Here is a 64,162-nt window from a genome sequence, read left to right on the forward strand (position 1 = left end):
AAAGAAAATGTTGGCAATGTATACTGTTGTATACCAGTTCAAAGCTGCAGTGGGTATATGTATTTCTTGTTTGGGATAGGTCTCAACATATTAACCTTTAAAAGTGCCAGGTCTGAAGTATGAACCTATAGCAGATGTTCCTTCCTCTGGCCCATTCCCATTCACCCATCTGTAGTCTAACCAAAGCTGAGCATCTTAGAGTATATACATATAGTGTAATGTCTAGCCCGCTCTCCAAACATACTTTACGCAATATGTAGCCTTTAGTTAAGGCATTTAAAAAATAAATAAAATTGAGAGTATTATCTAGTAGTTTTTACCATAGTTATTTCTAAAATCTATTTATTGCCTTTTTTGTAATGTGCAGTGATTTTTGTTCTTTTGTTGAATTTTATATGCATTTTGAAGAAGGAACAGCTTTTATAGATAAGCTTTTTTGTTTCTTTGAGCCCATATGTCTGCTTTGCACAAGCTAATTCTTAGCTTTAATGAAGACCAGCTGCTCAGAGTCTAAATGTTGGAATCTCAGGATTGTTTTTGAAATGGTATTGATAGGCTCCATGTCTTGTATCAGCCTCACCGCCTTTATTAGTACGAATAGTCAAAGATATCCACAATGAATAGTGGATAATAGAGATATTAATATGCAAATTAAATGTGAAAAGTGACCAAGTGACAATGTACAAAGAAGTAAAAGTTATTCTGTGGTCTTCGTCTCGTGCACTCTTAGTTTTTATTTAAGGGATGAAACTTGCCATTTGCAACATGCACATTTCTCCACCAATATGAGCTCAAAGGAGAGCTGAAACATACTATAGTTCATGACTTGCAAAAATGAACTGGGAGTTCTTATGGTTGTAGGTTGTATTTTATAATATTATTTTCTCTTTTTGCCTTGTGACATAAGACACGCTTTTGCCTTTTCTTAACTTAAAACGTATTTATTTTGTTTATTCGAAGTGGAAAAAAAACAGTATATTGTGTTGTGCTTTTGTTTCATGTTTGTTGATATATAATTTAAATGAACTGTTTACATGCCATGGTATAGCAATGTCCATTTTCATTATAATATATTGTTTTAAAATAAACTTTCAAGGGAACAAAAATGAGATAGTTTGCTTTCTTTCCATCTAACAAACAGTTATATGTCGATGTCTGACTTCACTTTGCTCATTTTAAAACATTTCCTGTTTTCCAAACTTCAAAAGCTTTGCATTTCAAACCGCTGTTTATAGCAAGAAGTTGAATTTATGCCACACTTATTTAATTTTAAATACACAAACACGGTTGAATGCTACTCCTTCCATCTGCCTTCTAGAAAGAAAGAAAAATGCATACTTGACAGCTCTTTCTATTATTCAAGCTGAAAACACACACAAAAGACAAGTGAACAGATTAAGGCTTTTGTGTGTTGCTTTGTTCATTGTTCAAGCACTTGTGCATGGAAGACTAAGAAACATCCCACTGTCACATACGGCCATGGACAACAGCCAAAGATCTCACTGCCCTTTATTGAGACAGGGTAGTAAATGAAATGCAGGGGCATTTCTCACATCAGGGCGCCTTTGTGAGGCCACTCTAATTTTACTTAACAACATTTGTATGCTAATGGAATGGCAGAAGGAGGAGTGATTTGCAAGTCTATTGCAGAGCAGTAGGCCTTTGGAGCAGCTTATTGCTGGGTATATATTTGGAACTGAGAAGGATGGGAAGGGGGGTATTCATCACGCAGGGTGCTGGCAAAGTACTGTGTTTCTATAGGCCTACATGTAGGACACACAGATACAGCACACATATGGTTAAAACTGGTAAAGACACAACCATAAACTTAGGATAACTTAGGATTTAACTTTTTGCTGAACATTTGAGCTGCTAATGTTCAATGCGCAGTCCAGATGCATCAACACTCAGCCTGTATGATAACTCTCCAAAACTCTCCATGAAAAACTTGATGTTGGATCTGTAGATTCTTGTTTGTTTTTAATGACTGTTTTGAAAGCATGTAATGTCTAGTCTACTTTATTCAACTGAATAAAATATTCTTGGGGCAACTCATACTGCAGACTTAGCTTGTAGCTACTGACACCTTGTGGCATTTATGCAATAAATACTCAGGCTCTGAGACATGCATAGGTTTGGGGAAATTATTGCAGTTCTTCTAACCAACCACATGAGGTGAGCAAATTTAAAAAAAAGGGCTAGTTATATTTTCTATGAGGCAAGTACAGTATATCAGCAAAAGTTTTCTTCCTGAAGGGGGCTAACTGGCGTTCATGGAGCCAAATGTCCCACTGACATGCATTAAAATCTCAGCATGCATTTTTTTTGTCCAATTTGTCCACTAAAAGTAGCCTATGACTATGGAAGCCCAGGAGTGCCATTTACAAAAGAATCAAGGAATAAATTATCAATCTATTAATTTGAAAATAAAACTGTGAATAAATAAACCAATTTAAAAATGGACAAATAAATAGACACATTTAAATGTGTTTATTTAATTAATGTTTTAAAATGTACTTATATTTAGCAATAAAATAGCACATTAATAAGTCATTTGTAATTCCACCTTTTAAATGGCATTTTTAAAAGCACTTGGCAATTGCTTTCCTTCATCCATTGGTCAGTTGATTTTCTTCATCCATTTGCCAATTGCTTTTCTTTATTGTTTGACTTTTCTTTCACCATTTGCCAATCCAGTTGAAGCCCATGAGTGCCAATTAAAAAAGAATGAAGGAATAAATTATCAATCGATTAATTTGAAAATAGAAAATTGAATAAATAAATACATTTATAAATGGACAAATAAAAAAAAATACATTTAAATGCGTTTATTTAATTTATGTTTAAAAATTTAATTATATTTAATATTAAAATTGTGCATTAATAGATCATATTTATTTAATCTTTAACATGTCATTAAATGTAGCAATTTTTAATGCACTTTAAAAGAACCTTTTAAATTGCATTTTAAAAAGGTATTTGGCAATAATATATATATATATATATATATAAATAATCACACACATTTAAAACTATGCTTCTCTCTCCACTGCCCCTCCCCGAGAGCCCTCCAAGAATGCCAAATAGCTGCCCTATTTCCCATCAAACGTATCCAAGTTCCCCAGCCTTCTAGATGGCACTTCCTCAAAAGCCGCCACCTTCCCCATCTCCATGCACCACTCTTGAAATGAGGGCACTCCAGCTGACTTCCATCCCATTAAAACAATCTGTCTACCGATCATAACACCGGCCAGGACCACCTCATCACCTAAAATACAGAGTCTGGGGCAAAATGAAATTTGAGTGCCCAATACGTCACAAATAATACACTGAAACTTCAACCAAAATTCTTGGATCTTAACACACCACCAAAAAACATGGGTTGTGTCTCCATCTTCTGATTGGCATCACCAGCAGGTGGGTGTGTCTTTAAGACCAAGCCTATACAATCTAGAGGGGGTCCAATAGAATGATTTAAAATCTTGAATTGCATAAGGCGCACCCTTGCATCTCTAGATGCAGACTTAACGTTTTTTAGAATCCTAGCCCACACTCCCTCCTCCAATACCAAGTTTAAATCTTTGTCATTAAATCTAAAGCTCCGTCCCCCAGACACTGAATTAGCAGGAAGTAATACACTGATGCCTCATGACCTTTTCCAAAAGCTGTAATCACCACTCCCAAAGTATCTGCCGCTTTAGGGGGTGTATGCTACTCCCAAAAATAGTACAGAGCAGATGCTCAGCTGTAAATACCTAAAGAACTGAGATCTGGGAATCCCAAAATGCTGAACCAAATTTTCAAAGGATCTCAACACTCCACTCTCATATAGTTCACCGTGCATATTAACCTCCCTCACAATCCACTCTGTCCAGCGGAAAGGGGACTTATAATACATAATTTTGGGATCAGCAATATGCTCGAGGCAACATTTAAATAAGTGTCCGAATTAAACACTCTGGACACTTTTGTCCATACCGAGTGCAAATGCGAGATAACGGGGTGTAATTTCTCTGATTAGTTTGATAGAAAGGCTTTGCAATGGCGAAATAGGGGCAAGAACTTCCTGTTCAATACAAAACCAGGGAGGGGCTCTCTCAGGTGGACGCGACCAATGAGCCAAATGTCTGAGACCGGATGCATAATAATAAAACAAAATCTTGGGTAGGCCTAGCCCACCTTTGTCAATCGGCCTATGCAATTTACTGAAATGTAATCTGGGACGTTTACCATTCCAAATGAAGGACTTCCCTATGCTATCAAATTGCTTGAAATAAGAGAGGGGGACATCTATAGGTAGTTGTAGCAGGTAGTTGAATTTTGGAATAAAATTTATTTTAATAACATTAACCTTCCCAATCATAGATAAATGTAATGAAGCCCACCTGCCCACATCGCTGGAAAACCTTTTTATTTAAGGGACAAAATTAAATCACACAAATTTGCTGGTAATAAAATATCCAAATACTTAGTGCCCTGTTTGGGCCACTGGAAGGCAGCCGGCTGAAAAGCCGTTACCGAGCAGTAACGCTGTCAGATCCAAAGCTTCGGATTTAGACCAATTAACTCTGTACCCTGAGAACTTAGAAAAGGAATTAATAATTCTGTGGAGGCAAGGTATAGATCTAGTAGGATCGGAGAAGAATAATAAAATATCATCTGCGCAAAGCAAAAGCTTATGCGCCACACCTCCCGCCACCACCCCTGGAAAATCATCCTCCTTTCTTATCGTGGCTGCTAATGGTTTCAGAGCAAGATAGAACAATAATGGGAAAAGAGGGCAACCCTGCCAGGTGCCCTTATCCAGAGTAAAATAATCTGAAATTAATATATTTGTTTGTACCGCCGTTACCGGGTGTCTATAAAGTAACTTAATCCAACCAATAAAAGTATTGCTGAACCCGTACATTTCCAAAATCTTAAAAAGATAATCCCATTCTACCATATCAAATGCCTTTTCTGCATCAAGTGAGATGGCAGCGACCAGAGTCTGATCATTCGCCACTGACCACATGAAACGCCTAATGTTATCAGAAGAGCTACGGCCCCGAATAAACCCAACCTGATCTATATGTATAAGAGATGTCATAACTTTACTTAATTGGTTAGCCAAAATGTTTGACAATATTTTAACATCTAGCTGGATCAGGGAAATTGGACGGTAACTCTTACACTCGCTTGGATCTTTGCTAGGGGGGGTAGAGTCACATGGGTTAATCTCCTCGTGGTCACTATAATGTGTGGTTCTCACTCTCGGTGGGGCACGTGGTGAGTTGTGCATGGATGCCGCGGAGAATAGTGTGAAGCCTCCACACACGCTATTTCTCCGCGGTAACACGCTCAACAAGCCACGTGATAAGATGCGTGGATTGACGGTGTCAGACGCGGAGGCAACTGAGATTCGTCCTCCACCACCCGGATTGAGGTGAGTCACTACGCCACCACGAGGACTTAGAGCGCATTGGGAATTGGGCATTCCAAATTGGGGAGAAAAGGGGAGTAATCCCCCCCCCCCCCCAAAAAAAATATTCCCTTCCAATTCCACGAGTTCTCGTGCTTTGGGTTTTTTGGTGAATGAGTTATACTGTATGATTCTGCCCCTAAGAACCGCCTTAAGTGCCTCCCAAGCCACTTTTTGATATAGCTTTCGTCAGGTATGTGTATAATGAATGAATGAATGAATGTAATATTTACATTTACATTTATTCATTTGGCAGACGCTTTTATACAAAGCGACTTTCAAAAGAGGAAAACAAAAGCGAATCATCTTAAGGAGACAGTGGTATGAAAAGTGCCATATTACAAAGTTTCACTAGCATCAGAATAGTATTCAAAACAGATTAAAAGTGCAAAAAAATAAATAAAAATTTTTTATTTTATTTTTTATTTTTTATTAATGACTGGTTAACTGCTAATGGAAAAGATGTGTTTTTAGTCGTTTTTTGAAGACAGAGAGTGAGTCAGCTTCACAGATGGAGTTGGGACGGTCATTCCACCATCATGGTATGATGAAGCTGAAAGTCCGGGAAAGTGTTTTGGTGCTTTTTTATGTTGGTACAACAAGGCAATGTTCCTTAGCCTACCGCAGGCTTCTAGTGGGCGCATAGCTCTGCATAAATGATTTTAGGTATGCTGGAGCAGACCCAGTGACTGTTCTGTTTGCCAGCATCAGAGCCTTGAATTTGATATGTGCATCAAGCGGCAACCAGTGGAGAGAGACAAGGAGTGGCGTAACATGCGCACTCTTTGGTTCATTAAAGACCAGACGTGCTGCTGCATTCTGGATCATTTGCAGGGGTCTAATTGCACATGCAGGGAGGACTGCAATGAGAGTGTTACAATAGTCCAGTCTCCTAAGATGATTTGCTTATGTTTTCCTCTTGTAAGTGGCTTTGGATAAAAGCGTCTGCCAAATGAATAAATGTAAATGTAAATGTAGTTATGACAAGTGACTGGACAAGCAGTTGTGTGGCATGTTCAGAGAGGAAGGGTCTTATCTTCCTGATATTGTAGAGTGTAAATCTACATGATCTTGTGGTCTTTGAGATGTGGTCTGTGAAATATAGTCTGTTGTCGATGGTTACCCCTAGATTTCTGACCGTTTTGGAAGGCGTTACTGTAGTTGCACCCAGCTGCACAGTGATGTTGTGTTCAACAGCAGGGTTGGCTGGAAAGACAAGGAGTTCAGTCTTGGCTGGGTTGAGTTGCAGGTGGTGTTTCTTCATCCAGGCAGGCTGAAATTCGATCAGTCACTGTGGTGTCGTTGGGCTGGAAAGACAAGTAGAGTTGTGTGTCATCAGCGTAGCAGTGGTAAGAGAAACCATGTGACTGAATGATGGGCCCCAGTGATGTTGTGTATATAGAGAAGAGAAGTGGCCCAAGCACTGATCCCTGAGGTACCCCAGTAAGTAGCTGATGTGGCTTGGATACCTCACCTCTCCAGGCTACCTTGAAGGACCTACCTGAGAGATAGGAATTAAACCAGTCAAGCACAGTTCCTGTGATGCCCAGCGAGGAGAGGGCAGAGAGTAAGATCTGATGGTTGACTGTGTCAAAGGCTGCAGAAAGGTCCAGCTGAATCAGGACGGATAATCTCGATTCAGCTTTCGCCTGTCTCAGCGACTCAGTGACAGACAGCAGGGCAGTATCGGAGTGTCCAATTTTGAAGCCTGACTGATTGTCATTCAGCAGATTGTTCTGTGAGAGATAGGCGGAGATTTGATTGAAAACTGCCCTTTCAAGTGTATTTATATGGCACTTTTCTGACACTACACTCAAAGCACTTTACACAGTGAACAGGGGACTCTCCTGAACCACCACCAGTGTGCAGCATCCACCTGGATGATGCGACGGCAGCCATAGTGCGCCAGTACGCTCACCACACACCAGTTATTGGTGGAGAGGAGAGAGTAGAGTTACAGAGACAATTAATCCCATTGAACCAAGGTAAAGACAGTTTCAGGTTGGATATTCGACGGATATTCACCTGTAGTTTTCCTTACATCCACCAGTAGCAGTTAGGGACCGTCAACATAGTGACAAATAAAAAAAATTCAATAGCTCTTTTCCCATTACGCCAAAAAAACTTGCAAAACTGGTTCTAGCTGACCCAATGGAAAAGACACGTATTGCACACACTTTTATTTTGTAGATTTACATCTTGCACAATTTTAAATTATTTATTTAAATGTGTTAAATTCAATAGCTCCTTGGTCATGTGACCTGCAACCCTCATACTACTTTAAGAACATCCACTCACTAGCCTTAAGTATTGCACACCCGTTTGTTTGTCCATTTTCATCTCAGGTGATTTTACATGAACTTTTATGTTTTTCATTGTTGCAAACTTCTATAGCTCTCTGGCCATGTAATCTACTGACCTCAAACAAGGTTCAGAATATCCACAGATTACCCTTCTATATTGCACACACTTAGTTTATCAGTTTTCATCTCACATGATTTTAATTGCATTTTTTTTAATTTAGATTTTCAATAGCTCCTTGGTCATGTGACACACTGACCTCAAACAAGGGACAGAATGTTCACTGACTACCCTTCTATATTGCACACCCTTTTGTCTTTGCATTTTTATCACACGTGATTTTATATATATATATATTTTTTATCTTTCTAATTGCAATAGCTCCTTGGTCATGTGACTTATAACCCTCAAACAAGGGTCAGAATATCCACTGACTACCCTTCTATATTGCACACCCTTTAGTTTGTCTATTTTCTTCTCCCGTGATTTAACATTAATTTTTCAAACATTCACATTTCAATAGCTCCTTGGTCATGTGACCTACAACCCTCAAACAAGGGTCAGAATATCCACTGACTACCCTTCTATATTGCACACCCTTTAGTTTGTCTATTTTCATCTCCCGTGATTTAACATTAATTTTTCAAACATTCACATTTCAATAGCTCCTTGGTCATGTGACCTATTTCCAGCAACCAATGTTAAAAATGTCCATTGACTACCCTTCTGTATTGCAAACCCTTTACTTTGTTCATTATTATCTCACACGATTTTACATGATCTTCCTTTTTTGTTTTTTTTTTTAAATTTTTAAATTTCGATAGCTTCTTTGTCATGTGATCTACTGACCTCAAATAAGGTTCAAAATATCCACTGACTACCCTTCTATATTGAACAACCCTTTAGTTTGTCCATTTTCATCTCACATGATTTTACATGAATTTGTCAAACATTCAAATATCAATATCTCAATGGTCATGTGACCTACAACCCTCAAACAAGGGTCAGAATATCCACTGACTACTCTTCTATATTGCACACCCTTTAGTCTTTGCATTTTCATCTCACATGATTTTATTTTAATTGTTTTATCATTCAAATTTCAATAGCTCTTTGGTCATGTGACCTACTGACGTCAATCAAGGTTCAAAATGTCCACTGAATACCGTTCAATACTGTACCCCTTTACTTTGTCCATTTTCATCTCACATGATTTTACATTAATTTTTCAAACTTTCAAATTTCAATAGCTCCTTGGTCATGTGACCTACTGACCTCAAACAAGGATCAGAATTTTCAATGACTAACCATCTATATTGCACACACTTTAGTCTTTCCATTTTCAACTCACATGATTTTATATGTATTGTTTTAACATTCGAATTTCAATAGCTCCTTTGTCATGTGACCTACTGACGTCAACCAAGGCTCTTTAGTTTGTCCATTATCATCTCACACGATTTTATCTGATTTTTTCAAACTTTAATATTTTAATAGCTACTTTGTCATGTGATCTACTAACCTCCAATAAGGTTAAAAATGTCCACTGACTACCCTTCTATACTGCACACCCCTTTAGTTTGTCCATTTTCATCTCACATGATTTTACATTCATTTTTCAATCCTTCAAATTTCAATAGCTCCTTGGTCATGACCTACAACCCTCAAACAAGGGTCAGAATTTCCATTGTCTACACTTCTATATTGCACACCCTTTACTTTGTCCATTTTCATCTCACATGATTTTACATGAAATTTTTCAATCCTTCAAATTTCAATAGCTCCTTGGTCATGTGACCTACTGACCTCAAACAAGGATCATAATTGTCAGTGACTACCCTTCTAATTTATATTGCACACCCTGTTGTCTTTGCATTTTTATCACACATGATTTAACATAAATGTTTCAAACATTCAAATTTCAATAGCTCCTTGGTCATGTGACCTACAGCCCTCAAACAAGGGTCATAATATCCACTGACTACCCTTCTATATTGCACATCCTTTACTTTGTCCATTTTCATCTCACATGATTTTACATATATATTTCTTTTAAATTTAGAATTTCAATAGCTCCTTGGTCATGTGACCTACTGACCTCAAACAAGGGTCAGAATGTTCACTGACTACCCTTCTATATTGCACACCCTTTTGTCTTTGCATTTTTATCTCACATGATTTTATATGATTTGTTTTTATCTTTCTAATTAAAATAGGTCCTTGGTCATGTGACCTACAACCCTCATACAAGGGTCTGAATATCTGCTGACTACCCTTCTATATTGCACACCCTTTAGTTTGTCCATTTTCAAACATTCAAATTTCAATAGCTCGTTGGTCATATGACCTACAACTCTCAAATAAGGGTCTGAATGTTCATTGTCTAACCTTCTATATTGCACACCCTTTAGTTTGTCCATTTTCATCTCACATGATTGTTCATTAATTTTTTTTGATTTAGAATTCCAATAGCTCCTTGGTCATGTGACCTACTGACCTCAAACAAGGATCAGAATTTTCACTGACTACCCTTCTATATTGCACACCCCTTTAGTTTGTCCATTATCATTTCACATGATTTTAAATGAATTTTTCAAACATTCAAATTTCAACAGCTACATTGTCAGTGATCTACCGACCTCCAATAAGGTTCAAAATGTCCACTGACTACCCTTCTATATTGCACACCCCTTTAGTTTGTCCATTTTATTCTCAAATGATTTTACATTAATTTTTCAAACTTTCAAATTTCAATAGCTCCTTGGTCATGTGAACTTCCACCCTCAAACAAGGATCAGAATATCCACTGACTACCCTTCTAACCCTTTCAAGCTAGATCAGTGATTGTTAGCATGCTGAATGCATGCTAATTGGATAAACCATGCTTTGATTAGCATAGCAATTGCTCAACAAGTATATCAACATACTGTAGAACAATTTAACAATAAAACCTGTCCTCAAGCTAATCTCAAGCTCCACTATTCACCATAATGGTAATGCCCCCAAAAATTGTAACATGACAGAAACTCAGAAACAACAAAACATTAAAAACTAATCAGTATCTCTCTTTACATTCATCTTGCACAAAGACACACTATATTACACTTAAGTTTAACATTTACTCTCCCTGTCGAGTGCATGTAAAGCATGCTGGGAAATAGAAATCCCCTTCCCAGTTTAAGTTAAATTTAAGTTCCTATAAATTTAAAGAGACAAGTTAATTAAACTCAAAACATTAAACAATTCAGGTTACTTAAAAAGGTGTAAGTTTCGTGAACTCAAAAGAAAGAGAATGTTCTAAATACTCATCAAGGTTAATTTATTTGAACTAATTTGTATGATTTAGTGGCTGAGGACCTGGCGGCAATGTGTCTGGGGACAGGAGAGCAAGTTTTTTTCTCTCTCTCTCTCCTCTCTCTCTCTCTCTCTTTCCTCTCTCTCTGTGTCTCTCCCGCTCGCCCTTTCCCTCTCCCCTCTCCCTCCCCTTATCTCTCCCCAGGTACCCGGGATGCGGGGTGGACCATCGGCTGGTGGAACGGCCGGAATGGCAGCGTCTCCTCTTCAGAGATGGGGGGAGTAGGCCAGTCCGGATGGCACCCCGGCTGAATCGGGTGGGGGAGGAGTGTGATGAGGAGGAGGACGTGGCCGGGCCGTGAGGGCGCTGAGTTAACTAATCAGTGAGAGAGAGAAATAAAGGGGAGCTGGAGATGCCAGTTTGGGAGAGAGAGAGAGACACACGTGGCCGCTGTGTGTGTGTGCGTCAATGTGTTTTATGTTGTTTTAAGTTCATTTCTGTCATTAAAGTTTACGTTGACTGTTCTGCCAGTTCCCGCCTCCTACTTGCCCATCTGTTACAAGGCTTTTTAGAGTATCTGCAAAATAATAGGCTGTGAAAACAACTCTGTGAGCATGTAAATGAGAACAAAGATCACAAGTTCGCCTCGCATACAAAGCTCTTCCTTTGATAAACAGGAAGGTGAGTGATAATTCTGTATGTAGGCAAAGCAAAGCCAATACATGCTGCAATAAAGGTAAAAAGAAAAAGTAATAGTACCACTCAGACTCAAATGTACCTATAAGCTGAAGAAGTTAATAATAGTATAGGAGCCAAAAATGTGACTAAGAAGTTTGTAAAAACAAGATCGAGGAACACTGCTCAACTTCCCTCTCTAGTTTCTGTTGGTGTATATATTCAAAACTAGAGTAAGCTTCAGTTTCACACATTGAGCTCTTAAAAAAAATAAATAAATAAATAAATAAAATAAAATTTTCTTTTCTCCTTGATCTCACATAAACTGTGCCTGCTTGGTCTGGGGAAAATGACTCTGAATTGTTATACGGATCACATAGCAAAGTGGGTTTTTGGAAATTGGATTTTTGAGTACAGACATCGCCAATTCTGACTGCAGAAAATTAGTTCCTTGAATGGTATAGCTTGGTTAAATTTAAAGATCTGGGCTAGTACATGGAAGGTTGCAGTTTTAGAATTCATAAGGGGCAATCCTTTAGCTGTCCCTTTGTTCCTGTTAGCAATGGACTCAACCTTGGATTGATGCAGTGGATCATCCCTGTAACTTTAAATGGGACTGTTCTATGGTGACATTGCATGGTATAGACGTGTGCTGTAGGTTTAAGTTTTATCATGGTAACAAATTCCAAAGTTGTTTGAGACCTCACATGGACAAAAAGCAGAGACATATTCATTTCTATCCATTATACTGTAGAAAAAAATGAATTAAAAATAATCAATGTATGTTATGAATATTAATACTTTATACAGGTGTAAGGACTTGCAACAACTTTTATATGATGCAGATGATGTATGAAACTATTTTGGTAGTGTGTTGGGTGAGGGTCACCACTTTAAATGACTAGTCATGAAGCAAAACCAGTTGAGGTTACCAAAGTCCTAGAATGACAGGACATTATGTGCATCATTCACCCAACACAACAGAGATACAACCTGAGCTGAGAAGTTATCACACTGGCAACATCCTTAATTTACTTTGACTGCATTTAATATAATTACAATGGGACTGACCTCTACATTCTTTACTCTTCAACCCTGGTGCATTTTTTGGCTGCTGTTTGCAATTTTTCATTCTCAAATGTAAAAGCTCACCAGACACATACAGTGAACTAATTGCAAATGATTTGTCTCATTTTACTGAAAACCATCACCAAAATATATATATATATATATTTTTTTTTTCTCCAATAATTCATAAATAATACTGTAGCCTATATGTTTACAATCTTGTCATGAACATTAATTGATATCATTATATATAGTTATAATATTACTGAATATTATTATACGCCTGCATTATGTAGGGCTGTGTTAATACAGTGCAAGTGAATGGTTGCCAGAACACTGAAGGTGCAAATATCACATAAAGGCATCATAAAAAGTAATCCATATGACTCCAGTGGTTTAATCAATGTCTTCTTAAGCGATCCATTCTGTTTTGGGTGAGAACAAACCAAAATATAACTTCTTTTGGCACGATTATGATTTCAAGCTCGATTACACTTCTTAGTGCTTGATGCATACGCAGAATGATAGATGGCACAATAGGAATTGCAATCATGATCGCCAAGGAGACTGCTGTCAATATTTATAGTGAAAAAGGAAATACATTTTGGTCTGTTCTAACTCAAAACCGATTGGATTGCTTCAGAAGACATTTATTTAACCACTGGCTTCATATGGATTTATTTTATGATGACTTTATGTGATATTTGGACCTTCAGATTTCTGGCCACCAATTTTCTTGCATTGTATGGATATACAGAGCTGAGATATTCTTCTAAGAATCTTAATTTGTGTTCAGTAGCAGAAAGAAAGTCACACACATCTGGGATGGCATGAGGGTGAGTGAATAATGAGAGAATTTTGGGGGGAAATATCCCTTTAAGTTTTGAATTAACATTTTCCATTAAAGTTCTTTAGAACTGAACATATTGACAGAGGAGAAAAACTCATAGCTTCATCCTTAATTCATGGGGGTCCAGGCTTTAAAGCTCTTGTTAAATTTTCCTTTGTACTTGCCTCATGACAATTTACCACAATACTTGCAAAGTATCTAGAATTTAACTGTGGTATTAGTCAAATTAGTGTAAAACCATGCTCCTCATTACCAGATATAATTATAGTGTCTAAAAAACAAACTATGGAATTTATAATGAAAGACAATATACATGTAGGAACTATAAACAACTGCCATAAAAGTGACTTATATTCCCCTAGTATACAATATTTAATATAATTATAATAACGGTAACATTTATTATAAATATATAAAAAGTTTTTGCTAAGAATAAAAAAAACATAGTTTCTACACTTAGTGTTTCTAACTGCAGTGTAAAAAGAATGGTGATGGGTGGATTGAAAAGTCTGTAATTACCATTGTGATTGACCTGATGTTTTTCTGTTTTCCTTGTCACTGCTGTTTGGAATGTCGGGGCTGGTTAATCTGGTTTCAACAAGCTTTGCACGGAACCTTTAAGGTTTCCATATCTCGCGCTGTGTTTACCACGGGACAGAGTAGGTTCATCAGCGCTGCGCAGGTGGGCCGGTCCCACTCTACTCTCATGCTGCGGCCAGCGAATGCATGGTTTAATCGTGTTGCTCCGTTTCGTCACACTTTTGAAGTATTTGGTGTTTCCCATGCACAACAGTAAATGGTAGCACTTAATAAATAAGAGTGGGGAAATTTTGTAGTTGCACAGGAGGGAAAAAACGCATCATATACAGTAGCTGCATCAGCCTACTACTTGACCGGCCCACTGGGAAAAGTCCTGGTGCTCCAGATAGCCAGTCCTTCTCTGCACTCACACCATAGACATCCAATCAATTTTGGATCGCATGCATGTTCCCCAATGTTTAATCAAATATCTCGGCCTCTGAATGGACTAGAAGCTCAATCTAGGGGTTGTTGGAGATGGTATATAAATTATAGATGATATAGATGATATACAACATTTCTTTATCAGTTGTTGATAACATATTTTGACAATGGTTTATTTATCATGATTTTTGTATTTTATTTTATTTTTTTTTTTTCAGCTGGACTGCAATTTGTTTTTGACATCTGAGATACAACATTGCATTATTTAACCAAGCAAGCTCATAGACAAGTAAAAAAATGGCTCATATTGAAGAAAACATCCTATGGTAAGAGCTGATAAGGTGCCTACTTTGGGGATTACAGAAGCAGGGATTGGAGCAGACATGAGAGGTTTGTCTTTATAGTCTTACAAAGATCATATTTTACTTTGTGATTCTTTTGTTAATCATTCAAACTGTGGCATTAGGGTGACAAAATACACTATACAGTCACATTTTTGAGAACAAGAGCTTTCATTTGATATATGAATTGTCTATTTAAGTGCTATGTGAAAAACTTTTATGTTCAAATGCAAAACGCATATTTCTATATCCTAACCTCTAGGAGGCAATCATTACAATGCAAACATTTTAAGGATTTATTTTGTAATTGTATGTAACACAAATGCAAAAATGATTAATGTATTCTATAAAAAAGTTCAGATTCTAAGCTTTCAAATGGTACCACATGTGAGTGACTTACAGTACGTATTTGGGAATATTATAATTTAAGTGTAAATGTATAGTATGCTTCCGCTGGTGGTCCATAGAGTTTAAAGGGTTTTAAACAAAGTCTTTCTAGCAAGTCAGTCCACTGGCAGCCATCTTTGGAACGCCCCTGGGAGACTATTTCCAGTCATGACAGTGCACCTCCTATCTACTTGAATGGGGGAACACTGAAATCTCAAAAATGGTTGGTCAATATTACGATAAAAGGACATATTTCAAATCAGCAGTAAAATCTGACAACGCTGGTGTCATAAATTGTGCTTCTTTACCTCAGATTACGCTAAAAACCGCAATTTTCCCGGCTTGTACAGCTAATGCACATGCGCGTTCTTGAGACGATTGACAGGCGATGTCTATATCTAAAAGGTGATTGGCTCTTTTACCTGTAAGGCGGGACTTTCTTTCTATATCCGTTGACCGTTGGTTGCTTAGATCTCCTTGGTTGGGCATTCCAATTTCTCCCATTCATTTTAATATAAGTGCTAAAAGTCTCTGGTTTTAAAGATGCGCTCAGTATTTATTTTTTATTTTTTTGTGTTTATGTTGTCTTGGACCTACACTGACACATAGGGGCATGGACACAGCATCATTCAAATGCAGTAGTTTTTTGTTTCTGATGCCATTGTTAGTATTCACTATTTACAGTCAGCCATGATTAACCTTTTCATGAGTAGGGTCTAAATTCCCCTGCAGTGCCCCCTGGAGTGAGTTATTTTTACACGTGACACTGCACAGCCGGTAGAGGTGGGCAGAGTGTAGATGAGTATTTTTTTATTTATTTTTATTTTTTTATTGTGTGTGTGTGTGTGTGTTTGTGTGACAAGCGCTAATTTAAACAGACTTGGCTGTGTGCATTGGATAATCACGTTTTCATTATGTTTTCACTGTGAGTATACGAGTTTTAAACTGATATCGTGGTGCTTTTGTAATACTTTGGCTGTCTGTTTCAGAAAAGAAGCATTATTATATGCCTGAAAAGACTGTTTGAGTTGCTGTTTGTGTGAATGAAAACCGCATTTGCACCTAATAAGTTGACGTGGCTGCGTGCATGGGAAGATCATGTTTAGATATGATGGCTGTGCATATACAAGCTGTGAACTGTTATCGTGGTGCTTTTGTGATACTTTTGGCTGTTTGTTACATAAAATAAACATATTATGTGCTTGAAAAGACTCGAGTAGCTGTTTGTTTGACAAATGACAACTGCTAATGTAAACAAATGGCAGCACACATAGGAGGAAGATCACGTTTGATGTATTAACTGTCATATAAGAGCTGTAAACTTTTTATCGAGGTACTTTGGTGACGAGCTGGATGTATGTACATAAAATAAACTTATTCTGTGGTTTAAAAGACTGTATGAGTAGCTGTTTGAATATAAATTACAGACGCTCGACCAGCGCAGCCTGTGTCAGTGCAAAAGCAGATTTTAATCTGGCAGCTTGTAACGTAACTGGCTGTTGCAGAATCACATGTGTGACGCACTCTGCAGGACCCTGTTATACATATGGCACGTATGAAAGGGTTAACTTAATCCATTAGTGAAAGAATCCAATAACTTGGAGGTTCTGCTCGGTGCTGTTCATGTCGAAGGAGCTCGGAAGTTATTTGTTCTATGGCAATACTCATAGCACCAAAATGGCTTTGTTGTTGATAAGAGAAAATTGTTTACCCTTACATTAATTTATTATTTCATCTCTTGTTGCAAAATGTTTATGAAAGAAGAAAACGTCCCAGGTAACAACTGAATGATAAAATGGCATATCAAACAGAAATATGTTACTATTATATATTATATGATACTTTATCACTTGAGGCCATCATTTACATGACGTCACGACTGTCAAATCAGAGCTTTCATAAAATACTGTGTTTACAACTTGTAATTACGTGTTCTTCGAAGACATGAACGCTTTTACTTGTCGGAATCTCTTAATAACGGTAATTCTGATATGATGTGAACCATAAGCCAGCCCATAAGTATTTCGCTGGTCATGTGCTCTTAAAATGGCAGCTCCCATTAGGGGTCCTTCCCCATGTAGTAATAAAACTGCCTTTATAAGTTTACTGATATGACTGTAGTCTTCATCTCATTTAAGCAGTCATATATATGGGTCATTCTACAGAAATGGTGCAAATTCAGAGTTGGATGAGTTTGATTTTTTTTTTTACTTGTCTTTCCAAATGTATTCTATATTTGTATTGCATTGTATCTGAAATGTATACATTTACTATGGGTACACTGAAATATTTTAATGAATTTTAAGAACTTTAGCTAATTTTAGACAATACCCCACAATTGGTCAATACCGAAATACAACTGAAAATTTACAATAAATAGGAAACAAATAAGTATTTTTTATTTATGTTGATTTAGCATAAAATAATTTATTTTATTGTACTTTTTTGGACCTGTATTAGCTGTTAAGCTCTTTCAGAACTGTTTTCTATTCCCTATTATACTTCAGTTTATACAGCTAGTGTGAAAATCAATCTTTTCTTTTCTTTTCTTTTTTTTTTTTTGGTAAATGTTCGATTTTGAAAAAAAAAAAAAAAAAGAAAAAAAGAAAAAAGTCGGTCTTAATGTTTTGGTAGTGACCTTAATTTTTATGGCACATCTTTTGCTCATTTGCCTCATACCAAGTCACTTAATGAAAATGTTAGCAACTATAATTAGTTTTCACTAAAAAACAAGGAGAAACAGCAGTTTTTTATACTTATGTCATCCATTTATTTGCATCAAAAATATTGTGGAAGAACCAAAAACTTGGATGGATAATGGAGACATACTCTGTTACTCAATCATTAAACATATCTAGCAGGCCTCTGCTGATATTCAAAACATTTAGAAAATGTTACACAATGGACAAGACATGAAAACTACAACATCGGTTTTTTCATTGTACAATAACAGAGCTTTCTTTTAACAGGCTATATTGAACAGTCTTGTGCTAACACACAATAGGTCTGTTTGATGCTGATATTCAGAACTGTCAACAATACTGTGGAACCAATCTAGTCTTCGGTCTTGTAGCCCTCGTTTAACAAACAATATTAGAATGATCAGAAAAACCAACAAAACTTACGACAAGATTAATAGTAATGTTTATCAGTGCATTTCAACATTAAAACTGGAAATGAACATTTTTTATTACCGTTTATGACCATTTCTTCACTCTATTCTATATTCAACATCTTGCAGACAACATCAAACAGTTTTGGGTTGATTTGTACATGCCTTTTTGTCACATTTTGAGGTGGAGGGATTATGTTCAGGACTTTGTCTACTGTGTACCATATCTTGTCCTCCATCCTTGGCCAGAAGTATCGGTTTTTGCCAACTTTGTGCATGGTTTTAACCTCTAAATCTCCTTCCTCCACATCTTCAGTTGTTCCTGGGTAAAAGTCATTGTCATATTGCACAAGGCACCACTTTCCCACCAGGTTGACGGTGACATCTTCAAGTGGTGACAATGTCTCTTCAGTTTTGTTGCTTGTGTCATTACTCTCTAGGGCATTTCTTTGTGATGTTCTGATTTGCTCCTCATGACAATTTGATAATTTAATTCTCACGGTTACTGGTGGAAGGCAAGGACAGGAGTTCTCCCGTTGGCAGAAACAACTAAGCTCACGGTGTTGAATTGTGCCATGGGTAATGCTGATAACCTGGTGTATGTCCAGAGTGCCTTTCACTGATGGAAGATCATTAGGAATTAGAGAAGATACTTCCTGAATCTCCTTCTCCTCTACATAGAACAGATTTATTTTTGTCAGGGACAGAAGTGTTTCAAAGAGGATTTTAGCATTGGGGAGGTCAGTGCCCTTAGCCACCAAAGAATCTCTTCAAAGATACCAACCGTATCCTCTGAAGCATACTTACATTGCCAGTTTTCAGCATAGTCAACATGCAGAATGGCTTCATCGTCTCTCAGGGAACGTTTCAGTGCTTGCAGGTTCGTATACTGATGCTGAATATTAAAGAGATGTTTGCAAACTTTTGATTTCATGTCTTTTTCAAATATTTTCAAAAGCTCTTCAGCTGTGCCCTCAATTCTTTGCTTGACTGTTTTTGACACTGTGATCTTTTCTTTCTGTCCATCCTTCTCCTTTCCATAGTCTTCTTGTTTTGTGACCCATTCATTCCACCGGGTAGCTTCTCCCAATGTGCTTGACATGAAATGGAGGGGCCGGTTTTTATATGACACACACTCTTGGTACATGCAGGTTTTTCTGCTTTTATCACAACACAAGCTCTCTGCCACATTCAACAAGTTATTAGTGCTGATGATACCAAGCTGCTTTAGTCTGTCTACCTTAAATTGAGCATTTTCATGCACTTTGCATAAGCAGGTGTCCCTGTTGTTGATGTTTGGACACACAATCCAGAATGGTCTCAATCTACAGAAACAGGAGTATGAAATATTAAGTTGGGGCATCTCCAAAATCAACATTTGGTGGAGATTTTGCATAGTATAGGAGAGATATCTTTTCTGCTTTTTTTTCCTGAAATGCGTGATAGTTTCTTTTTTCCCTGAAGACAGCCAGCTATTGTCATCTTGACTGTGATCCTCATTGAGATTCAACCCTCTCCTTGATACAAATGTAAGGTTTGTGTTTTTTTAGTTTTTCTTATAGTGGTGATGTGAAATGCCTACTTGTTCTCTGACAGCAGATATGAGCCTGTACTTCTTCAGCATCTAAGTTGAGAAGACTCTACCATGCACATGTTTGATTTGAAAGCTTTTAGAGCTATACTTGTGTTTCAAATGGTCAATGAGTGTATTATGCAACAGGATAGACTTCCTGACATTGTGGGGAACTTTGATATTTTTGGTTTTTGGGGATTCACTAACTGACTGCTCTGACCTTATTCTTTGTAATCTCTTCTTGTATCTGAAAACTCGTCTTTTCATGGACTGTAACTCCCTCTCTAACAGTTTAATTTTCCTTGCACTCTGACTCCTTCTTCTGGCCCTTCTCTGATCTGGTATGTTGTGATCTGGTGTACATTCACCCTCACTTGATGTACCAGGTGGAGTTGTTTCCCTACAGAGGGTCTCTAGCTCTTTCTGTACTTTCATCCGTGACCTATGCTGTTTTTGACTTGCTCTCCATTTCACACGAGTGTATCTCTTTATGTATTTAAATTTCCCCTCTTGCTTGCACCTTAAATTTCTTTCTCTTTCTTTTTGTAGGTATTGCTGGTATCTTATGGGGTCATCCCTGATCCTCTGCCTATATTCGCGCAGGTGCTCAGCTGTACTTTTGGGCATATTTGCATGTCTCTTGTGTTTCTCTGTCTGTATCAATGAGTAAAAATGTAAAAATATAAAATGTTATGAATTATTATACATAAAATGAACAACTAAATATCACTACCAAAACAAATATGTCAATACCAAAACAGCATTGCTTGTTCGGTACTGACAAAAAGTGTTTCGGTATTGACTGTTTCGGGTTTGACAATTCTACATTAACTTAAATGTGAGGTTAAATGTGAGAAAAGTAGAATGCTGGACATCAATGCTTTTAACAGAATCAAGTCACGATAAACACAAATAATGTTTTCAAACATTACATCTAGTTTTTATAAGCGCAACAAGAAGTTCGGTAATGACACTTTTTAAAAACACATCCAGGTTTTCTGACTTTACAACCAATTTATTTCAAAATGTTAAAGAACATCTACTCACCATGTGCTGCAGGGAAGGAAGAAGGCCTTATGTGTCTTCCTGGTCACATGGTTTGGGGTGTGGCTAATGTTGCATCCATCCAGAGAGACTTTTTTGTTTGCGTTTCGGTATTGACAAAAAAATGGGGGACAACATCTTTTCTATACAAATAAATTCTTAAAAAAAATTTAAATAGCAGAAAAACACGTCAGCTAAATTTAGGTAGGACTTGACAAGGTACATAAGGATGAAGTGTTTTAAAAAATATGAAAAAATATTTAGTTTAATTTCTAAGTGCAGTTTTGAGGGTTGAACTGGGGGACATGTGCCACTCAATAGAAAAGAACATATAAATCACTATATTTAAAAATATGTAAAGTTATTACATTAATTATTTATATTGCCTCTTTTAGTCATGAACTTGACTTTTGTAAATATGTGTCAGTTGCCTATAAACGCCTTTATATATATATATATATATATATATATATATATATATATATATATATATATATATATATATATACACACACACACTGGCAGCCAAAAGTTTGGAATATTGTACAGATTTTGCTGTTTTGGAAGGAAATTGGTACTTTAATTCTCCAAAGTGGCATTCAACTGATCACAAAGTATAGTCAGGACATTACTGATGTAAAAAACAGCACCATCACTATTTGAAAAAAGTCATTTTTGATCAAATCTAGACAGGCCTCATTTTCAGCAGCCATCACTCCAACACCTTATCCTTGAGTAATCATGCTAAATTGCTAATTAGGTACTAGAAAATGTATCTTGCTATTATATCAAACACTGCTGAAAGCTATTTGGTTCATTAAATGAAGCTTAACATTGTCTTTGTTTTGGTTTTTGAGTTACCACAGTATGCAATAGACTGGCATGTCTTAAGGTCAATATTAGGTCAAAAAAGGCAGACAAGAAACAGCTTTCTCTAGAAACTCGTCAGTCAATCATTGTTTTGAGGAATGAAGGCTATACAATGCTTGAAATTGCCAAAAAAAAAAAAAAAAAAAGATTTCATAAAAAGGTGTACACTACAGTCTTCAAAGACAAAGGACAACTGGCTCTAACAAGGACAGAAATAGATGTGGAAGGCTCAGATGTACAACTAAACAAGATGATAAGTACATCAGAGTCTCTATTTTGAGAAATAGTCTCCTCCCATGTCCTCAGCTGACAGCTTCATTGAATTCTACCTGCTCAACACCAGTTTCATGTACAACAGTAAAGAGAAGATTCAGGGGTGCAGGCCTTATGGGAAGAATTGCAAATGTGGCAGAACAAGTTAATTGGTCAAAATTATTGAGTGATGTCGGTGACCTCCTATCAGCGGGGGTTACCGCCTATTTAGAGCCAGTCGGCTGTAGCCTGGGATGCGTCATGTCCTACTTCATGGTTTCTGATGGTAGTGGAAGGTATGTGCTGTTGTGATTAGCAAGTAGCAGTTTGGCTAAAAAGAACTGTGTTGCTATAGTATTCGCTCTGTTTATGTTAGAGTTTGGAATCACTTGTACTTTCATCAGCATGTGTCAGCAACTGCTCACCTCTCAAGTACGTTTTATAAGTTGTCTTTGTATTGGGCTGGGGGTGTAGGGTTTTTTTTTTTTTTTTTTTTTCTCTTATGGGGCATAGTGATTTGTTTATACTCCCAGTAGTGTGATTCAAAGTATCAAAAACCAAGTTTTTCAATAAATCTGCTGTAAAAGTACAGTCAAAGTCTGTAACTTTAAATTACAAGAATCCACCGTTTTATAACACGACTGTACCATTTTTTTTTTTTACGGTTTTGAGTGTTAATTTAGTAGATATCAGTGTAAAAACACTGTTATCAGGGTAAAAACACTGACCAATATTTATTTATTTTTTTTTTTATTTTTTTTTTTACATTTTTCCTGCTCTGTGCGCATTTATTTAAAAACAAAGAATTTTTGTTTTTTACGCATGTTTGCTGTAAATTTTAAGTAATAAACACATTATAAAACCTAATGAAAATCAATTTTACAGAACTGTTCTATAAAATTGCTTCCAATACAGTGTAATAAAAAAAATACGACAACTGCAACTTAACAATAATTTTCCGTTTTCTAACATTAAATGCATGGTAAATTTAAGTTCCACATCAACAAAGACATTACATTTAACCAAAAACAGTAGCTTAACATCTGCATTTGACCAAACCTGGACTTATGGTCAAATATTAATGATTTGAAAAGTAAAAATATATTTGGACAGGGATATTTTAATCTCTACGCTCTAGCACAATACTTGTTTTTATTATAATGCACTGGTCCTTCATACACGCACAGAAACACCCACGGGGAATAAAATAATAAAGGATAGTTTGATTCAAATAATTTAATAACGTTAACTGTTAAAGCTAGGGTATGCAATCTTTTCCAGAAATTATTTTTGTTATACTGGTTGAAAGTCTCTTCACATCCTGATAGCAATCAATAATTTAAGTGGTCTAAATGTAAAAAAAAAAAAATATATATATTATATATATATATATATATATCTATATATATATATATCTTCCTTCTGTGGAAGGGACAGGACTAAAAAAATGATCGACCATTCATTGCATTCGGTCCGAATGTAATGATAGGATGTCCTTCCTGTCTGTCAATCAATATTTGCATACTGCCGCGCAACTTGTTCGCGCAGACGATCACACGTCATCAGCGCGGGTTCCGCTGTGTTGAGCGAGCGCGAGAATGGAAGGCGAACCACCAGTAAAAGGAAACAAGAAAAAACTTTTGATCAGGGCCATTTGGGTGATTTCTGTTATTATTATGATTTAAAAAGGAGCCAAACAACTATGTGATAATAAATGGCTTCATATAATCACTATCCTTAAATAAAAGATTATAGAATAGAATAAAAGAAATGTTTTTGCATGATCAGTCATATTTTCAAAATCAATGCAACAATTTATGCAAACTTTTGAGCACAAGAGTGTGTGTGTGTGTGTATATATATATATATATATATATATATATATATATAATTTATATTTATTTATCACACATTTGCACAAATACAGTGAAATTCTTTTTTTCACATATCCCAGCTAAGCTGGGGTTAGAGTGCAGGGTCAGCCATGATACTGTGCCCCTGGAGCAGATAGGGTCAAGGGCCCAACAGTGGCATCTTGGTAGTGCTGGGGCTTGAACCCCTGACCTTCTGATCAGTAACCCAGAGCCTTAACTGTTGAGGTCGGTCGGTCGGTCGGTCGGTAGGTAGGTAGGTAGGTATTCTGTTAGTCAGACAATGTCTCATCAAGAGCAGCTTAATGCTTCATTTGCAGCTCAGTGGGCAGAGGGAGTCGGGTTTGACACACAGTGCTCTTTATATATATATATATATATATATATATATATATATATATATATACACATGTGCGCACACACCGAACAGCCACAACATTTTGAAAAAAATTTGAATTAGTCTCTTGAAAGCTGCGTGCATAATAATTATACACTAATTGGCAAAGTGTCATTTAAAACAGTTTTAAGGGAAGTGTAGCATATCACAGCACGTCAACTTCCCCAAACTGTTTCATGTCAGCAGCCCCATTAACCATGATATCTTGATACAGAATTAACAGATCTGCAGAACTGAAATGCTTCACTATCATTTCAATTGCAATTGTTCGTTTGCTTTAGGGGAAAATTATGTGCATTATGACTAGAGAGTGCATCCAAAGCAAAGTCTTCATCTAGCAAGAGGAACTGTTGTTTGAAGATCTTCTACATGCCATTTTATTTATTGTTGCCTACATCATCTTTATTCTTCATTTCCAAGGTGACGTAAAAAAACCTACTAATCCCAAACCTACCTGACCAAAGAAGGGTAAAGCCTCCGCCCTGCAAAACCATCATGATCTTCCATCCGTAATGGCATGCAGTATTCCAGTGAAAAATGACTCTGTTGTCAAAGTTGATGGTCCTAAAACATATTTGATTGGCTCTTATGTGGAGCATAATTTTGGTGGAAATGACATAAAGACCATCGCCATTGTGCTTCGTAATGAAAACTGGATGTACATTTGTGTGATGTGCTGTGAAGGGAAGAATGTTACTTCACCAGCTGAATATTCAATTAATTACGACCACTTTGGCTTTGATTATGGCACGGCCGATATCACGTGCCCAATCAATTGTGCATGTTCCAAACCAACACATGTTGCAATTACAGCCAATTCACTCTCTCAGAGTATAATATCCTTCCAACCTATTAGAAACAGACATTCCAACATCCTTGTCTTATAACTTTACAGTTTGCATCTCTTGTCATGTTTGACTACAAAAATGTGTTGAATTTAGTCCAGGCTATGGAGATGTTCAAACTGCTTGGTGTTCAAAGGGTGGCAATGGCTGTGTCTTATTTGGAAGGATGCGTCCTCCATTTTTTATTTTTTTATTATTATTTTAATTATTTTTTATTGGGAATGCAAAAAAGGTTAACAATTGTATAAATGTAAGTGCATATACATAAAAGGTGTTGGGCCTCATGTATTCAAATAGAAGACAAAGGCAGGCCTAATACAGTCGTAAAAAACCTAACTCAAGCCCCACACCAAGTCGTAAATCTTCCTGATAAAAATCGCGCCAAAATCAAACAAAGGGAGTCCAAAACAGACTACAAATCCATGAAGCCTTGCTCACTAAAGGATTGAACTCTCAACTCCTATTGGATGAGGCACACAACAGAACATCCCTCAAACATGACATCATCAGGAGTTGAAATACCTCTGAAATGCTTCCAGAATTCACTTCCAGCGACTTTGTTCACAGAATATAGACGTAGCTTTTTTGCTGCTCTCAGGTGCAACCTCGTGGCACAAGGAAGTAATGTCCGACTTGAAACTGTAGCCATACAATCTCCATCTCGCTGGATGAGGTGAGATTACTCCGTGTTCAACCAAACACTAACGGATCCGAAGGAGACCGCCGAGCAATTCGCATCTTCATCCGTTTGCCTACAGAAGTGAAGAGATTAAAGATTTCTCTTCCATCTTCAATCAAGTCGACATTTCTGAATTCTCCGCCACCCCGCCGAGAATCAACAGCCGTACCGCCCGCCGACAGAGCGAGGAAACGGCCTCCCGTCATCACACGAGCCTCAAGGAACCGGGTCAAAGTTAAAGGACGGAGGAAAACACATTCTACCTGTGTCCTCATGCGATTCAAGTAAGAGGTTTACGTCTGGGCAGAGATAGAATATTATAGCATGTTATTCTTGTGTTTCAAGGTTTTTGCTTGTACAGTTTATGGACTGCCATGTCCGCTCATTATTAATACTCAGGGTATTAATTATCACAAATTTGTTTTGCTGTATTGTGGTCCAACCAAATTGGATTGTGCAATTTCGCCATCGCAGGTGAGACAGAAACTGAGTTCATCCATTAAAGAGTCAAATAACGCTGGACTTTTTCGAGCCCCGCTCGTAAAACCGCGTCTCTGAGTGATGAACACAGCTGCTTTCTCTCCCACTATCGCGAAATCGGCTTTAGGGCTGTCACTTAATCATCTCTCTCTCTCTTACTAATCACACACACACACACACACACACACACTGTCACACACACACCTTATGTGTTATAGGATTATTTTATTTCCATATCTAATCATATCACTGTTTAGTTTGTAGCTGTAAGTCGGAAGTTTATTGACTGCATTGTATTAATTATTAATTGATATTACTGCATAAATAAACTTTGTTTATATTACAAAGAGAAGTGTTTTGGTTTGTTTTGCATACGCCTGTGTCATGCTGACGGGATGTCAGTGCTCTGATTCAAACCTTCATTCATTGTTTTTTTTCCCGAAAATCGATATTCTTCGGATGTCGATTTTCTTAAGAAAACAATCTAATGCTGAGACTGTTTTACTATTTGGTTATTAGTCCCTAACTCCAGGGTGGTGCCCCGTCAATGTTAATTCTTATTAATATTCTATTGATTTTTGATAATTGATAATTATCTTTGATGATTGTTGAATTTGAATGATCAATAAGCTAGTATTAATTTTAATTAATGTTTCATCGATGTTAACAATTAACGATTATCTTTGATAACTGTTGATTTAAAGGATTTAAAAAAGCTAACATTGATTCTCATCAATGTTCTATTGATTTTAATAATTAATATCTATCTTTGATAATTATTAATTATTGCTAATAACCAAACTTGCTCCTAAACGTAGCACACTACATTTACTGGAGCCCCATTTGAGGTTTTAATGAGTTAGATTCAATTGATTAATTTAAATATTAATTAATAACTACAGAAATAATTAATTATTTCTGATAGTAACACTGATCTAAACAACCAGTAAAGCCCTACAAAGGCATTGACAATAGCTAAAAAGTAAGAAAAAGAGACAAAAAAATGAAACAAAACAGCCTCTGACGTATGCAGCCAACAAATGCAACCTCCGGAGGACGCAGCCTTCCAAACGAAACACAGCCAATATATAAAACCAACTGTAATTCTGACACACAGAAAGTTCTTGACTACTATGTGAAAAGTAGCTTTGTGGAGATCATCCCATGGAGGGTTACAGACTACATCAAGGTGTCCAAAGGGTGGAAGAAAAGTGAATTGGCAGGTGAACTGCACTACTATGGGCAAATTCCTGCACTTAATGACTGTGTTAATCGTTACATGTATCAAAGTCGCTATGTTGCTCTACATGACATTGATGAATTAATTATGTCCCTTAAGGTGAAAACTTGGACAGAACTGTTGCCTGAGCTTGAGAAAATGTATGGTACTGATGTGAGCTTTGAGTTTGAGAACAATATATTCCCTTTCAAGGCAAAGGTTCAAACGGAGTATGAGAGGAAAGGTTGGAACAATATACAGGCAGTAAACATTTTCAGATATGTTGATCGAATACCCAATGACCCCTTCAGTTTCAACAACTTCAAAATTATAGTAAATCCTCATCTAGTTTCTCAGGTTACTCTCCATGGACTGCTGAAAACGGTGAATCCGAACCATTCATCAATCCGTGTTGATCACACCATTGCCCGTCTGTACCATTTCAAAGATTTTCCATACCCAGCGGACACGGAGCTTGTAAGAGACAAGCGTCACTGGGATTATGCTGAAGATCTAATGATAGCTGTTTCTAGGGTTTTTCTAGATTGTGGATTTATTAAAAACTAGGTGCCAGGGGGCCTGGGTAGCTCAGCGAGTATTGACGATGACTACCACCCCTGGAGTCGCGACTTCGAATCCAGGGCATGCTGAGTGACTCCAGCCAGGTCTCCTAAGCAAACAAATTGGCCCGGTTGCTAGGGAGGGTAGAGTCACATGAGGTAACTTCCTCGTGGTCACGATTAGTGGTTCTCGCTCTCAATGGGGCGAGTGGTAAGTTGTGCGTGGATCGCGGAGTATAGCATGAGCCTCCACATACGGAGTCTCTGTGGTGTCATGCACAATGAGCCACGTGATAAGATGCGCGGATTGACGGTCTCAGATGCGGAGGCAACTGAGACTTGTCCTCAGGATATTGAGGTGCGTAACCGCGCCACCACGAGGACCAAAAAAGTAGTGGGAATTGGGCATTCCAAATTGGGAGAAAAGTCTCAGCTATATAGGCATATGCTCAATTTAATGCTCAAATGAATGTCATGAAGAAACAATTTTTTTTTTTCAAGTGCCCAATTAAAAATGAAGTGTGTAACATCTTTTGATGTTAAAATCTCTCCTACTGAAATCAGTCTGTGCTTACTGAAATTCAAACAAATGCCCCCAGTGGCTGAAACTGGAAGTTGAACGAATGGGCACGTGCAAGTTCCAGTTTCAGGGTGAAATGTCCACAGAGTGGCGCCAAAAGCGAGTTTTTGTTTTTAAATTATGTGATACAGTCAATGCATATTTTATTAACTCTACTCCCAAACCCGAACCCTAAACCTAACCGTCAGTGGAGTAAAAATAACGTGAAACCATATGATGAGAAATTGCTCTGTTTGTTTTAACGGCCCGACTGCCAGACATTGATTCAACCATTTGGACCAGGACTATCAACAATATAGTTTACAATGCTACAAGGGAAAAAAATATGTTGTAATCTTTTTTTTGTTTTGTTTTTTTGCAATTCTATTTGGTGGTTCAGAAATAACTGAAGGAGACAGTTTACCCAAAAATGATAATTCTCTCATCATTTTCTCACTCTCATGCCATCTCAAACTTGTATGACTTTCTTCTGCAGGACACAATATTTTGAAGGTTGTATGAGGTGTTTTTGTCAATACAGTGCAAGTCAATGGGGTCCAAAACTTTCAAGCTCCAAAAGGGACATAAAGACAGCATACAAGTAATCTTTAAAACTCAAGTGGTTTAAATCCATATCTTCTGAACCAATGCAATAGCTTTAGATGAGAAACTTAAGTCCTTACTAGCAAGTGGGAGAGTAAATGATGGCATAATTTTTAATCTGGGTGAACTATTCCGTAAAGCTTTCAAACAAATTATTTGGAACTCGCAACAGCTGACTGTTAATCGAGAAACTTGATAACTGCTAAACATTGTCATGCTGCACTTTCTTGTGCTTGTAATTGATCATTAATTGGTGCAAAATTTTAAACACTTGATGAGACTGCCAAAATCAATAAAACATCACTGTTACAAACATGGTTTGAAGACTTGCAGCATGTACCACTAGCAGTTCCAGCCTTCTTTGGAAATATAATCTCTCTAATCTCTCAGACCTTAATCAAGGATTCTTATATCAAATCCAAACACAAAATATTTAATAGTGCCATTTATTTTACTTTGCATGTTTATAAGCAGAAATGGAAAGATATAACATTACTTCTATGGGGTAATATACAAACTAGCTTTTCATTCAGACTTTTTATTTCATATCCAAATGATGGGAAAAAAAAATTACCAAAAATGTATGATTGTTTGTACAAGACATTTTAAGGCAGGTTGATCCTGCATTTACGGTATATACAATTTTAGTTAGGCATGTATTTGTCTAACCTCAAGACACGTTCTTATTCTTACAGCATAACTGAATGGCAACAAGGACAGAGTAATTTACAAGTATAAAAAGAATAACAAGAAATCTTTACATTTACACGATGCACATGATACAGAACCAGTTTCTTTAAGTTAGCAGTCACCAAACACTCGCATATATTGCAGGTACCATGTCTGCTTTCTTTCCAAGCTGACATCAAGTGTTCAGTTGTGACAGCCTGGCACAGTCATAGCAGAGCATCTGGACAACGTCCCTTGTTTAAAAACATACATTTAAATAATAATAAAAAAATAATACAATTACATTATACAAAATCCAATGATAATCCTTAGAAATGTACATGACAAAAACATACAAAAGACAGCTGAGAAATTTCAGTTCAGTTACATAATATTGTGCTATGAGGTTGCACAATGCATGTCCATTGTTTTATTGTGCAAACAGGAAGAAGGTCTTTCATTTGTGAGTGACTGCGGTGGTAGAAACAATATGGCTGTTCCTCTGCGGCTATCCCATTTACCATCTGACTAGGTGAAAGGTTAGCCAGTACATGAAAACAGGCTGTGCAGCAGCAATGGCCATAGTTAGATACATTCGCAGTTGATTCTTCGCTGCTTGTACTAATCGACCCTCTGCGGCTGCCTCAGACAGGATCTTTAACCGTAGTGTCCGAATCTTTCATAAAAAGAAAGAGAAGATATGGTGAAGTGAAATTTCACTATGAGACCTAATTTTCATTTTTAAAACACAATTAAGTGAATAAAGTGGCTTAACATGGCAAATGAGAGAATCATGGCCACTGACAGTATAAACTTGAAATACACTTAGGCTACAACTTTGCATAGGCAAGTTCCACTCAACTTTTCTAAACAACATGTACAAATCTATTTATGCTTAACAAATAGCAAAAATATGTACCACTTAATGCTTAAAGGAATAGTTCACCCAAAAATTAAAATTCTCTCATCATTTACTCACCCTCATGCCATCCCAGATGTGTATGACTTTCTTTCTTCTGCTGAACACAAACGCAGATTTTTAGAAGAATATCTCAGCTCTGTAGGTCCTCACAGTGCATGTGAATGGGTACCAACATTTTGAAGCTCAAATAAAACACATAATGGCAGCTTAAAAATAATCAATTTCACTCCAGTGGTTAAACCTATATCACCAGAAGCGATATGACAGGTGTGGGTAAGAAACAGTTATTTAAGTCCTTTTTTACTATAAATTCTTCTTCCTGCCCAGTAGGTGGTGATATGCACAAAGAATGTGAATCAACAAAAGAAGAAAGTGAAAGTGGAGATTGATAGTAAAAAGGGACTTAAATAATGACCCGTTTCTCACTCACACTTATCATATCGCTTCTGAAGATATAGATTTAACCACTTTAGAGGTATGTATTACTTTTAAACTGCCTTTATGTGCTTTTGGAGCTTCAAAATGTTGGTACCCATTCACTTGCATTGTGAGGACCAACAGAGCTGAGATATTCTTCTAAAAATCTGTGTTTGTTTTCTGCCGAAGAAAGAAAGTCAAACATCTGGGATGGCATGACGGTGAGTAAATGAGCAGATAATTTTTGGGTGAACTTTACCTTTAAATTCCAGGTTGTTTCTCACCAAAACCTAGTGAATGGCTTCAGAAGACTGAATATGATGCATAAGAAATAACAGCTTTGGAACAACATGAGAGCAAGTATTGTACTATTACTTTAAAATAGAAGAAAATGCTAAACCAAGATTGCAACCGTGCATGTAAATATACATAAAAAGAAGCCAAGATGCCTTTGCAGAAAAATGTAACACAAAAGTGTCATTTTTCTGATGGTTAAACACTTTTTCCCACAAGAAGTTACATCCTTCTGTGTGTACTTTTAACTGTTCTCATCTCAATAACATATGGGAAAGGTCTGTATCTCTCAATACTATAGTTCTCAGTTCTATACTCAGTACCATAAAGACAAAGATAGAGGCACAGCACCACAGCAATGTGAGGTAATATACGGTCCGCCCAAACAGAAGGCCTGCTACCACTCCCACTATCATCCTGAGGAAGTAAAAATAGCAATTCATTATGAAACTATTAAATTATATAAAGAGAATTTAAACAATATGCAATGTAGTTGTTTAGAGTATAGATTAGCATGCAAAGTTTCTTTGCCTTATCAGTAACAGCTGAACTGTTTACATTTAACCTTTTAAAAAAACATATGTGTAATAAATTGTTTACAAATAAGCTAATGTAAACAAAAATAACCAGTGGCCTTACCCAACATATTTGTAACCAGAAAAGGCCACCATATCGATGGTGGTGAGGTCAGTGTTAACTGTTACCAAGTAAAGACTGAGAAGGACAGCCAAAACCTCAATAATGAGCCACACCAGGGCTGAGCTTGCCTGGATGCCTAAAATCTCTGGAGAAAACCTGGAAAAAGAGCAGAAAGAGAAGAGTGACAAAGAAGGTGATATTTATTCATTCAACTTTTGTGTTGCTCAGAGGAAAGTCATGTAAGTTTGTAACAACATGGAGGTGAATGAATGATGGCAAGATTTTCATTTTGGGGTGAATTATTCCTTCAAATCAGTTTTAAGTAGTCAAAATAAAAACGTATCCTGGATTACATGAGGATTTAGACTTTGTTTTTTTCTCTGATTATAAGTGGATGTATAACTGTTTTTTTATTAAGCTTATTATCTGAGAAATTCTCTTTGAGTATGGAAACAAATAGTAATGGCAAATTTTGAACACTGGAGTTAACAATGTGATCATGTGACTTACAAGATGACTGTTATTACTCTCACCTGTGAGAAGTTTGTTTGTTAGACTCTCCCTGAGGAAGACCCACAGTGAAATGCGTAGGAGAGTTTTTTTTTTAACCTTCTGTAATGAGCCATGTGATAAAGGCTTTTTAACTTTAAAGTGCCATGGTTCTCTAGATTTTTGTTTTTGGCAAAATAAAAATGTAACTGAGCCTAAAATCCCACTGAAGTCCTTTGTTGTTAAAATGCATTTTAATGACAACTAATATCCTTAGTGTGATGAATTCATCCACTTACAGTTGCCAACAAAATTCTCTGGCCATATTTGTAACAGTGACAAATTTACACACTGTAGATAGATAGATTCCAGCCTCTTACTGGTTCTGTGTTCCCAAGGCCAGCCCTGCAACCAGGATATACGTAATGAAACCCAATACTGTGGAGTGAGAACAAAACAAATATCTCAATACAAAACAAACAGACACAGGGACTGTCACGTCTAGCGGTTTTTAAGGTCAATTAAAAGGCCATGTGTTTGGTGTTAATAGATGCATGTCATCAAAAATGTAGTGTATTTCCATGACTTCCAACAAATGCCCAGCAACCTCATTTGTAATTTCAAACTGCACACCTCTGAATAAAGACAGTGCAAGGATTCATATTGTAATGTCCACAGTTAAAAGGCAATGTGTCTGGTGTTAATAGATGCAAGCAATTAAAAAAAAAAAATCCATCTAACGTCGCAAGAATGTGCAACAACTTTATTTACATTTTCAAACTGCATTTCGCAGAATACAAACAGTGCAAGGATTCATGTTTGCTCATGAACCACTCATTAGAAATGTATGCTTCTGTTACATACCAGGAATGTACAGATCGGGGGCGTTGATATCAAACCGTGGGGCGACTGGTGTATCTTGCTGGTAGCTCACCTCCCAGTTCTATAAAAAGCAGAAGATTTCAGAAACATTGCACAAACTGATTTTGTCATCATTTCTCAATTGCATGTCATTTGAAACCGTTTTTATATTCATATTTTCATGAAACACAAAATGAGACATTTGGAAGAACACACAATTAAAGAAAGTAACCGGGGCTATCAAGCTCCAAAAAGGACAAAAAAGCATCATGTAAGTGCCATTAAAGTAGTCCATACAACTCTTGTACTCATGGGATAAAAGATATTAGAGCAACAGTGTAGGAGATTATCAGTGAATAACAACTTAAATTAAATAACTGTCTTTTCTTCAAACAAAGGCATCATATGGCTTCAGACGACATGAAATAAAGCACATGAGTAAGAGAGAGTGAGCAAGTGAAAAGTAAAACTTTCAGATTTGGGTAAAATATTCCTTTAAATGACTGAATCATATCCACAAATGTCCAGGAAATATAGTGGCTCAACATGCCCAAAACTACTGTATTGTACAGTGTAGTGTTGTCACGGTACCAAAATTTCAGTAGTCGATACTGAAGACTAAAATTTTCATGTTTATCAGTATTATTGATTATCATCAGTATTTGTAATGATTTTGTAACCTTATTGATCATTTACATGACATTGTTCTACTTATGCTTTTACATCATGTCTTATATGTATTCTAACAGCCACATGTACGTTTCATTTATATAAGTTGTGTGTGGGTCTTGCGTAAGTTGTTTTTTTTTCTGTTTGTTTTTTTATCTCATGGTGGGTTTTTCCATATACACATGTGGATTGAATTGGGGGGAAGAGTGGGGTCTGCTCTGGACAATGGAAAGCCAATGTTTTTTTTTCCCAATATGAATGGACTTAAATGTGGCCTGCATGAGAGTGCTTCTTCAGAGAGAGGGACATGAGAGAGGAAGACTGAGAGAGACTGCTCTACAGAGAAAGATGAGGAAGAGAAAGAGAAAAATGGGAAAAACAACAGACAACGCATAACACTTTTTATAATTTTAATTTTCTTTCTCTCCTATGTCTGATGACTAAGTATTTAATAAATGTGTTATTTCTTGGCAAATTTAACTAGTGTTTGGCTCTGTGATTCACAACGGGGAAAAAGACTTAAAGTCTTCAGGTACCAGAGAAATTTCATGCTTCTCGATACCAATTTCGATACCACAGAAAACTTTTTCTAATATGATAATGTGCTATTGAATACACTCCTTTAGCCTAAAGTTACATTTCAATGTAAATAATAAATTAAAAGATATGCATGTTTCCTTCGTGTTTCTAACACTTGTTTGTTTTTAAGCAGGGCCATACTGAAATCAGTTTTATTTTTTTCCATAATACTTTTTCCCTTTTTTTTTTCTACCAGAATTCCATGTTTTAAAGTTTAATTTAATTATCAAAATGGTGTCTAATCAAACATTTTTCCTTAAACTTTTAAAAACTTTTAACAAGTAAAAAAAATAGAACAATTACTTATTAACATACCATTGCATTTTTTAACAAACTTTTATTCAGTATAAAAGCTTGTTATATTGCTTCATTTTTATTATTACAATCATTATTCAGTGATCATTATTTATTATTATTATAATCATTATTATTTCTACAGTGATGATTACATTTTACTATACAGTTATAATATATTTCTGTTGCCTTTTCTTAAATTTCAGGACTTTAGCTTTTATTATGAATCGTGCTTTTATTTTGACGTGTATTCTTGACGGAAGTTTAACCTCTCCGGATGAACTGTTCGCTACATGGCCCAGTGTGATAGTTAAAGCACGAATGCTGTGATTTAATTATATAAATTATATAAAAATAACACTTCAGAGTGGATTAGTGCTCTGCTCTGTCACCTCTCTTACAACATGAATGATTATCATAGTCTGTGGAGTTTCCAGTATATGAGAGATCTGCTCACATATTCATTTAAAGCTCATGCAGCTCATACAGACGTTACAGCATTTCGTGGTTCAATAATCACACTAGGACATATCACAATTTTAATTTGTTTAGTTGTGCATTTCAGTGTAAATGGAGCAACAGAGCACACGCTCAAATAAGCGTGTGAGCATTTGAGAGCAATCGTGTGTCAGTAAGACAGTGTGTGGGTACCAAATTAAGTCGGTGCTCGGTACTACCGGTACTGTAGAATCACTGGTATCTTTACATCTTTTTTATTTTAGAACCGACTTGGTACAGAAGTACCGGTATTTCTGACAACACTAGTGCAGTGTGAACCAAGTGTGGTGGTCTTACTTGATGCATGTAGGGAAATACCAGCAGTCCAAGCTTCTTGCCAACGTATACTGTGTCTACTGCAAAATAGTATTTCAACTTCGATATGGGGATGAATCGATCCAGCTGTGAAACAGAAAGAGATATAGCTCTTTATTTGATAATCAGGGTCCAATAGAGAATCATGGAAACTTTGCTATTGCCATCATCATGCACCAATAAAACTCTGAATAAGCTCTGAACTTAAGCAACATAAAAGGGATAGTTTACCCAAAATTTTTAATTCTATAATTTATTTTCCTCTGCATTGTTCCAAACCTATATGACTTTCTTTCATGGGGCACTAATATTAGGGACTGACAGCCTCAGTTATCATTTCATTGCATGTTTTATGCCAGTCCCTGACATTCTGCCTAACATCTCCTTTTGTGTTGCACAAAAAGAAGAAATTAATCTGGCTTTGTAACAGCATGAGGGTATGTAAATAATGACAACTTTCATTTTGGGGGATCTAGCCCTTTAATACTCCACTGCATTCAGAATCAACCCAGCAGCTTTGGAATGCTATCCCACAAATATAGCCCCTTGCCTCTGTGGGGAAAAACAAGATGAGCCTTTTTGTCAACACACCAAGCGCTATCACATGCTCAACAAACTCACAGAGGTCTATGTGCTTCCACCCCTTTTTCATTTCTACTCAAACTGCATATCACATACGTTCTTGTCCATCATCTCTTTGCCGTGGGAGACGAGACTGCTGCTGTAGGCCATGGTCAGATTGGACATGGGCTCTGAGAGGAAGGCTTGTCCTGGATATGCACCAGGGCCCTTTCCCACGCCTCTGTAATCATGTTTGTACACTCCAGCACTGGTATCATCAAACAATGGACTGGGGTCGTTGGGGTCCATCGAGGTGCCTCGCATCCTGACCTTTGGCTCTAGAAAACAAGAAATCATATAAAAGTAAAATATAATTATGTAAACAAACCACTATCAATGCTATCTAATACAAACAGTCAACTGTATAAAGCATTGTTTATAAGAAAATGACTTTTAACATTTTATGCTTATGATATGCAACCCTGTTTGTTTTCTGTTTATTCACTGATCCAAATACTGATTTCAAAGAGTTTGACAGGTAGGTGATCCGATTACGCTATGATCTAAATAAGGGTTACATTAAGAAACTAGATCAAGAAAATAATGGAAAAGCAACTTCCCTGAATGTCTTTATACTCAGCATTGTAAATACACGCAATCAAACAACCAAACGACAAATTAGCAGATAATCTTCACTTTACAAGGCAATTTGTATGTTATATATCGCATAAATGCACTGTCCGTAGGAAATAGATTTAGTTCACCAATTTCTCCAATCGTTTATAAGGTGTAACAGAAACTGAAAGCCTTTAAATCGCAACGTAAACAATCACGTACGTAATTTACGCAGTCTGAACCCACTCTGGTTTTGATAATCCATCTCTCCAAGAGAAATATGTCTTTATTTAAATAATGTTACAAAACTATATGTTTATTAACACATTTAGACGTCTAACCGAGAAGCTGCCGGTGGAGAAACTAAAATTAGCACCACAGAAAGAGCAAGAAAACCTGGATAGGAAAAGACTGAGGGCGTGATCCAGAAAACACTTCCGGGTCATTTAAAGTGCTCTTGAATGCGCTACAAATGATGCTAAAAACGTATGAAATAAATTTAAAATAAAATACAATTCTTTATCTAGTATAAATTAAAATGATATATAATTATATTATAAAAATATAATGTTCGTGTTAAACAAAACTTGTACTCACCTACAAATTATTTTACTCATTTAAAAACGTTCATTTGTCATGTTTGAACTAAATTGATTATTGATTATTTTACAAATTTTAAAATGAAAAAATGCATTGGATATTTTTTATTTAATAAAAAAGAAAAAAGAAAAGAAGAGATGTTAGTCAGAGTTATCATTGGGTCGTAATAATTTCTTTTAAATAGTTTGGAAAAAAAAGGTTATTAGCAATATTTAAAACTATATTTAGAATAACAATAAAATATAACAATGTTTAAATAACAACCTTAGCTTCGTTTAATTGAAATTTTCATAAATTATTTAGGGATGTTTTAGGCCTAATCCAAGAACAAGACCAAAAAATGCTGCTCTTAATTTGAATTACTTTATGGAATGCTTAAAATATTAATAAGGATACCTGCTACCAAAAGTATTGTATGTTGCTAACATGTTTTCCCAAAAAGTTTTCTTCAAGAGAGGTAAATGTGACCTCAGAAAGCTGAATCCTTCAATGAGTCACATTCAAATCTCAGCACTTTGTATTACTGGAGACATTTAACACACAAAAAAAATATCATTGTGACAGATAGGTCTCTTGCTCTTCAGGAGCTCCATGTGCTCTCTCATTCCGATGACATTTCAGCCCAACAGGCAGAATGCACGTTTAGCAGCTGTGTATACCACTCACTCCTAGACTGACATTTCTGGCTCCTCTTTATCCCTCTCCCAGCTGTTTGTGTTAACTCAGCGCCAGGCATTCGTCCTAACGGCCCGGTCCCACCCGCCTCATCATTGATTTTTGTTTTTTTTAAATGCCTTATTGAGTAATAAAGCACTATGATGATTGGTCTAGTCTGACCTGTGTAGAGGAAAGTAAAAGGTGCCATGTGACAACACCATCGAAATGGATCTTCAGCAGTGGTCTGGACAATAATTTGAATTGTAGGCTACCGGAAAAACGAATAGGCTAACAGATGACACTGAAAAACTTCCCTATTTCCAAACTAGCCATTTAATTGGAAATACACTTATATAGGCCTACCTATATAAAAACCCTATGCAAAGGGAGATATATTATTTTCCCCCTTAGGTGTTGGTTGGCACAGGGTTAATTTCTGATAAATTTATAAGTAAATAATTTCACATAAGTGGCATGTGTAAATGTTCATCTTCTTGGTCTACCCTTAATGACTATTTGAATGTTAAAATATGTTACGGTAAAGACAACTTTTAATTTTATGTCAAAACAAGAATTAACCATAAATAATTATAAAATCCAATTGTTGGGGAATATACTTTGAAACTGTAATTTGACAAGCTAGCTACTCATAATTTAAAGTAGTTAAACTACAGTCAAGGTACCCTTTTGAAAAAGTAGCTAGCTACACTACAAGCTACTTTCAAAATGTAGATATTTACACTGAAGCTACTTAATGAGCCAATTTTTTTTTTTTTTTTTTTTTTTTGGTATAGTTACTAAAGTCAAACAGTGTTGGGTGATATTGAAAGTATTTATTTATTTATTTTATTTTTACCTAAGATTTTATTAGCAGTGAAAATTAAAAGCCTTGACATCTGTTCATGAGAGTGCATGAGAGAACTAGTTCGCATTTATCCCTCACATATCCAGAATCAGAATCAGAATGAGCTTTATTGCCAAGTGTTCTCAGGTACACAAGGAATTTTTTTTTTTTTTTTGGTGATAGGAGAAACAAGTGCACACAGAATATTACAGTGAGACACAGAATATAAAACAAGGTTAAAGGATAAATAGACATATATAGTATGGAGTATGTACATGTGCAAGTGGTAATGTAGCACAAGGTAGGGGTATGTACAGTTATTTAATTAAATCTGAGTGAATTTACATATGTACATGAGATATTTATTTGTATTATTGCACTATGGAGGAGTCCTGAGGCAGTTTAATTGCTCATGTGGAAAATGGCCTGAGGGTAAAAACTGTTCTTGTGCCTGGATGTCCTGGCACTCTGTGCTCTGTAGCGCAGGCCAGAGGGCAACAGTTCAAAGAGGGAGTGGGTAGGGTGTGTGGGGTACATACCTGCATGTTTCCTCATTCTGGGGAGGTACAGGTCTTGGAGGGTGGGCAGGGGGGCACCAATAATCCTCTCAGCAGTTCTGACTGACTGTTGTATTTTCCTTCTGTCTGATTTGGTGGCTGAACCAAACTAGACAGTTGTAGATATACACAGGACAGACTCAATGATGGCCGAGTAGAACTGAACACATTTTTGTGTTCATGAGAATTTGTGGTTTAGAGCTTTAACTCAAGTTCATGTGAGAAAACATATGAATGCATGAGGTTTAAGCACTTTCATGAACATGCAATGCACATCAAGATTTTCAGTGAATAATGGTTTAAATTTCAGGTTGCTTCATAATAAAAGCTTTCAATTCAAATCCATTGTAGGAGGGTTTTTTTCCCCCCAAATGAGGTAAAACACGTCAATTTAACTTTTAACAATTTAACAAAGGTACAAATAGTTGCATTCAAAAGTGCAAACCATTTTTCATGACAAGTTATTATATGCAATAAAATGTCTATAAAATTTGAGTCCATAAAATCTGAGAGGGTAAACATTATTTTATATTTTTACTTTTATAAAAGGGCCTAAATTATTCTGTATCTGTTGAATGTGTTTTAAAGGATTTCTTTCTTTTTAAAATACTGTGATGAATAGTGCAACTTGGATCCCTGGAATCCCCTGTGTTTGTGAAGGCACGAGTCACCATAGGGGCATATGGAGTGTTGACAGAATTTAATATGTTGTCATTAAAACCCTGCCAGATGCCATAATGGTATTTCCAATAAATATAATGAGTGAATAAAGATTTCTAAAAAGTAACCACTAATGGAACACTTGTAACTTAAAAAAAAATAAAAATAATAAGTAACATGGTATACCTTATACAGAAGGCCCGCTACCACTCCCATTTTCACCCCAAGAAGCCAAAGAGAGAATGAAATCATGACATTGTTACCTTCTCTAAAGAAATGTACTCTACATAAACAAAACTAACATGTTTCTTTACCTCGCTTATGAGGTAAAACTGCATGATTCACCTTTAAACTTGTCAATAGAGACTAGACCAGACAGGCATAAAGCTTGCACATAAAGATGGTGAGGAGAGGTCAGTGTTACCTGTTTCAAGGTAAGGATTGTGAGAGTAAAAAATTAGACCTTTTTAGGAATTCTGTGCATCTTTACCATTTTTAATGCTTAGGGCAACAGCTATATTTTGCAATTCTCTATTCATTTACTCACCCTCATGCCATTCCAGTGTATGACTTTCTTTGTTCTGCAGAACGTAAATGACATTTTTTAGAAGAATATTTCAGCTCTGTAGGTCCATACAATGCAAGTGAATGGTGGCCAGAACTTTGAAGCACCAAAAAAGCACGTAAAGGCTGCATAAAAGTAATTCATACCACTCCAGTGGTTACATCCATATCTTCAGAAGCAATATGATAGGTGTGCATGAGAAACAGATCAATATTTACGTCCTTTTTTACTACAAATCTCCACCTTTTAACAGCCCTGACCAGTAGGTGGCAATATGTAAAAAAATTTGAATGTCCAAAACCAAAAGAAAAGGAATGTGGAAGTGAAAGTAGCCATATCACCCTGTAGCTCAAGACTGGTATTTATGTCTTTTTTTACTATAAATCTCCACCTTTTAACAGCCCTGATCAGTAGGTGGCGATATGCAGGAAAAATGTGAATCTCCAAAACCAAAAGAAAAGGAATGTGGAAGTGAAAGTGAAAGCAACCATATCACCCTGTAGCTCAAGACTGGTTACCCACTGAAGCTAAGCAGAGTTAAGCCTGGCTAGTACCTGGATGGGAGACTTCCTAGGGAAAACTAAGGTTGCTGCTGGAAGGCCAGCAGAGGGTGCTCTCCCTGCAGTCTGTGTGGGTCCTCATGCCCCAGTATAGTGATGGGGACACTATACTGTAAAATGGCACTGTCCTTTGGATGAGATCTTAAACAGAGGTCCTGACTCTCTGTGGTTGTTAAAAATCCCAGGGCACTTCTTGTAAAGAGTAGAAGTGTAACCCTGGTGTCCTGGCCAAATTCCCCCCATTGGCTCTTCTCAATCATGGCCTCCTAATAATCCCAATCCATTAATTGGCTCTATAACTCTACTCTCTTCTCTCCACCAATAGCTGGTGTGTGGTGAGTGTACTGGTGCACTATGGCTGCCATTGCACCATCCAAGTGGATGCTGGACACTGGTGGTGGTTGAGGAGAGTCCCTTGTTCACTGCGTAAAGTGCTTTGAGTATAGTGTCAGAAAAAGTGCTATATAAATGTAACATTCATTCAAACTGCAGATTTATAGTAAAATGGATTTAAATACTGATCAATTGCTTACCCACACCTGTTATGTTAAATTTTACATAATTAAATTACATTTAAAAATTTTAAACACAGTAATGTAAGACAAAGATTCATGGGGTGAATAAAACCAATCCAACGGACCAAAATGAGGCATGTCTAATTCAATTTTAACTAACAATTTATAAGAATATAATTTTGTGATCATGACAGTTAATCCAGGAATGATTAAGCAAACCCATTTATTTACATTTTTAATTCTTACACAGTGTACACGAAGAATGTCCAGCATTTGCTTTTTGATAAAATTATCATTTGGAAAAAATGAAATGTGCAACAATAGCATTCAGCTTGAAAAAAAAATTGCAATATTTACATAGAAATAACCTGAATTGTTTCTGAAAACACAAAAAACATGAGGGGAAAAAAATATTAAATTAGCTATAGGTGTGAGTGAGAGCGTGAATGTGTTTGTCTGTCATTATGTTTTAGCCCTGTGATGGACTGGCCACCTGTGCATTGTGTTTCTCTGCTTTTGGCCCGAGGTAGATGGGATATGCTTTAGCACCCCTGCGACTCTACATAGGATAAACGGATATAGAAAATGGATGGATGGATGGACAATCAGAGAAATCCTTGATCTCAGGTGTGTTAGATGGATATATTTTAAGCAGATTTGGTATTTCTAATTTATTTAATGAATTTAATATCAATGCTGCTTTATGAAAAACTATTTTATGAAATAATGATTAATACATTTGTCTTTTCAACAGGCAAGACAATGTTCACCATCCAACTGTCTTTTGTTGTGTGAGATGGTAAACAACTCATACAGCAGTATAAATAGTGCATAATTCAGTGTTGAAGTATTTATTATTGATTTTTAGAATGTTTCTTTTACTTAATCATACCGGTAAAGTCCCGTTTTTTTATTTAGTATATATATGTTGTTGTTTTTTGTTTTGTTTTGTTTTTTTACTGGAGCTGTACAGTAACTCTATACAGGTACATCTATATATTTTAGCTTGAAATTACATTTCTGTTCTCCACATTTCACAAAGAGAAAAGCTTGTGATTCTCTCCAGCTTGTTAGGATAGAGATGCCATTACTGGATGGGGCATAGACAATTTTCTTAATCTTATAGAAGGGATAGTTCACCCCAAAAAGAAAATCTGTAATCTTTCACTCACCCTCATGTTGTTTCAATCCCTTATGAGTTTCTTTCCTCTATGAAACCCAAAAGGAGATGTTAGGCAAAATGTTAGTCTCAGTCACCATTCACTTTCATTGCATCTTTATTCTACACAATGAAAGTGAATGGTGACTGAGGCTGACATTCTGTCTAACATCTCCTTCTTTCTTCCACCAATGAAAGAAAGTCATATGGGTTTGGAACCACATGAGGGTGAGTAAATGATGACAGAATTGTCTTTTTGTTTTGCATGAACTAACCTTTTAAATAAGAATAAATTATTTTGCTTTTCTTTAAACAACAGTTGTAAGATGGAATGGGCTGTATAATAATAACAGCCCATAATAACATCAAATCATTCTCTTTAACTCCATAGCATTTTCATAATGGCCGCAAACCACCCCTACATCCTCTTCATGAGAACAGTTATTTTTCCCAATTTTGGCATGTTTGCAGTGTAGCAGAGTCCGTTCTGTCCCTTCACACTCCACATCGTCCAGTAAGATGCTAATCCCAATGCCTCCTGCACCAAGCTCTGATCTCTTAGCCACCCGGATGGCAACAGGATATCCCAACTGCTTGCAGACTACAGCTGCAGCCTTCATATTAAACAAGTCATCACACACTGTGCCCCATTCGCCACGCACGAAGATCTCCACTCGGCCACGGTCTTTTCGGCCATCAGCACTGACCAGCCTTACCGTTCCGGCGCGAGACTTACCTTTCCGGTTTCCTTTCCTCCTTGGCTTGCCTCGGCCTCGTTTACCAGGTCTGCCTCTTTGGGTCTTTGCAGTGGGCTTGGGTGTAAGCGTCAAGTATGCAGGCCTTAGAGTAGTCAAAGATGGAGGCCTGGGCCGCGGGGTACTGTGAACAGTACGTGGCTGTGGTGTAGATGCTCGGACTGTGGTCGCAGGAGGCACCCTGCGAGTTGTTTGTGGAACTCGTGGTCGGGGAGTCATGGTTGTACTGGATTTGGTTGGTTTTGACTTGGGCAGGGCAGATGTTGGGGGTGCTGTTTTTTTGTTAATCACAAACTCTGTGAAAGGATGTCAAACAGATAAATTATTATCCTAAAATCGAAGCAGAAAATAAACACATTGACAAAGTAATCTGGACTCGTGCATTCAAGGGGTATAAGATGTATCTACTGTGTCTTTACCTTCCTTAGGGTTGAAATGAATCAGTTTGCCCTTTATGTTGATTGAAGTGGGCTTGTAACTGCACTTGCCTGGAGGGGCCCTCCTAAATAGAAAAGAAAATGATCAGCTGTTTATTTTACAGTTGTTGAAATCATAAGTAAAACACACGTTACACCCTACAGCATAACAGGAAACCATGTAAACCACAATTAAAAATGTCAGGCACATTCTCAAACCATTTTTAGCATTTGAAACTCAAGAATGTTTTCTATGTAGTCTTCAAACTTTTTGTGGAACTCAACATTTGAAACCATCTAGACTTAAAGCAACACTTCTGTCATTATATCCTCACTCTCAGGTTGCTCCAAACTTGTAAGTTGTTATTTTGTCCATGAAATACAAAGAATAATTTTTTAGGAGGTTTTCTTAAAATGTCCCCGCATCTGTCAAGCTCCAAAAAGGACACCATAAATGTACCATTAAAATAGTCCATACAACCCAATGCTATATTAGTTTTTATTTGTATTTATCTGAATGCAGCAGCAAATGATTTTATTTAACTTCAGTCACTTCCTCTGTCAAAGCTATTGCGTTACTTCAAAAGATTTGGAATATAAAGTTGTTTAGACTTTTATAGTGCTTTTATGCTGTTTTTGGCCTTTTTTGGAGCTTGACGGATGTGGTCACTATGAACTCTTGTTGTATGAAAAAGTGCTGTGTGAAGATTCTACAAAAATTCTCCTTTTGTATTTCATAGAACTGGACCGTTTTCAGAGACTGTGATAATGCGTTTCCACCTCATTTAGCAGTGTAAATCTAGCTTTATAACTTTAAAGTCTAAATTTGCTAATGTAAATTTATAACATTATATATTTCATGTTATATTACACTAGCATAAAATAAAAAGTATTCACCGCTGTTGCTATGGGGTTTCTACTACATCTGGTAAGGAAGTCACAGTAAATGTGGACACTTTCTCTCTTTTGACTGCCATAATCCCACACTCTCTATTTTTTCTCCTCTTTTGGAAAGTTGTGTTTTTCTTTTGCTATTGGAGCAAATGGGATTGCAAAAATAATATTTGCTGTGGTCTCACATCCATCGCTATAGAGGTTTAACCTGCTACACTTTACTTCCGCATTTTAAAACCGCAAATGTGAAAAGGCTCCTCAACAACATCATGATTTGGAACGACATGGGTAAATATTTTTCATTTTTGGAGTGAACTTTTACTTTAGCAGACTGCAATCCTGTAGTTTTTCAGACTGCAACTGTTGCTTTACCATCATATGTCAGTATACAAATCATAATGATTTTAACTGTAATTACAGTGTTTATTAAAGGGATAGTTCACCCAAAAATGAAAATTTACTCACCCTCATGATCTCCCAGGTGTGTGTGACTTTCTTTCTTCACCAGAACACATTTGAAGAAAATTAAAATATCTTAGCTCATTAGGTCCTTAAAATGCAAGCGGATGGTGATTTGACATTTGAAGCTCCAAAAAGAACACACAGTCAGCATAAACGTCATCCATACGACTCCAGCTGTAAAATGTATGTCTTTTAAAGTGACACGATCACTTTTGATGTGAAAAAGATCAATATGTAAGTTATTTTTTAACTCTACATCATGCTTCCGGTCAGCAGCGGTATGCACGTGTGACGTAATCGTGTTGGCATGTGAGACACATGAGAACTGAGGCACGTGTGACACACATGGAAGAGCAGTGCTGTTTACAAGTGAGTAGGATGAATGCTGTACTGAAGCTTTGTTAGTTTTGGTTTAGATCTGTATTTATCTGTTTCTTTACTAACAATGGTGCATTTGGGTACTTATCCTGGATGTCTCATGCCTCAGTTCTCATGTGTCTCACATACCAACGTGATTACATCACACGCGCATACCGCTGCTGACTGGAAGCATGATGTAGAGTTAAAAAGTACTTAAATATTGATCTTTTTCTAAACAAAAGTGATCGTGTCGCTTTAGAAGACATTAATTTAAAAGCTGGTGTCGTATGGATGACGTTAATGCTGACTGTCTGTTCTTTTTGGAGCTTCAAAGTTGAATCACCATCCGCTTGCATTTTAAGGACCTACTGAGCTAAGATATTTTTCTAATTTTCTTAAAATGTGTTCTGGTGAAGAAAGAAAGTCACACACACCTGGGATGTCATGAGGGTGAGTAAATGATGAGAGAATTTTCATTTTTGGGTGAAATATCCCTTTAAAATCTATTACTTGCACGTGAGGCCCCACAGACCTGAATCATCTCTCTAGACTAAAGCCTGTGGCATTATAGTGTGTGATGTTGAATGTATACCTTGATGGATCCACTATCTTATATACCACTCCAGCTTTAGCTGTTGCGCTGGCCGCTCCTGTTGCAAGGAAGTAGAGCTCTCCTATAACACAGGGGACAGTGATGATAGTGATCTCTGTAAGAATGTCACACTGAAGTATGTAGAGATATTTTGTATTGATATGTAGATGGGTCTATAAAAAAAACAAAAACAAATATTGAATATGAATGAATTACTGAAGAAGAAAAAAAGCATTCAAACACACTGAGCTGTTCCTCAAAGTTACCTGCCTCATCTTCACCAAAAGATATGATATATTTGTAGTAGCTGTTTATAAGTTTAGGGAAACTGCAAGTTTTGTCACTGCCCATACAAATCTCCTTATAGGTCCATTTTCCAGTGTCAGGGTTCTCCTTTAGTGACATCAGTCGCCTAGGATGCACAGGAAGGGAAGGTTATGTGATTGAATCGGTTCATAATATAAAGCTACTGAAATAAATCACTAATTATGGGAAAGCAACTGTGTTTTGATATTCTTGTTTATAATTTATTATATTCAGGGTTGGGAGGGTTACTTTTGATATGTATTCCACTACAGATTACAGAATACATGCTGTAAAATTTAATTTGTAACATATTCTGTTAGGTTACTCAAGGTCAGTAACGTATTCTAAATACTTTGGATTACTTCTTCAGCACTGGTAGATTTTTTCACTTGTTTTGACCATAAAAACTCTGCCAGTACAGTAAGACAAAATACACATGTTAAAAATACATTCTCTGAAAAACCTAAATATCTTATGCAGTGTTGTTTCTAAAACAAGATAAATCAAATTGATCTTGTTTTAAGGATTTTTAGATATTTTTACAGGAAAACAATACAAAAATTATTATCAAGAATATGATTTTTGCCCTAATATCAAAGGTCTTACTAGAAAAAAAGAAATTTTGATCTAACATGAATTTTCTTGATAAAAAAATATGATCATGCCCGGTAACATGTGCATGTAAAATGTCTAGAAGTAGCATTTTAGCTTAGCGTAAAGCTGACAATTTACACAAGGTTTATTTCTATTTCTTCTGCTCCAAATTTACTTCAAACTTACTTCTCTGTCTGTTCATATGAATGTAACACATCATTGGAAAGCGTTTCACCGCTGTTCAAATGCACTTTGGATCGTATCATTTATATGTATAAATGTTCTCCATCTGAAAGGACTAAATATTAAATGAAACAAATGACAATAAAATGACAAAAAAAGTAATCTCTTCAGTAATGTAACTGTATTCTAATTACCAATTATTTCAATTGTAAATGTAGTGGAATACAGTTACATGTATATTGTATTTTAACATACATAATCCGGTTACATGTATTCCGTTACTCCCCAACCCTGATTATATTCCACTATAATGTGTGAAGTAAGAGTCTTTCATTTTTTAGCATAAAATAGAAAACATACATACCCACTCATAAAATCCCCAAAGATGTACAGACCATTAAGATTGGGCATCTGGCAGCCTCTGTAGATATAGCCGCCAGTTACAGACTTGCCAACTTTATGCGGATAAGCAAAAATTGGAAGGATATCATCTAAATAAAAAAGGAAAACAAGTCTGTTCAGGGAAAAGTTTGGATAAATGGTTGAAGATACAGTGGCCCCAAAAAGTATACCAAGTGTCAATTATTTTAAAGAAAGATTTTCTAGCAAAAAAAGTTTGTTAAGTTCCAAAGTATAAAACATATATATATATGTTCTGTTAAAAATGAACACAAAAAAGTATTTTGAAACTTTCTCATAAAATATAAGTGAAACACGTTCATAGCTAAAGGGATAGTTCACCCTAAAATGAAAATTCTCTCATCATTTACTCACCCTTATGCCATCCCAGAAGTGTATGTCTCTTTCATCTGCTGAACACAAATTAAGATTTTTAAAAGAATATTTCTGCTCTATAGGTCCTCACAATGCAAGTGAATGTGTGCCAGAATTTTGAAGCTCAAAGCTCCAAAATCCACATAAAGGGAGCATAAAAGTAATCCATACGACTCCAGAGATCAAATCCATGTGTTCAAACAAGATGCATGATGGGTGTGTGAGAAAAAGATCAATATTTAAGTAATTTGTGTCATAAATTATCTTCTCTGCCCAGTAGGGGGCGATAAGAATTAAGACTGTGAATCATCAAAAATAGAAGAAGAAGAATGGGAAAGTGAAACTGAAGTGGAGATTGACTGAGCTGGTTGAATTTATAGTAAAAAAGGGTCTTAAATATCGATCTGTTTCTCCCCCACACCAAATATTATATCACCTCAGAAGACATTGATTTAACCACTGGAGTACTTTTATGTTGCCTTTATGTGTATTTTGGAGCTTTAAAATTTCGGCACCCTTTCACCAGAATTTCTTCTAAAAATCTTTGTTTGTGTTCAGCAGATGAAAGAAAGTCATACACATCTGGGATGGTATAGGGGTGAGTAAATGATGAGAGAAATTTCATTTTTGGGTTAACTATTCCTTTAATGTGATGAACTACACCTGTGGTAACTCTGCTTGGACATTTATGTGAACTTTAGCGGAAATGAAAATGACTTTTGGTCAGTTTGTTTAAAAGTAACTGCAGAAATGGATAAGAAAAGTGAAATTAGTTTTGTGAAAAGGTCATCATTTATTTATTAGATATTTAGTTATTTAATTAAATGAAATCACCCAAATACTCCAAATACTTTTTTGAGCCACTGTATTATGTCCAATTTGACAAGCATGCTTACTGAGTGAAGAGTTGGAGCATAGTTTGTTGTCGTAACAGGAGAAGCCCTCTTTTGCCCTCCATCCAAAGTTCCCTCCTTTTTCGATGAGGTCCACTTCCTCATATTTATTCTGTCCAACATCCCCACAGAACATTCTCCCCTGTCCCTGGCCACTGATTGGGTCGCCTCTGTCGACGGAACATCTCCACATGTTCCTTACACCATAGGCATAGATTTCTGGCTTTGTGTCCTTCTCTCCTACAAAAGGATTGTCTGGTGGGATACTGTAGGGGGTGCCATAGTCATTGTTGTCAACGTCAATTCGCAAGACCTTGCCAAGGAGAGTGGATCTGTTAAAATATAACAGTGTTTGTTTTGGCATTAAAGCTTTTTAAAACTTGCATGAATTTTTAAATGAGAGGTTTTCCTAACAAGAAACATATTTTATTTGAAAACCATGTAGAAGATATAAATAGCATTGGAATGGCATTAGAATATTTTGAATAATTTGACCCTGAGACCATCGAGATGGGCTTCAGAAGACTACAGTTTGTGTCTCTTTCTTTCTTTCTTTCTCCACATGCTTTCTAGAGTCGCGCTAGCCTTCTCATAGCCCACAATGCCCTATGTCAATATTTACATTGGCATGGGCTTGAACTATCTGTGAAGAGGCCCCTTGCTCATTTTTACCCATAAAAAGAACGGATAATTAGTTCGATCTGTCCTTGTAAAAAGAACTTCTACAAACAAATAACCAAACAAAACTTATTTCATTGTCTTTAATTATAAAAACTTCAGAAATAGTGTAGACCTAATATGTGCAAATCAATATTTCAACAATAAGCTTTGAAATATAAAAATATACTTAAACATACTTAATTCAATTAAATATATGATTAGTACAACGATTTTCTTCCCCATACATTACTGTCTATTATAATTAAAAACATATGATTTATTATATTTGTCAGTGTTCAGAAAAAGTGTAAATTCTGTCATCATTTACTCACCTTCATAATGTTCAAAACCCTATGAATTTCTTTCTTCAGTGGAACACACAAAAGGATGTTAGGCAAAAAGGATGTTGGTGACAGAGGCCAACATTCTGCTTAATATCCTTTTTTGTGTTACACTGAAGAAATAATGGCCTATGGGTTTGCAACATGAGGGTGAGTAAATGATGACAGAATTTTCATTTTTGGGGGAACTATCTCTCTAAAACTGAGCTTTTCAATCATGTCGGGGCATAGAAAACCATCAGTAACATCTTAACACTGTGATGAGACTGGACCTCCGCATTCAACAAGGAGTCTCCATATTATAGCCGAGGGACAATCCAGCTAATTCTCTGTTAGTCACTGACGTCCAAGTCCACAGTCTGACTTCTGTGGGTACGACATGTCTCACTATAAAAATGAAAGGCTTGCTGTGCTGTTTGAGTGGCATTGTGCCACTCTTTAGATTCATCAGGCACTGCAAAATTTGCTTATGCCACATGGGGAATAGAGGGTGGCAGAGCCAAGGCTAATATTTTGAGGCTGTGTCTGTCTGGCAGAATATACATTACTCCATTGGGACAAATGTTTGCCAAACTGCCAGAGTCTAAAAGCCAAAATCATGAAAATATGAAAATAAAAATATATTTTACACTTTGGCATACGCCAGCGATCAACTGCCATTGAAACGAATGGGAATGCTAAGAGATAGCTCTCTCCTGGTATAATAGACCTCCTTGGCACCAGCTTCTACTAGATCTTAGTAGGTCTTCATCTACAAGGCTAAACCTAATGTAAACACTAAAAGGCTATTGTTCTGGTATGCTTAATACTTATCAAAAAGCAAATGCTCATTCTTTAAGGAAAATATGAGTTTCATATTTTCATTTTCTGAATAAAAAATGTCATTTTCAACCACTCAAAACATTGCCCTTTTCACACCATTTGCCTAACGTATATGACTAATGAGCTAAAGATCTTTCAAAACGAGCATATTATGTTTATCCACAGACCATTGTCTTGAACACAAACATATGTTTGGCCAGTCTCATGATTATTTTGTTGATCTCTGGATATGACCCTAGCGCTGACCCTTGTACTCATGCCACGAGTCTGAAATTACACATAAACATTCTGAAAATGTTCTCAGCAGCAACATGCTAATGCAAGCGTGTAATATAAAGATAGATAAAAAGTTTAAGGATTATTTACTTGTTTTGGGAATTTCCAAACTTTCCAAAAGGGTCTCCTGCTTTGCCACCATCTCCTATGAATATGTACAGATAGCCATCTAACCCAAACAGTAGCTGACCTCCATTGTGGTTTGATGCAGGCTCGTGAACTTCTAAAAGTGTCCTGTGAAACAAAATTGGCAAAAATAGTATCTCTACATGTCAGTGATTGACAAAATCATTGAATCATGAATCTAAAGAGAAAGCTCAATCTTCTAAACTATTAGTTGCAAATACATTTTTGGACAATTTTACATAAAGTTTCTATTTGTTAGCATTAGTTAATATATAAGGTATTATGAAGTATGAAAATACTACTGTTCATTGTTAGTTAATGTTAGTTCTTAATGTATTAAAGTGATAGTTCACCCAAAAATGAAAATTATCTCATCATTTACCCTTATGACATCCCAAGTGTATAACTTTCTTTCTTCTGCAGAACAAAAATTATGATTTTTAGAAGAATATTTCAGCTCTGTAGGTCCATACAATGCAAGTGAATGGGTGCCAAAATGTTGACGCTCCAAAAAGCACATAAAGACATCATAAAAATAATCCATATGACTCAAGTGTTTTAATCCATATCTTCAGCAGTGATAGGATAGGTGTGGGTGACAGATCAATATTTAAGTCATTTTTTGCTAGAATTAAGTCACTAGAATTTTCTAGTTGCTAGAAATTCTTCTCCCTGCCCAGGGGCGATATGTGATAAGAATTTGAATCATCAAAAACACAAGAAAAAGAATGTGAAAGGAGGAGAATTTAGAGTAAAAAAGACTTAAATATTGATCTGATTCTCACCCACACCTATCATATCACTCCAGAAGACATTGATTTAACCACTGGAGTCTTATGGATTACTTTTAAGATAACTTATGTGATTTTTGGAGCTTCAAATATTTGGTACCCATTCACTTGCATTGTATGGACCAAAAGACCAAAAAAGAATCTTCATTTGAGTTCAGCAGATAAAAGAAAGTAATACACATCTGGGATGGCATACGAGTGTGTAAATGATGAGAGAATTTTCATTTTTTGGTGAACTATTCCTTTAACTAGTATTACCAGCTGTCTCGAGTAGCATCCCATATTTTACTGGGACTTATTGTCCACTATTTAATGGGCAACCCTAACATCACCCTACCCTACCCATTTTTATGTCTAGCAGTCCTCTCTCCTCACCTTTCTGAGGAGTGATCCAGCATGTTCATATCTGCATCAGATAGCGTGAACTCACTGATCCGAATCTTCTCCTGCTTCTTCACAGACACAGAGTAGTAGACATAGGCCTTTTTTACCTCTGTGAAATGAGGGTGCAGGGCAATGCAGAGGAACCCTCGCTCATCCCCTGCCCAAGGTGATGTTAGAACAGCCTTGGTCAGATTCAGGAAGGGCCTGTCGATTCTAGAGCCATTCGGCAGGTAGGTCCACACGTAACCCAGCTGCTCTGCTACAAAGAAACGGTGAGTGCCATCATTCGCGTGAACCATCGCGACAGGATTGCGAAGATTATTCGCGACTTCTTCCAGGCATAACTGTATGCAGCCTTGCGGATCTGCCTGAACATCGCCCAGGTTTGCGTTGAGCTCATCGTTGGAGAGGACGTTTGGGTAACAATATTCCGGATCCTTCAGCACTAGATATTTGCAGAACTTAGTTTGGTCTTCCTCAATAGCATACATTTCATTGCTATTGGTCAGAAGACTGAGAGTATAACGGCAATGGAACCAATAATCACTACAGTAGTTGCCACAGAGACCTGGAAGCTCCCGCATTGGAGTGTTGGCATCTTCGGCATCATACAGGTGAGCTGAATATGGTGAGCATTCCTGAAACAGGGAGAACAGAATGGAGATTTACTCAATATTGCCTTCAAGATCAGCAAAAAAAAAAGTATAATGTGGTGGGACACAAGGAGACAAGTTGCCATTCTTTTTGAATTGATGTCAGTGGAGGAAATTCTTAAGTACGGGTATGGAATGACATGAGTTAATGATAACAGAAGTTTCATTTTTGGGTGAGCTATTCCTGTACCTTAACTGTTGAGTTCAATTGGTATAATGTAGCTCTAGCAATGCCATGGTCAAGGGTTTGATTCCCAGGGTACACACACATACTGATACAATGTAAACTTTAAATGCAGTGTTGCAGAAGTTGCTCAGGACAAAAGTTTACTTTTTTTTAACAACATTCCATTATTGATTGAGTCCATAAAAATGTTTTTTGAACATTGCCTCGATTCACTACAGTAAGCCTACACAAATTATTTGCATTTTGAGCTGTCTGGTCGGATTTGGCATGAGATCGCAGGCTTATGTCCTTCATCCTTACTTCGTTACGTTATTTCCGTAAACACAGAAAAAAAGTACCAGCTGTCACATGTTCCGGCTGGGGAAACTACAATGTTCAGTTCAGTTAGTCACTGTCACAGTTCAGGACAGCAATGCTGCTGCCTGGATTGATGTTCATCTGTTTACTGTTTTGTGAAGTTCTTTACATGTTATAATGCTGAACTGTTGCCCTCTGGCCAGCACTACAGAGCACTACAGAGCCAGGACAACCAGGTACAAGAACAGTTCTTACCCTCAGGCCATTTACCACAACAATTAAACTGCCTTCAGGACTCCCATAGTACAATAATGTATAAATATGTCATGTATATATGTAAATTTAATCATATTTAATTTAATAACTGTACATACCCCTACCTTGCACATATATTACCACTTGCACATGTACATACGCCATTCAATGTTATATGTCCTATTTTTTGTATTTTATATTCTGTGTCTCACTGTAATGTTCTGTGTGCACTTGCTTGTTTCTCCTATCACCAAAAAAAAAAAAAATAAATAAAATAAAAAATGGTGTACGTGAGCACACTTGGCAATAAAGCTCATTCTGATTCTGCTTGGATATGTTGAAGCTTATATTACTTGTCATGCTTGTATGATTCAACAATATAGGAATAAGTCTTTCATTGAACTCAAATCAGCAATATCTCGAGTTTTACCTCTTAAATAGATAAGTGTAGTTCAATATAAACATTAGTATTAGATAAAACACTTGAATAATCATATTAAAATATACTGGTAACTGGTGGTGGTTGAAGAGAGTCCCCTGTTCTCTATGTAAAAGCACTTTGAGTGTAATGTCAGAAAAGCACTATAAGTGTAAAATAAATTTATTCAAAATACGTGTATGTAAATACGAGTGTTGTTTATCTTTATCAATGCAAGTAACATTTCGGTTTTAAATGTTTAATAGAATAACATAATATCAACATGAAAATAGAACAAATGACTTCGGCTCTGAATATCTCCCATTCATGATCTCACACAGGCGATATCCGAGTAAGCTCAAATCATCCGCACAGAAGAGCAGTGCCGAAACATAACTCGCGTAAATTGTCCTTCCGCAAATTGCTTGCAGTTTTAATTTTCATCCACAGATGTTGCTAGTGAGCACACAGTTCCATAGTGCAGCTTTAAATGTGTAAATATAAGTCATTGGAACAGTTTCTCAGACAGATCAAGATTATTTCAGGACTTTAAGTAAAAAATTAAGCTTTGTGAAGTAATATTCAGTTACCCTTTAATATGAACACTGACTTGTTACTATAATCAATAAACCTGCACTGACTTTCAAGTTATTACTATAATTGCTCAACTAGTCAATTCAGCTGAAGCATATTTTAGTTTGATGTGTAAGCCTTTTTGTTTGTCTCCTCCTCCCCATAGTCTGGCAAACGTGGCACTCTGCACGTCCTCTCAGTCGGGATCCCACGATTCAATTCAGCAGCGGGTGATGATTCGTTTGAGCTATAAATACACTAGCTCATGGATATTTTGTACCAACCAAACCCTCATTAAGTCTTAGCCACAACACCCCACCCATTGGAGGACTGGGCCAACCTTGGCAAAATCTCTGCCAACTATGGACTTAAAATCATCTGAGATTACTATAATGATTTGGATCTATGGGGTAACTCGCTCGTAAAACATCACAGTTTTGGTAATGTAGCCAAGACATGAATGAATAATGTTTTCAAAGTCTTTCTAATTACGTTTGATTGTGATTCAAGCTAAATATGAACTGATTGGAGGGGTTATGTGGTAAATTAGTCCAGCATTTTCTAAACTGCATACAGGGTTATGTAATATCCTGTTATATCATCAGAGTCTTGGTGTGCCTAGAGTGAACGACCTAGGGCTGAATGAGTTGGACTGAGAGTCTTTGTCAAGGAAACACTTGACTCTGCAAAAGTTTATTGGAGTTCTCAGGCTCAATAAAATGTAAAAAAAAAAAAAATCATAGGTCATTGAGTTGGTCAGGGTAGTATAGAGAGTCAGTCCTGTTATTTTTGATCAACACAATCACATGGTAAGTCGACATGTTGCTACCGAATATACCGGTAGCCTGGCTTGGTTACTCCAAAAGGGGGTTGCACCAACTCCAAAAGGGGCCATCATTTCCACTCATGGTTAAGGTTAGGGAAAGGGTTAGGTAAGGGGCTCCCTATATCTTTTATGGCAGTTTGGAGCTTCCACCCTTTTTGAAGCAATGCCTGCAGCTATATCCTTCTCCCAATTCAAAGGTGCACTTTTGTCTTTGTGTCATCTTGGACTTACACTGACACCTAGCCGCTTGGATGCAGCATCATTTAAAATCAATTGTTTTCAGTTTCAGATGCCATTGTAGAAAAGTAGCATTCACAGTCAGCCATGATTACTTTAATCAATCAGTGAAAGTGTCAAATAACAGGACGGTTACTGAGATTAAGCGAGTAGTATTCGGCTGGTCATGTGATTCTAACATGGCAGCCCCCATGTGCGGACCCTCTCCATGTTGAATAAAACAGCTTTTATTAGATTACTGATATAACTGGAGTCTTCATTTTATTGTGAGTGGTCATGATTTCCTACATATATTGCAAAATTACAATACATGTCTTTAGAAGTTAAACTGTTTTAATGAGGAAAAAATTACTGAGTGCACTTTTAAATCTACTGTCGACGAATTCACAGTGCGATTAGTCTGTTCAGATAAAGGAGTGCTGTTCAGGCTCCTCAAAAGTCTAATAGAAGCTGTCAATGTACTTTTCCTTTTCTTTATTTTGCTGCATCATGGGTTTCATATAAAATGAGTTGAGGTTTAACATTTATAATCTAAACATATTTATTCTACCCTTCACTTCAACACTTCAGAGTACACTTCACGAACGCCAAAAGTCCAAAGTTTTTTTTAACAATGTAGGAAAAAGTATCAATTGCTGCACTCTTTTCTTCAGATTCACCATATATTTTTGCCCTATATCCATGACCCTATTGTTCTTCAGTATTTTTTATAGGAGCTCCTGCCCAATCATTGTCTTCTCGTTCATTTTTCACTTTTATATGGTTCTAGTTTATGACTCCACAGGACATCAGAATCTCTGATCTCATCAAACTCCACATAGATTTCATTCTGAAACAGATGGTCCCAGGGTTTGATCTCTCATTAACACAATTTGTTCCACTTGACTGTGCCTCAAGTTCCATTAGCTTGCATGTTTGTGAGCGTTACTCATTAGGCAATTACAAGGTTACAGCTTTGCCTTTAAGCTATTCTGTGCTGAAATCACATACAAGAAACAGGAGATGGAAAGAGACATTATTTGAAACCTCTTTAGCAGGAAAGGCCTTGTGAAACACATACATTTATAAATACTGTTTCTGGTTTTGGTTTGTTCTGTGATAACATTGTAATCTGAAGAAACCTCAAGAATGGTCTTTCCAAATGCCACAATTTGCACCAAGGACATGCCATATCTGATCATTTGTGATCACCCATTGCTGCATTATCTTTTGACATTTTGATACAAAATTCCAGTATTCACAAATACTAGTTTAGTACTCTGGACAAATCAGACTGATCACACTGCAAATTTAATGATAGAAGGTCAAAAGTTCTGCTAATGAAATCAGTCTGTATTAACCGAAATTCCAAACTCTGGCCACCTAGTGGCCAAAGCTGGAAGTGTTGTTGAACCTATGGGCATGTTTTCCGGGTTAAATGTCTACAGAGTGATGCCTGCATTGTTTTTAGTTATTAGTTATAAATTATGTATCACAGGCAACAGGAATGCTTATTTTATTAACTCTATCCCCTTACCCTAAACCCAACTATCAGTGGAGTATGCAATTTTTAGCAAATATGCAAGCTCTGAATCGCGTTCACCAATGTTTCTGTGAACGTGATTACTTCCTGGCTTCCATGGGACCAGAACCTGTGTCAGAACGTGAAGCAGTAGCACCAGAAGGAATTGTGTTTATGTTTGAAATGGCAGATGGCCCTTGTCAGTAATTTGCCTGAATGGGGTTGACTTCAGCGTATGTGAACTTTCGGAAGCAACATGTCGATTTCCTGTGTGATCATGTTGTGAAAAATATGCATCTCGTCTATTCTTCTCTGTCTCTCTTTCATTATCAAATATCTTTACTGGCCCCAATCTTTACACAGGAATATGATATATCCTCTGACTTGTTAGAGGGGAAGTGTATATTTTGCTTCTCTGCAGGTTGGAGTTAGAACACCAGCAGCTCCTTGTGTCTGGGATAAAAGTCCCAACAAAGGCATTCATTGAGCTCAACTTTCCCACTAAGCAGCCACATGAATCAGGTGTTACCTTTGCTAACCACACACCTAGTGCAATCTCAACACTGTATAGTAACATATCATAATTTAATCCCAACAGCCCAATGTATAGTAATGTGAGGGGTTTTATTTGTCCTCAGATGAAATTACTGTATATCATTTAGGCATTAGTATTAGTTGGTCCAAAAATGGAACAGTAGGCAAAACTCTGAGATTACTCAAAGTTAACTGACATCTCATGGTCTGACATAATGTTTTATGTGTCCCAAAACTCTCTTTATAGACAGTCTGCTTTTATTTTTGTGTTTGTTTTTATACAAGAGAAATTTATGCAGCATAATAAACACATAATACTGTGTTTTCTGTATATGGGTCACTATCATGAAACCTTTCAAGAGTATGTCATATAAAAAAAATAATAATTTATTATTGTTGTGAAATGATTTTTATATCAATTACTGTAAGCAAAAATACCATTATTCTCAAAGGTGACATGTTGTAATGAGATTTGGCCATATACAGTATATGTTTTACGCTATTTGTGATAAATTTGTGTTGGTGTTCACACTAAATTACCATAGGTAGTAACACGCCACATTTAAATTGGGGTCACCATGCCCAGAAATAACTTTCTGCTAATTTAGAAGTCATGTAGACTTCCAAAACCAAACCAAAACAAAAAATGAAGTAACTGTCTCAATTATGTAATCTCCGCCCTACTGTAAACACTGACGTATTAAGTGTTTACAGGCAGTGTGAATTACATAATACAACCATTTCAATGATTAAATCATGCAATTAAACCTCCAATCCACTTATTTAATGCAGATAACTATTAAAATAAATTAATTTGTTCATTTCTAGACTTAGTTGATATAAATAGATATTTGCTGCTATTTATTGACAGAAAAAAACTGACCTGCGACTCACCTGGCAAAGAATGCTGCGGATATACTTCCCACAGGCCATGTATCCAGAATGATCAAAGAAGTCCATTATCTGATAAAAGCGCTGGGATATTTGGTTATCCCTGTCTAAGTCACAGCATCCGAATTTGGCATACTCCTTGCAGAAGACCAGGGGTGCCGGGGGCTGGAAGGGAGGCTTGTAGTCCAGGCACTGTGGGTGGGCATTTCCCTGCAGAGCTATCAGGGATACCAGTAGAAGCAAGCAATAAGCTCTCCACAGTGTCATTCCACTCACTGCACAGGAAAAAACTCTGTGCATGCTGACAAAGGTGGCTTGTGCTGAGATTGAGAAATACCAATGGTGTGTGTAATTTCTCCGGCAGTTAGTTGCGAGTAGTGGCTGGTGGTCAGCTGTCTCCCGCAAAAACATGCAGAGAGAGAGACACACAAACACACACACACACACACACACACACACACACACACACACACACTATTCTGACATGTGGATCTAGGGGAGAGAAGGCAGCCGGAATACTGCTACACAAGGCCCACTCATTCAACAGACTGAACCAAAGCCATGCAACAGACACACATTCGTACACACACGTACACATCATTACACACAGGCTTCTATTCCCTCCCCCTTTCCACTCTTGTCTCCTCCTCTGCCTTTCCCTCATTTCCCCTCACTTTTCTCTCGTTCTTTGGCAGAAGCATTCCTTCCTGTGGCTGGCCTACATCACATGTTTGAAGCCTCCCTCCCCCGACTTAACCCATGCTTCTGTCTTTGCTTTCTCTCTTTATAGTCTTCCTGCATTGTCATTCTTTTCATATATATATATATATATATGAAAAGAATGACAATTTACAATTTTAAATACGTAATACCATTACATGTATTCCATTACTCCCCAACCCTGTATATATATATATATATATATATACACACACACACACTACTGGTCAAAAGTTTTGAAACACTATTATACTCACATTTTAGAATAATAGTAAAGTAATTGAAACTATGGAATAACATAAATGGAACTATGAGAATTATGTTGTGACAAGACAAAATCCAAAATAAATCAAAACTGTGTTATATTTTAGCATCTAGTAGTCACCCTTTGCCTAGAATTTGCAGACATGTACTCTTGACATTTTCTCAACCAACTTCTTGAGGTATCACCCTGGGATACTTTTTAAACAGTATTGAAGGAGTTCCCATTTATATGCTGGGCACTTATTGGCTGCTTTTCTTTATTATTTGGTCCAAGTCAATTTCAAAAACTTTTTTTTTTAAATTAAATTTTAGATTTATAATGAAATAAACTAATATGGTGGCAGAATTATATTTTTGTCTACAAAACTAATTTCAAACATTTAAGCATACACCTTCAGATCAAAAGATTTTTAAGATCATGAGAAACATTTCAGTCAAGTGTTACAAAACTTTTGACCGGTAGTGTAAACGGGATTACGTGTTTAAAATACAAAATATAAGTAACTGTATTCCACTACAGTTACAATTTAAATAATTTGTAATTAGAATACAGTTACATTCAAAAAGTATTTTGATTACTGAAGAGATTACTTTGCAATTTATTGTCATTTATTTCATTTAATATTTATTCCTTTCAGATGGAAAAATGTGTACATATAAATGATACGATCCAAAGTGCATTTGAACAGCGGTGAAACACTTTCTTATGATGTGTTACATTCATACGAGCAGACAGAGAAGTAAGTTTGAAGTAAATTTGGAGCAGAAGAAATGGAAATAAACCTTGTGTAAATTGTCAGCTTTACATTAAGCTAAAATGCTTTTTCTTGCCATTTTACATGCACATGTTACCAGGCACGATCATATATATATATATATTTTTTATCAAGAAAATTCACTTAGGTCATAATTTCTTTTTTTCTAGTAAGACCTTTGATATTAGGGCAAAAATCTTATTCTTGATGATCATTTTTTTTTTATTGTTTTCCTATAAAGATATCTAAAAATCCTTAAAACAAGATCAATTTGATTGATCTTGTTTTAGAAACAACACTGCATAAGATATTTAGGTTTTTCAGAGAATGTATTTTTAACAAGTGTATTTTGTCTTACTGTACTGGCAGAGTTTTTATGGTCAAAACAAGTGAAAAAATCTACCAGTGCTGAAGAAGTAATCCAAAGTATTCAGAATACGTTACTGACCTTGAGTAAAACAAATTACATTTTACAGCATGTATTCTGAAATCTGTAGTGGAATACATTTCAAAAACCAACCCTATATATATATATATATATATATATATATATGTGTGTGTGTGTGTGTGTGTGTGTGTGTTGTTACAGTTTTTCTCAATCGCTTTGGCTCAATTCTTGAATGAGAATTATTTTTTTCAAAACAATAAGTTCAGATCTCTGAACAATTAGTTTCTTGTTCACACCAGATTTTAATTTCTTATTCATTTAAGCAAATTGCACGTGTTTTAGCACATGTGTGCAAAAGAGTAAGTACAGTTGTCTACAATTTGCACAATAACTAAATGCACATGGCTTGCTGATCAAAACTTATTAGTTGAATCTCAGGGAAATTGTCATACTCTTCACAACTTCTAAACATTCTTTCATTGTGTGAGCCATCACATGCAAAATGATCCATTCAATTTTCAAAATCTGTCAGACATACATGTATATTCCACTATATAGTTCACTATATATAAATTTACAAGTAAGAAATGTGTAAAAATGGACATGCAAATGTGAATTTTCTGTTTACATGTAATGCTACAAAAATAAATTTACTGTATATATATATATATATATATATATATATATATATATATATATATATATATATATAAATGTGCATATCCTTTTTCTGTGTACTACAGTAATGTACAGAATTTACTTTTCCCAGTAAACTTTTACCTACTGTTGAAATCGGTATCTAAAAAGCTCATTGAGATACACAACAGCATTCAGCTAGACAAAACTGACATTCTTGTATAGTACAGTAAGCAGTCAGTGTCAACAAAAAAGCAGAACAAAAATGAAATTTGTATATAACAAACATTTCCAGGGTTGACTTTCATGGTGAAAAAACATCTAAACATTTTGACCAGTTCGGCTCACACAATGACAAAAAAACTTTTCATTTTGGTGGCATTGGCCAATTTACTGACACAATAACTAGGTTTTGAAACATGAATTAAATGTTTTGGCTGAGTTTCTACATTTTGCAGACATGCAATAGAGTTGTGATGTCCCATAAAACAGTTGTGATAATTGCGCTTATAGTTTAGAGAATGTTAAGACTGTTTAAAAAAATGAGCCAAAGCAACTGAGAAAAACTGTAAAATGTCCAGATTTATTTTTTCAGTACATAATTCCCATATTTCCATGTGAGTTAATTAATAGTTTTGATGACTTCACTATCATTCTAAAATGCAAAGGAATAGTAATATTAAAGAATGTGTATGCATGTTCAAAATTTTGATTGGCAGTGTGAATCCATGGTATCCTACCCTTAAAGTTCTTGTCATGTTTGCTGATATATCACTCTAACTTTCACACCTTCCATGTTGCCAAGACCAACTTAACTGAGGTTTAACTGAAGTTTAGTTATTTTTAAATAAATTGGTTTAAATGGGCATGTTACTTCATGGATCTATGCCAAACACTAGTGAGCTGCCTTAATTTCTACTGTCCACCTTCTAAGATCTCTAGATCTTCTAATCTCCTTTTATGTTCCATGCAAGAAAGAAAGTCATATGGGTTTGGAACAACAACTTCAGCGTGAATAAATGATGACAGAATTGTCATTTTTGAAAATGAAAAGATCCCTTTAAAATGCTGCCTATATAGGCGCCTCACTGGGTTTGGAACAACCTCTGCACTTTTTTTTTTTTTTTTTTTTTTTTTGCTTGAGCTTAGACAGATAAAACCCAAATGTGTCTCTCATCTGGTTTTAATTCACATTTCAAACAGCCAAAAGGAGCATCAGTTCCCCCACGTAGGCACTGCTCAAGCCCTTCACTGCATCAACACTGGTTACATTAATCATTAAATGATATAGACAACTGAAGAAATAGTCTCAAGGTCCCCTAAAGTGGTTGAGGGCTGCATTTTGTTGCAGGCTTTAATGCTGGACGAAGCTTCATTGAGAATGGATAATTTGTTTTGGAAGGTTTTTATTGTTCTTGATTTGATCACTGTAAATCAGTGTGAAACACTAACCCGTATCTGAACCATGACCTTGAATAGACCGCAACCTATGTGAGAAATCATTTTACCTCCATAAATTAAGAGTCATTTCAGATGGATGGATGGATGGATGGATGGATGGATTTAGAAACCTGACAAGAACTCCAGTCGCTTTAAACTTCTTTGCCAATGACTGCCTACCAAAGACTAAATAAACTTGAACTCTTGCTAAAAGAGCATAACAGAGATTGTTACACATCCCACTGTGCTTAAGAGAGGCAATAGTAATTAACATAATTTTTTTGTTTATGGTGAGCGATTTGTGGAAGGAAGTCCAGTAAACTGAACCTGGTGATTCAGCACCATACCATTTGGAGACCTTCTGGGAAACTACGTCTTATGGGTAACTTAACGACTCCTGTCATCATGACTCCTAAACACAGCAGATAGAGGAGATGAATGTGTCAGTGATATGTTTTGGCCACTAATCAATGAGGAGCATTTCCATAAAGAACATTATGAATAATAATAAGACTTTTGGAACTGCTCGGATTCTCCTTAATGTCCATATAACTGTAATGAAAAGCTCTTTTGTATCCATTTCAATCAGTTTTTAATTTTATGGGTTTTTGTAA

The 64,162-nt window shown here is 36.4% G+C and overlaps 2 protein-coding genes and 1 pseudogene across 2 annotated transcripts; 1 reads left to right on the forward strand and 2 right to left on the reverse strand.

Annotated features, from left to right (window-relative positions):
• The window catches only part of LOC127417183 (mRNA decay activator protein ZFP36L1-like), a 2,827-nt pseudogene extending 1,707 nt beyond the window's left edge, over window positions 1-1,120 (forward strand).
• A 28,715-nt stretch (window positions 1,121-29,835) lies between these two features.
• On the reverse strand, window positions 29,836-37,637 carry LOC127417187 (protein YIF1B-like). The gene is made up of 8 exons (XM_051657014.1): window positions 37,450-37,637; window positions 36,730-36,950; window positions 36,034-36,138; window positions 33,700-33,778; window positions 33,216-33,273; window positions 32,347-32,502; window positions 32,031-32,124; window positions 29,836-30,750 (listed from the first exon to the last, which is right to left on the reverse strand). The coding sequence occupies exons 1-8, from the start codon at window positions 37,490-37,492 to the stop codon at window positions 30,592-30,594; spliced, it is 915 nt and encodes a 304-aa protein (XP_051512974.1). The 5' UTR covers window positions 37,493-37,637; the 3' UTR covers window positions 29,836-30,591.
• Window positions 37,638-43,055: 5,418 nt separating this feature from the next.
• On the reverse strand, window positions 43,056-59,960 carry LOC127417171 (HHIP-like protein 1). Its single transcript, XM_051656974.1, has 9 exons — window positions 59,349-59,960; window positions 52,965-53,611; window positions 51,763-51,906; window positions 49,577-49,905; window positions 48,271-48,397; window positions 47,090-47,235; window positions 46,824-46,905; window positions 44,519-44,601; window positions 43,056-44,395 (listed from the first exon to the last, which is right to left on the reverse strand). The coding sequence occupies exons 1-9, from the start codon at window positions 59,754-59,756 to the stop codon at window positions 43,710-43,712; spliced, it is 2,652 nt and encodes an 883-aa protein (XP_051512934.1). The 5' UTR covers window positions 59,757-59,960; the 3' UTR covers window positions 43,056-43,709.
• Between the last annotated feature and the right edge of the window lie 4,202 nt (window positions 59,961-64,162).

Source organism: Myxocyprinus asiaticus, chromosome 26 (assembly GCF_019703515.2).
Source record: "Myxocyprinus asiaticus isolate MX2 ecotype Aquarium Trade chromosome 26, UBuf_Myxa_2, whole genome shotgun sequence".
Taxonomy (NCBI): Eukaryota; Metazoa; Chordata; class Actinopteri; order Cypriniformes; family Catostomidae; genus Myxocyprinus; species Myxocyprinus asiaticus.

Coding starts and splice junctions, on each gene's coding strand:
- LOC127417187 (XM_051657014.1), bottom strand. CDS start 37,492: ATGGATTATCAAAACCAGAGTGGGTTCAGACTGCGTAAATTAC. Junction 36,951..37,449: donor GTTCAGACTGCGTAAATTAC/GTACGTGATTGT, acceptor CTTGTTTTCTAG/AGCCAAAGGTCAGGATGCGA. Junction 32,125..32,346: donor TCTGGTTACAAATATGTTGG/GTAAGGCCACTG, acceptor TTACTTCCTCAG/GATGATAGTGGGAGTGGTAG.
- LOC127417171 (XM_051656974.1), bottom strand. CDS start 59,756: ATGTTTTTGCGGGAGACAGCTGACCACCAGCCACTACTCGCAACTAAC. Junction 48,398..49,576: donor ATGCTCCAACTCTTCACTCA/GTAAGCATGCTT, acceptor TTTTTTATTTAG/ATGATATCCTTCCAATTTTT. Junction 46,906..47,089: donor TTTTGGTGAAGATGAGGCAG/GTAACTTTGAGG, acceptor CCTGTGTTATAG/GAGAGCTCTACTTCCTTGCA.